Source organism: Pieris napi, chromosome 18, assembly GCF_905475465.1.
Source record: "Pieris napi chromosome 18, ilPieNapi1.2, whole genome shotgun sequence".
Classification (NCBI taxonomy): Eukaryota; Metazoa; Arthropoda; class Insecta; order Lepidoptera; family Pieridae; genus Pieris; species Pieris napi.
Window position 1 is genome coordinate 8,160,390 of NC_062251.1, and position 70,816 is coordinate 8,231,205.

At 35.7% G+C, this 70,816-nt stretch overlaps 5 protein-coding genes and 1 pseudogene across 5 annotated transcripts; 4 read left to right on the forward strand and 2 right to left on the reverse strand.

Annotated features, from left to right (window-relative positions):
* Positions 1-5,912: 5,912 nt before the first annotated feature.
* LOC125058597 lies at positions 5,913-9,368 on the reverse strand. Its single transcript, XM_047662702.1, has 2 exons — positions 7,669-9,368; positions 5,913-7,166 (listed from the first exon to the last, which is right to left on the reverse strand). The coding sequence occupies exon 2, from the start codon at positions 7,084-7,086 to the stop codon at positions 6,118-6,120; it is 969 nt and encodes a 322-aa protein (XP_047518658.1). The 5' UTR covers positions 7,087-7,166; positions 7,669-9,368; the 3' UTR covers positions 5,913-6,117.
* Positions 9,369-24,580: 15,212 nt separating this feature from the next.
* On the forward strand, positions 24,581-39,911 carry LOC125058184. The gene is made up of 4 exons (XM_047662211.1): positions 24,581-31,033; positions 31,132-31,147; positions 37,151-37,447; positions 38,708-39,911. Exons 1-4 carry the CDS (start codon positions 30,819-30,821, stop codon positions 39,497-39,499), a joined length of 1,320 nt encoding a protein of 439 aa, XP_047518167.1. The 5' UTR covers positions 24,581-30,818; the 3' UTR covers positions 39,500-39,911.
* LOC125058185 lies at positions 35,716-40,282 on the reverse strand. Its single transcript, XM_047662212.1, has 3 exons — positions 39,938-40,282; positions 36,680-38,480; positions 35,716-36,217 (listed from the first exon to the last, which is right to left on the reverse strand). Exons 1-2 carry the CDS (start codon positions 40,280-40,282, stop codon positions 37,788-37,790), a joined length of 1,038 nt encoding a protein of 345 aa, XP_047518168.1. The 3' UTR covers positions 35,716-36,217; positions 36,680-37,787.
* A 1,074-nt stretch (positions 40,283-41,356) lies between these two features.
* On the forward strand, positions 41,357-42,813 carry LOC125058186 (annotated as a pseudogene).
* Positions 42,814-43,865: 1,052 nt separating this feature from the next.
* On the forward strand, positions 43,866-45,403 carry LOC125058189. Its single transcript, XM_047662214.1, has one exon. The coding sequence runs from the start codon at positions 44,296-44,298 to the stop codon at positions 44,992-44,994; it is 699 nt and encodes a 232-aa protein (XP_047518170.1). The 5' UTR covers positions 43,866-44,295; the 3' UTR covers positions 44,995-45,403.
* A 797-nt stretch (positions 45,404-46,200) lies between these two features.
* On the forward strand, positions 46,201-49,000 carry LOC125058187. The gene is given in 2 exon segments (XM_047662213.1): positions 46,201-46,770; positions 48,110-49,000. Coding segments are annotated over 2 exon segments (864 nt in total). The 5' UTR covers positions 46,201-46,712; the 3' UTR covers positions 48,916-49,000.
* The last annotated feature ends 21,816 nt before the right edge of the window (positions 49,001-70,816 follow it).

Consider the following 70,816-nt stretch of genomic DNA (forward strand, 5'->3'; position numbering starts at 1 on the left):
TAACAGTAAACTTTTCATATTACGTTATTGATATTATATACTGCATCGTTTCCACTACTTAGTACTTGTAAATTTGTTAAAACACGTCTTTATAGTTCAGCCATTTTGTTCATTTTCTATTGACTTCAGTGTGACCAGATTTTAATTGACGAATCTACTGCTTGTGGAGGTTAAAAACTACTGAATTCTACCGAAAGGAACGAGAAAATCTATTATATTTTTTTGCTGTTGTGTTACAACGTAAAACATGAATGTTTTCTTGATAAAACGATAGAATAATAAAAATAATAATTTAATTTAAAAGAAACCAAGTTTTTTTTTTAATTAAATTCTAAATAATGTATAAAATGATACTTAAAGTAAAGATTTTTCGTCTTTATGTTCGGTAACATTGTCATAAAGCAATTTTGAGTCCATTAACTTGAACATACTTCTGTCAGATCTATTGACTGAAGCGGAGTAGTTTTTATATAATTTATCTTTATAAAGCAACTCTAAACGGAACTCATCATGTTTTGTATGTCTGTTTCAATTTTATGAATAAGGGTCTGATCACTTTGAAAAATAACGTAAAATTTTGTAGATTTACATAACCAACTTTAAATAAGGGATCTTGCTCCTATTCATTGCGATATCCTTGTGTATATTTATGTTTTATTTTAAACTCGATTATATAAATTCTCAATAAAGGAATTCCCACATCACACTCTATGCTCACGGCACGAATAGTAACGAAAAGAATGAACATTAAATAGTTATTATCCAATCGATGAAAGAGGAATACCTCGCTTTTATTCGATATGCCAAAAAAAGTACTAGAATAACTGAAAAGCGTGAATTCTACTGAAATATACCAAATAATTTTTACATACTAAATTCTGTTGACAGTACCTCAAAATCTACCAAAAAAGTAGAAATCTACTAAATCTGGTCACACTGATTGACTTCTTCTTGAGGCAAAACGCCCAAGTCACAACTCACAGCTGTCAACATACCCTTCTGAAGTCTACCGTCTATGACAACTTTTATGGTTATATTACATATATTATATACAAAATTTATAAAATACAGTATGAAGAAAGATTAAATTTTTTAAATCTCTTTTTACAATATATAAAACAGCTATTTTCAATTTAAATTAAGTATCAAAATATTATTAATATGTTTTAACTACGTCATAGCATTAACTACAATCACCATAGATAATTAACAAAGCAAAAGTGATCGTCTGATATGTGGTGAATTTTTATCACTGCAGAGTTAAAAAGTAAACCCTAAATTTAAATTATTCTCGCGCACTGCGCACGTTCTCCTCGTGTCCCTTCTGTTTTGCCGGTTTTTGGGGTGTCAAAACTAAAAATTATAATTAATGGCCACCTTTAGGGACACCTAAGAAAGTAAAACTTTTAATTTAATAAATATTTTTACTGGCATGATATGTTAGTTTAATATAAACGCAATACATTATTTGTGGTATAAACGCAAAACATCATAATATTGGTAGGCACAATATAAAGTAATTAACGCAGTCACTCCAATCACGTCCATCTTGTAGTAGATGAACTCCGAACTAAATAAACCGGTCTGGATGGCTACCACTCGTACAGCCTCAACTCGCCAATATTATTTTGTTGCTAAGTCAGGAGCCAGCTTAGCAAACGTACATACTTTCATTCTAAAAACTACTATACACATTTATATTCAGTCAGTAGCATTCGTCAAGGAATAATAACGATAAAACACAATGCCCACTTTTCTATCTTTATGTTATTAATTACAAATTAAAAACAAATAATTATTATAACATTTATAACAACAGTATGATTGCCATATGTTAAAAACGTAATGTTTTTTGACATTCGGGAGTGATATTTCGTATTTGTTTATTTTGTTTATCCCCTTCAATTTTCGTTTAGCTTCCTCTACTTACACAAATTATGGAGACCAAAAATATTGTTTTTTTGAAGTAAAAACTTCTTTAACGGCGTTGTACATTTTTTCGGAATGGGTAAAAAATTTTATACTTGCGTCAGGGCAAATTTGTAAGACGGATGTTTTTTTAAAGGATTTTCGTGCTATATAGTTACGGGTTTAGTTAATTTTTCTCTTTCCTCAGATACATTGATGCATATGGAATTGGACTTTTAAGTCAATATAATATCAAGGTTTAAGTTTGCGAAACGGCTAAAGCTTTATTATTAATGATTTGGTCATGACGGATGGAGAGTAGACAGCTGGCGCGGCATATTTAATATAATATAAATAATATTGTCATATTTGTGTACGATAGCGCAATAAATAAATATTGTATTCTACCTATAATGATAGTACTTTTATACTGATAATTAAAGCAATTCGTGCAAAATTATTCCCTAACCAATCCAAAATATCAAAAATGCACAACCTTAATATTCAAGTTTTTACTTCTGCCGACACTCCCGGAGTGCAACCCGTCGTTTTTTTTATAATCATACATAAGAGAAACATTTTACTTGAAGAAAGTTAAGCTTTTTATTTTAAGCATATTTTATAAAAGTTTGGCAACGTTGCATAAATGTTTAGCAACAACAGAGTACATATTAGTTTTATATAGTACAACATCTATGTTACTATCATTCTATTTATAGCGTACTCTATGGTAACTAACAAGTATATAATCTGTGTGAGTAAAAAGAAAATTAGAAAAGTAATCTGTGTGCGATTGCAGCGTGTGTGTTGTAAATTGTAATTTGTATTTTGTATAGTTAATAGAATAGTTTCTTGATTCTTCATAATTCATTTTTTGCCATTGGGCATTGGCTTAGCAGTGTTTGGACTGTCGGATTTTCTGTGATTTCTTTGAATCCTATTTCCCTCGAAATTTTTATCAAATTAGTCGTTATATTATATACGTATAATTACTCATTACAACAATATTTCGTCGACTTGTATCTTCAAATGTCTGTATTCAACACAGTTGTGGAGTGGAAACCTTTAGTATATGATAATTTGTTACTTTAGTCCTTTTACCGCCATCAAATAGTCTAATATTCATAGTGAAAGCATATTTGTATATTTTGGAACGTCAATAGTTGTGTGTATAGAATCACATCCCATATGAGAGTGGCCTTGTTGGAGTAGTTAAAGTTTGTTCAGCATAGAGCAGGAATACAGCTTGTTGATTTTGTCCCTCAAATGTATCAAAAGATGGATGGTGTTTCGTAGACATCAGGATGTAGATATTTAAGAAAATAGAACACAGCCATTTTCTATATTTCTATTCCCTGTGCTTGACCTTGTTCAACATAATTTGTAAGATTGTAGACTTACATTTTCCTTGAGTAATAAAATAGAGACTCACTTGAATTAGGTACCTGAGGCACACTCTGAAGATCAAAGGAACACATAGTAAATAAAGGTTCATTTGCCTGTTTCTTCACTTTTGTTGCCTTGCTGTTTTCTGATGAGGTGTATAGTATATCTTGACTCCAAGTTCTTTTCTTCATTATCAGAGGCTTGTTCTGTTCATATGGCGCATAAGTCATATATTATTATGTATATTTTTGCATAATGTTTGATGGTAAGATTATTTAGTAAGTGGTTCTGATTGTTATTTTCTATTCAATGAAGCAGTTTTTGTATTAACTGTAAATTTTGTTTTGAAGATTTGAAGACACAAATAGTGAGATTGGTAAAGTTTTCTATGTGTGCTTTACTAACACAATGTCAACCTCACTTGTTTTGTTGCCAGGCTATTTTTTTCATGTTTCCCATCACCTGAGAAGCACCCAACAGAGCCCATATTTTTATCTGCTGAGTTTATCAGTCCTTACCTATTCTATTAGAGGTACCATTCATTGCGATAGAACATCTTAAAATTATGGGTGATACCTTGGTCCAATGGTTGCAATTTGGAAGTTGTACTTGGCGGAAATTTAACTTTTGCTTTTTCCTTCAACAAGTTTCCGCTAATAGACACTTTTTGTCCTCTACACTGTCTTAGGCAAATGACCAGGCTTTCTTCCAGATGAGGAAATTCACCTTTTCCGTACTCCAGCAGTTTGAGCAGCATTAATTTACTGCTTGTGCTTTATTATGGTTGAGATTTAAATTCTTTTGCAACATCACTTTTCTTCCCACCTTCCTCTACTTTTTCGATCATTTCAGCAATTGTCAAACATTTATACTTTCTAGAGTTAAGAACTAAAACAAACATTTAATCTGTATAGCAACTAAAGAGTAACAGTAACTGAATGATAACTAAACAAGCCAATTCGTGAGAAGTCTAATAATACTAATAAAAACATTACTTGTCGCATAATGTACTTACAATCTTTCCGCCTCTTTCTCTCTGAAACTTTGAATAGGGAAAATTACTGTCAAACTTCATGGTAAATCATAAAACTTTGCGATTTTTTTACGTTTTATTATTAAATCGGTCAGTGTGTGGCTTTTGGATGTGAAGAAATAGGTAATAATAGGTCCCATAAATTCCCTTCGAATCCCACCCTAAGAATTTTGGTAATAATAGACACAAGTCTTTTTAATTCCAATTCTCAATGTGTGCTATTTATACATAAGGCACAGTCAATTCAATTATAAAATTATTCCTACAAGCATAAAGACACTTCACCTAAACTATGGTTTCATATCCGATCTGGTGATGCTCCCAAAAATAGATAATCTTCAGTTATGAATAACCCACAGTTGTTAACTTCTATTCCACCATAGTGATCCATATAAGCTTTAATAGCAACTGGCTCATTAATTATGCCATGGTTCGTTGGCCGGGATTATAAGGACTTGGGTAGTAGCAATTGCTCTGCAAATGATTTTGCCTTTTTGCAGAAAGATGGCATAAATAAAATAAAATAAATAAAAAATAAAAAAGCCTTTTATTTCCAGTATTTAAAGTTTACACTTCTTACAATTTATATTTAGTGTTAGTTCATGTAGTTTAATCTATATTAGTATAATTATAATTAGTATAATTTCTCTTTCCTTTACTTAATTGTATGTGTACCCAAATCCATATAATGATATAAATTTAGGTAACACATTCATTTAATATATTATAATTTATATATATATATATATATATATATATATATACAAAAATACACATATACATATACACACAGAAATTTAGGTACAAAAAAATATATACATATATATTCTTTTTAAATATTTAATCTACTGGAACCCCAAGTTGGGTGTAGGCCTGCTCCAGTGACGCCCATTTGTCTCTGTCTTCGGCTACTTTACTCCAATTTTGACCAGCTATCGCTTTAATGTCGTCTTCCCATCGCGTAATAGGTCTACCTTTTGTTCTTTTGCCTAGTGGGCCTTTCCAGAAAGTTACTTTTTTAGCCCATCTGTGATCAGTTAGCCGGGCAACATGTCCTGCCCACTTCCATTTCAGTTTTTTTGCGTAGCTTAAAGCGTTTGTTGCTTTGGTTATTTTTCTTATTTTAGTATGACGTATTTTATCTGATTTTCTGATCTTTAGCATACTTCTTTCGAGTCCTCTCTGACAGACGATTATCTTTTTTCTTGTTTCAGCAGTGAATTTCCACGTTTGGCAACCATATGTCAAACATGGCAAGAGGCTTGAATTCATGACTTTGGTTTTAATGTCTTGTGGTAGATTACCTTTAAAAATTTCCTTGATGGCAAGAAAGATGGCATATGGTATGGAAATTACTGGCTGTAATGCGGTTTTTCCTTATTTCAAGCCACCATTTATTATTTCTCTGTCCTCTCGTCATTTCTTCTATTTGAAAAATCTTTTCTTTTGCTTGAGTGGCATGATGCTGGTTGTCGCAGAAATTTATACATTTCTTACTTTTGCATTGTATGCCTCCTCACAAATGTTCTCCATATTGTAGGGGTGAAATATAATATTAGATAGCCTTTTTTTGACCTCTCAGCTTTAAGTGGAGAGGCAGTAAATGTCTTTTTTGGTACATTAAATGTTTGCAACCTTTGTACAAATAATATTTAAGAGAACAAACTTTCTCTGTACATTTGTTCAACAGCGAACATCACTTCTGCCACATTTTTGCAGTGAGCTTCCATTCCACTGCCTACAGCACATTGAGCATTGTTGTATGTCTGCTATTTATATTTATTTTCAATTTAATTTCGTACTGAATTTTCTTCATTGAGGTCTTGCATATAATTTTCACATAAGTAAATGTGAATCCCACAGTGAATGCTCTTAGCACAAGAAGGTGCTAAGAGTGTAGGTATATAAATACAATACATATCATTGTTTTTGATTATATGATTTTTCACAATGTTTATAAAAGTGGCATTGGGATAGCAGCTGTTTATAAATGTTTGGCCGTCATTTAATTGTACAATAGTACCCATGTCCTTACCCATTTCATCGGAATACATTAAATTCCTTTCTTTTGCCTTAATTTTTTCCTTTAACTGAGTGTTTGTTGTGGTGTAGGTGAGGCTGTGAGTGTGTTGTGATGTTTGTGGTAATTGGAGACTGGGTTGGCTTTTATAATTGCAACCATAAGTTTTATTCTGCAATTGCTCATAACATTCTGCGGTGTAATTAGAAATTTGAAGCAGATCTTCCATTGCAGAAGAATACTTTTCTACCATACATTGTGATTCTTCAAATTTAGAAGTGAGACTGTTTGTAAGTTCTTTTAATTTTAAAATTTCTATTTTTAAATCTAATGTGTCAGATTCATATTTTAATTTAGCATTTTCAGTTTCAATTAAATGCAAGTCAAGTTCATTTTGAAGTTGTGTGTTTTGAACTTTTAAATCCACACTGTTTACATTTCTATATTGTTTTACTAGCTTCTGTGTCTTTTTAATGTATTTATTAATTTTAATATATTTTCTTATTTTGTTTTTACCTAAACTTTTTACATTATGAGTTGGTGTAGAACCTGAATCATGAATTAATGTATTATATAAAATGTTTGTGTGTGTATCTTTTACACTTTGTGAGACTGCCTCCAGGTTATTAATATATTGTTGAGCCTCCAATAGCTGTTTTTCAAGACTTCTTATGCGCAGCAAAGCAACTTCATACTCATTACCATAACTATCAAGTTTATTTAATTCCTGCTGAAGCATATCACACTGATCTTTAAGTGAATTATTTTCTTGAAATAGCAAGGACGTTTCATTTTTGAGCTTCCTGTTGCCTTCCAGCATACTTAAGAGTTCTTTTTCATTTTCTTCTCTTTCACTTGATAACTGGGTACATAAATCCCTGCAAGACTGCAATTCAGTCAGTCCTAATTTAAGTTTAGACTCTTCTTGCAAAGCCAAGCCTCTGCGAGTCATCATATTGTATAATAGGGACTGTATGCAATGAACAAGCGAAAAAGGTATGTAGTATATATAACTGTTATGTGTGAGTGGTGGTGGTTGTACTATTTATATTTTTTATACCTATAAATATATAATGAAACCTAAATACACACAAAATGGGCTTCTTTTGTCAAGTAAATTATGTAGTATTAATTGTCTGGGCGAATGTTTTCGTCGTCGATTTTGCTTCCACTAGTTGTCAAGCAAAATGAGACATAAACCGTGCCAATGTGTGATGGACGTAGCTCCAAAAACTGAGCAGTATTTTATGATCTTATGTAGTCAGTAAATATAACTTAAATAGAACAAAATACTCCCCAGGTTTGACGATATTTTAAACTACGTTACCGTTAAGGCGTTGAGTTGACAGCCGGTTTTAGATCCCTATTTTGCCAAGTTCTCGCGACAAAAAACACTGTATAATCACTTTATATTATACACAAATCTTATTTTTAACTATATTACCCTAATTTAACTAAATTTAAGCCCTTAAAATTATTATTTTTTTAAATTAAATGTAGAGGATGTTTTCTTACAACCTACTACCAGAGTTCAAATTCAATAAGATCATCTTTTCTATCTAAGTATTCTTCGTCCTTGTATTGTTTCACCATGATAATAGCCGAGGCTAATGATGTTTAATTTGTAGTACGTTCCGAAGGTTTGCATCAAAATGTTCCCATAAATCATTCAAGGGCTTATTGTCTGGTTGCGGTTGGCTTGACGATGAAGATCCGATTCTGTTCGTATATTATCTTGACTTACTTGACTTAATGTCCAATAACCCCTAGATGGGGCAGAGGGTGTCCACAGTGACTCTCCGCGTCGCGATCGGTCTTGAGCCTCGTATTTCACCTCGCTCCAAGTCTTTCCAGTTCTCTTTGCCTCGTCTGCGGCTGTACGGCGCTAGGTTTGGTTGGGACGGCCATGCTTCCGCTTCCCTTGCGGGTTCCAATCAAGCGCCTGCTTGGGAATATGATCCCTTCGAAGTCCAATTCCACTTGCATCGCTTGATCTGCTGACTGATCGGGGTTTCTCGGCAGCGTTCCCAAAGTTGCTCGTTAGTCGTTAGAGATTTTTTCAAGCCAGTAGATGCTCAGAATACGGCGAAGACAGCGGTTGACGATGACTTGGAATCGGTGCGAGATATCTTTGGTGACCTTCGACGTTTCACACCCATAGAGCAGCACAGACTTGACGTTGGATCCCAATATTTTATCCATTGTACGTTGCAAAAGTTTGTAAGACGCTTTGTTTGAAATATGTGACTGGGTTGGCATTAATTTATAATTCATCAATCAATCGACCGATCAATGATCGCCAAGTTCAAAGCATATAAAATACATGAAGCAAAACCTTTTTGGACAAAGTGGGAACCGATTTTTCTAAACACCATATTTCCTTTTCATCATATTTCTCCTTCGTATTTGAGATTCATCATAAAGATGTTCTGTTGAAGTCATGGGGTTTTGGAGTGGAGTTAGTAGGTATGAAGTATTTTTATAGCCTTTATCACCAACAATCAAAAGGTTTCCAAATTCTCCATTTATCAATCTTTGTTTTATGAATGAATTGTTGAAAATTGTTAATTGGTCTTGGCTGCTCCTCGCCATCTAGCCACTCACTACAGTTTGAAAAATAAAGGAAAACTGTGACTTTCTGTCAAAAAGTTTATTATTAGCTACTAGAAATTCTTTTTCATCAATACTCAAAGATTTGTCAAACATATTGCCACTACTTCATAAATTGAAGAAAGTCTTGTGTAAAGTTCTTTGTTAGATATATTCGCTGGAACAAATCTAATGATGCCGGTTTTTTCGATTTGCGATACCGGTATGAACGCCTTCATGTCATTTTTTGTGAGAAAAGTGGTGTTATTAATAAAGTTATTTGCCGTATTATATTTCTTGAAAATAACTGCTATTTTATTGGCATTCACCCTCTGAATACCCGTCACACCTTTTATGTCCATTGCCAGATTCATTTAAGCAACATCATCCAGCTACCAGAGTGATAATAGATGGGACAGAAATACCTATAACAAACCCAAAAAGCCCTACATAGTCCGGTCTATTTACACATTCAAGTTTACATAAATTCCCATAAAGCTGAATATTGGCATAGTTGTTCAAAACATCATTATAAAGAAAATCTCAAAAGTCCTCATCGTTCCGAGGTGTGCTAAAAATTTGGCACGGGGTCAAAGGTCAAAAAAATGAGTTTTTTGCGATTTTTAGCGAAACGGTGAGTTTTTTCGCAAAATTACCCCAGTACAAAATTGTAGATCACAAAATTCTCTACAAAAAATATATCAATAATTTTTTTCCTAAAAGCCACCATTTTGGAGATATAACGTTCCGAAAAGTTGGATCAGTCGTAATCCCTCTATTTTGCACACGTTTCCACGCCACCTATGAGGTAGTGTACAAAGCGCGTTTTTTTTAACGTGGTTTCCCCAGTAGGCCTATTCCACGGGTCTGCTGAGATTTTATATGTTTTAAAACTATTGCAAAATAATATTATATATTATAGTGGGCAAAAACAACGGCGGTGTAATTAAATAAAATACTTAAAATAAAAAGTTAGTCGTCTGATTCATAACTGTCCAAGATTTCTGTTTCTTCTTCTTCTTGATCTTCTTCTCCTTCTTCTTCCTGTTCATCCTCTTGTTCTTCTTCTTCTTCTTGTTCTATTTCACACGTAAACTGCCCCAATAGCGATTCCTGATCGGTATCAAACGAATCTTCAAGAGTTGGTGACTCAACATTCGAGCATGATCGGCCTTGACAGTGTGTGCATGCCAGGGAACAAAACAGTCCAACTTTTCTGCAACCACATTTTGCACTACACCCTTTCTTGCAGTTGCAAAATATTGTGTTGAGAAGTTTCTCAGGTGCTGGTGGAAGTAAAGTTTGAACTGGCTCTAGTGTATTGTCGATCAACTTCCAACCCCAGTCTTTAGGGTCCAGCTGATTACCAAGCCACACTTGAACTTGGTAATATACCCGAAACAGATGTTGATGAGCAGCTACTGAGGTTGGAGGAAGAGAAGCTAAGTTGACTTGTTTTTTATTACGCGTATTTTTCACGAAAGATGTGTATCGCAACTTATCTAAGCAAGTGGTTTTTTTGGGGGCTCCGTACATAGCAAGAAGAAATTGAACTCCGTTGGTGATAACATGTTGTTGAGTTGAATTACTATTTTTAAAAACTTCAGCACATTGTAGTAAATCTTTTTTTTCAAACATTTTGAAAACTGTTGTTTTTCCTCTCCTGTAAAAAGCAGATGTCGTATCGCAGCCAGTTATTGCGTGTAGAAACAATACATGATTTTGACATTTAGGAAAATTGGATAAACTGTTTGATGAATATATTTCCGATTGATTTTGGGCTTTTCCGGGTTTAAAAAAATAAATAATTTTTTCAGTTGGAGTTCGAGCAGTAAGCAAGACGAGTAAATCAACATCCTCACCAACAACAACAGTTGTATTTGTCACACTGAATTTCTTTATCGCTGTTTCAATAATCAATACATCAGCATCATCATTAGCTTGTTCAACGGATATATTCTCAGCAGTAAATTTTGCTTTCAACATCGAAATAAACCTAGATTTATTGTGATTATTTGCAAAGAATTTCTGTTGACTGGTAGGAACTGTCATTGATTCATCGAATATAATATCAGAAGAAGTTGATGAAGCAGCATTTCGACGGCGTTGCTCTGCTGCTTTAATATTTCTCGTATAATCATCATATCCGTCAAATACGACAGTAACTCTGGAACCAAAATGTCGACGTACATATTGAACGTATTTATCTAAGATAACGTTAAATGTTTCCTCGCTATCCCACACCACTCGATGTAATAAGAATCCTCCGTCAATTATGTACGTTGAATTAGTGTTATTAATATCAACATTTATAGTCTGAAAACAATCGTAAATAGCCGACTTCTGGGTCTTGCGCATTCCAATGTCATCAAATAATGTTAACGGATAAGGAGCTAATTCATACTCGAAATATTTCTCAATTTCATCTTGAAAAGCCGCAGTAACACTCATACGTTGGAATAATAACACTGGGTCAACAGGTACTTTTTCTTCGTGAACTTTTACGGTGCTACTCATAGCTAAAAGAGGAACAACTTTGTCAGCGCGTTTAAGTTTAATATCTTTAAATGTCAGTCCAGTTATTTTAGCAATAGAGATAAGCCCAAGTTCACGTGCTTTATAGCAATTAATTGTATTATCACCAACGACACCACTTGCAATCGAGATGACTTTGTTAACCTCTGGGAAAGGATCATGAATCGAGAACCACTCAAGAAGCATTCGTATGTCTTTAGCGTCTTTTTTTACACGTGAATCACTGGCATCAACATGCTGTTCAGTCGTATCCATCCTAACATTAGCAAGATCTTCTAATTTCTCACAAACTGTGTTCATTGCATGCATGCTGTAAACCCATTTACTGATTACACTTTGTTTTGTACTTCTTCCTCGAGCAATACCTCCATCTGTCTTCATGGCTTTCATCATAGACTGTTCGATAACCATGTCTGTAGAAGTTCCACAACTCAATTTATCTGAGCGTCTCACGGTGAAAAATCCTTCGGTAAATTTTTCGTAAACTTCAGGATCCATCGAGTCCTGTAATTGCATTATGTCTTGTAAATACAAGTGTGCAGATTTAGCATATGGAAAATGTCCTGACGAGTGGAAATAAGGTAACATTTCTTTTACACAACTTAAATGAGCTTTCCAGTCCCCCATACGCTCAGCTCTCAAAAATTCTTTTGCAAGTGAAACCATATTAAAATATTGTATCCAAAGTTGCGCTGTTGGTCCTCGTTCCTCAAAATCTTTCAATTTCATATTAAATTTATGAAGTAAAGCACCTGATACTTCATTATCATTTTCAATATCTGAATATGAAAGAGTGCTATCTAATATATGGTCAATATTTATGATTAAATCTGCTCCCATGATATCATTAATATCTATTGTTTTTAATATTGTAATTGCTAAAGCCAGCTGGAGTAGTGTATGTGCTCGAACAGCTCTTGCGTAAGCATGACCATTGAGCATTTTTTCTAATGACTTTGGTGCATAGATTTCTGAGAGTACTTCTTTTATCCCGCTACCTTGCATAATATAACCAATTGCTCCGAGATAAGACATGAGTAGATGAAATCCTCCAAGTCTGACAATAATCTTCGATACTTCAGAGCCGTCAGGTGCGGCTGATACAATTTCTCGAGCTTTCGCATACAAGGGTTGGTCGAAAGTCACGATGCATACAGTGTGGCCGTAACGTTTCGCGTTCTCTAATGCACAAAGTAAAGTCGTATAGACAGTATTATAGTTACTAGCTGGTTGATGGATGAATGGTAAAAATGTAATCTGAGATTTTGAATAATTTGTATGGTAATTTGTTAAGCGCTCAATAAAACCGTTCCAACCAGGTAATGATGTATTTTTCCACTTTCCATAAAACCATACTACATCAGAATTTTTATGAAAAGATAGTGTTTCAGTTCCATATCCAAAATCTTGGACATATATTTTACTGTAACCAACTACATCACTATTCTGATAGATCTGTATTGGCACATGAGCTTTTGCTTTGAAGTGTTTTGCTGAAAGAACTTCTTTTATTCGTTGCATAGGTTCTTCTAGTAAAACAAAAGTTACAATTTGAATTATACCCATTATGTGGAGTGAATTGTTACCATCTAGCGTATTAACATTTATATCAGCATTATCTGCAACGTATTGAATAAGTGTGCCACTTTCAGGTGGTAGGACATGAGGAAGAGGATGAAAAACTGCTGCTGACTCGTACATCAATGTATCATTATAAGAAGCACACAAACCAAAAGACGACAAAATTTGTATAAGACGCTTAGACCCGAACCTCCGATGAAAAAAAACTGAAAGACCTAACTGTAATTTGGACTTGAACGATCTTGGTCGAATAGCAGTCATGATACTATGACAAATATTGGTGCATACTAGTTTTAAATGATCGAAATTTGATCGTTTATTTTTTAAGATCATTTGCTCCAAAAAAAATGTCAGTGACTGTGGGATGTCATTATTTAAATCTTCAAACATTCGACCTGGTGGAGGGTAGTAGGAATTATCAAATACCGAGGATTGAATATCTTCTCGAATAATAGATGCTGCTGCTTCTAGAGTTTTTAATCGTTCTTCTTGTTTATTAATTTTTTTATTTTCGGACCAAGATTGATTTAAAATTTCATGGTGACTGTTTATCAAACATACAAATGTTAACGCTCCCGGTTTTTCAGTGATAATAATTTTATCGCCATATTTCAGTTTAAGTCGCAGCTTAATAGTCCTGTTATCTAAAGTTAAAATTTTGCTAACATCTTTTAACTCAGCCAAAGTAAACTGACAGTCATTGCTACTCTCAATGTATGTAAATATTTCCTGCATTGCCAGATCTGTTGCTTCATCTTTAGGACGACCAACTGTACCGCCAGTAGTCGGTTTCAAAAAAGAAGTATAACATTCTTGGTGATACTTTGCTTCAGCAGCAACTAAATCATAGTCAAATTCGATTCGAGCAACAACAGCTTTCGATATAGCATCGGAACGAGTTCGTGCTACTTCCAAAATTGAATGTTTGAATTGGAGTGTACTTACTTGACAAATTTTACTGCGACGATCTAAGGATTTTTTTCTCTGCAACTCTTCATTCAATTTATTGCCACAAAATAAACATAGTTTTTTAAAACAAAAAGCTGAATCACTTGAACGGGATCTAGTACGAGGAGGACTACTTACTGTAGATCCTGTAGATGTGTTAGCTTCTTGTTCTTCGCGTTTTCTTTTGATGGCAGCAGCAATAGAACACTTCCGCGTATAAATTTTACGACAGTTGCTATGTATTGTCACAGATTTTTGTTTTTTAAGAAATTCCGAGTATCCATCATCTCTTTCAGCACTTGCATTAATCAGTGTCTTCATACCACGATCAACAGTTACAGTTTCACTTTCAGTTAAAAGATGAGTACAAATAAAACAATATTCTGACATTTTTCTTATAAAAATCTAAAACGCACAAAATAGGTTAAAAGATAGGTTAAGATAAGCACATGTTTTCCCTACGCAGTGGCGCTCAAGACTAACGGTATGTATTTCATATATTGGGCATGCCAACATAAAGCAGGTATACGACCCTAGCCACGCGGACAATAGAATAAAAGACAGATGTTATCCCAAGGTTATACTGACGTACAAATTTAGGAACGGGGTTTCATTATACCTGAGATTCTCGTAGTTTAACTTATATTTTACATAAGCAAGTTACAATAAATAATAGCGAACTTATTTTAGTTCTATTACACCTTTAGTGACTTTCATATGTGGCGTACGTGTGCAAAATAGAGGGATTACGACTGATCCAACTTTTCGGAACGTTATATCTCCAAAATGGTGGCTTTTAGGAAAAAAATTATTAATATATTTTTTGTAGAGAATTTCGTGATCTACAATTTTGTACTGGGGTAATTTTGCGAAAAAACTCACCGTTTCGCTAAAAATCGCAAAAAACTCATTTTTTTGACCTTTGACCCCGTGCCAAATTTTTAGCACACCTCGGAACGATGAGGACTTTTGAGATTTTCTTTATAATGATGTTTTGAACAACTATGCCAATATTCAGCTTTATGGGAATTTATGTAACCTTCCTCCTGATTTTAGGCTTAAATAGACCGGACTATACAGCGCAACAAGCAACTTTTAGTAGCTACAAACACCACAACACCATAAAATTCTTGGTGGGTGCTACACCTGGTGGCCTGATATCGTTTTGTTCAGATGGATATGCAGGATCTACCAGTGACCGCCAAATAACGAAAAGAAGTTCCCTTTTAGTTGTTATTGATGAAACGGATGCAATTATGGCTGACCGTGGATTCAATGTGCAGGATCTATTTGAACAAAAAGATGTTGCCATTTATACACCAACATTTTTGAAGGGTCTATCACAATTACCTGGTGTAAAATTAAAACATGATAGACAATTAGCAAAAAATCGTATACAATATATTGAACGTCTTACTGGGCTAACAAAAACTTGTGCCATTATTATCAAGAATATTCTTCATTTGTGTTATGCTATGTAATTTTAAAGAAGGAATTGTGAAATAAAAGTACAAAGTAACCCACTGAGGGTTTTATTGTTTCTAAGTAATTCTTATAAATATATTTATTAAGTAGGGCCTTTTTAAAATATTCCACATAAAATTTGTCCAATATTGTTATCATATGATTGATAAATTCTTCATCCCTTTCTTCGTAAATCACTTTCAGATCTTTATAAGTATTATATTTTCCACATTTCTTTTCATGGGTAGTTTTGAAGTTATAGGAGATGCAGTGAAAACTTTCTGTGGCACATGAAACTTTTGCTATTTTTCTGTTGGCACTTGATGTTTAATTATAATTTTTTTACGCACCATATTATGCTCTATGGCATAGAGCACAGTAGCCACATGCTTGCAATGGGCATTTGTACCACTACCTGCCACACATTTACATTGAGATTCCTCTATTGATCCTCTAGCATGTATCTTAATGTTCACTTTATATTGAAGCCGTTTCATTGAAGCACGAGTTATGCCTTTAACAAAGGTATATTCACCTACTGTAGCTGCTCTAACAACTACTACTACTAAACTACTAAACTACTAACTACTACTACAACTACTAAAAATCTTGCTTCATACAATTGCAGCCCGTCAACTTGCTTTTTATGGAATCTGCAAAAAAACAGGGTTTGTAATTTATATTTTCTTCTTAATACTTTCAGACTTAGTAAGACAGAAAGATAATGTTTATTCGGAAAACATGGCAATTTTTCATATTTATTTTAAAGTTGCCGATTAGGCGGCCAGCTCAGCTTTGTGTTGGGACTACTGGGCTGATTTTTAGTATCTACCAAACAATGTATGAATTTCTCTAAATTATTTACTTACTCACTGTGCAAAAAATACTTACTCATTGTAATATAATTGAATATGTTGTTTCGTCACGGAAGGAAGGCTTGTGCTTGCATTGATGTCCCGATATAAATCAATGGATGGTAAATCCATTTTAACAACATTCGTTTCATTATTTCAAAAAATTAGATTGCTACGGAATAAGAGGTAATGCTTATAACTGGGTGAAAAGTTACCTTGAAAATAGAATGCAATATGTGGAGATAACAAAGATTTGTAAATAAGAGCAAAAAACCTATAGATCCAATTTTAAGAAAAATGAGTACGGAACACCTCAAGGCAGTATTTTGGCCCCGCTACTTTTTCTAACATACATAAATGACCTAACAGATGCTATACACCAGAACTGTATACTATTTGCTGATGACACTACACTTATAATAAAAAGTAAAAACGAACAAGACTTAAAAAACAACTTAATTAAATCTCTAGACGACGCCATTAACTGGATGAATTCCAATAATCTACAAATAAACATGACCAAAACTAACATAATCCATTTTCAGACATATAACTCTAAAATACAATTAGACTTACAATATAAAAGCAATAAACTAGACATAATGAACGAGTGTGTATTTTTAGGTATAACGATAGATAAATTTTGTAGTTGGAAGGCACATATTGAAAAATTACAGAACAAAATAGACAGTTTTGTTTTTGTGTTAAAACGACTAAGGAAAACTGTTAACCATGCTACGGTATTAGCTGCTTATCAAGCATATGTTTCATCTATACTTAGATATGGAATTATAATTTGGGGAAATTCAGTCGAAGTAAATAGGGTATTTAAGGCTCAAAAGAAATGTATTAGAGCAATTTGTGGAGCAAACTGTCTTGATAGTTGCGTACCTTTATTTAAGAAGCTCAAAATTTTATCTCTTCCATGTATTTATATTTTAGAGATATCCTTATTCGTGCACAGAAACATACATATTTTTAAGTCGAATGTAGAAGTTGAAGTAAGAAGTAGACATGGAATGAAATTGGCTGTGCCAAAAATCAATCTGGAACTGTTTCGGAAAAACAGCTTTTGTATGGCAATTAAAGTCTACAATAAATTACCAAAAGAATTAAAAGATCTTCCGTCTAGATTCTTTAAAAAGCGACTTAGTGAATTACTTTTAGAAAAAATGTACTATTTAATAAATGATTATTTGCATGAAACACCGTAATTGATATAAAGCTGATGATGTAATGTATATAATATAATAGACAAGATAGTATAAGAATTGACATTGAATAATAATGTGAAATACTTTAAGACAAATTTGCGCGCCATCGTGTGTGGCAGAATATGCGAACGATTTATGATTGTATCACCTTAACATTTTGTACCATATTCTTGCAAAAAATAAATTATTATTATTTTTATTATAATTAAAATTAAATTCTTAAAAACTAAATTATCTCATGTTCACATACGTGTAGGTAGTCACACAAAATCTAATACTTCTTCCGCCTCATGTTCACAACAAGGATCGTTCTCACGGATTGAAAGATGATCCCTGGCCAGTACGTTTTTATAAAATGCCAACTCCTCTAGGTTAGCCCAGTTACAGCCGTAGTGTGTATTTAGCAAGGTTTCCACATCTATAATCTATAATTTCTTTTCCTTCACGCCGACTCTCAGCTGGATTTGTTCTGGAGTCATATCCATGAAAGTTTTGGTGGGACGCAGTAGGCATTTCGCTACTGCCGGTGTCGCTTTGGTATGAGATGAGATCTCACCCCTTGTCAAAATTTTGTAGGTTCTTTTGCCTCTTCTCTAAATAACTCTTTTTATTTTAGTTATCTGAAAGTGCCACTTATTAGTAGGCTTCACCACTTCTCCCACGGCAGTCCTGTAACCATAAACGGGAACCTCTGTCCCTAATTTATAAACCATTGCGTGCTCTGCCATTATTTCTTCATATTCTTTTGGATCAACTATTGTTTCAAGTTTACGTATCTTCGTTTCCGTCAGGCCAAATACGCGAGCAGCTGGCATATACGAGTGCCCTGTAACTGGAAGAATAATTTCAACAGTTTTTAACGTGGGCGGATTTTATAATCCATTTCAAAACTATTAAATAGTTTTGAAATTATTTAAAAATGTGTTTTTGAAAAATATCCACTGTGATTACCTGGTGACAAGATTTGCCTTTCTGCCTTTTAAAGTACCGCCCTTGGTGTTCAATTCTGCTTTTAATTGAGGAACAGTCCAAGTCGAATACATTTTTCAGCAGTTTTCACTTGTTTTCAACACCTTTTAAGATTTACTAAATCGTATCTAAAGTTTACGAAAGAAATTCTGAATACTGACAGCGTATTGTTATGAGTCAAGCGATGAAAGCGACATCTGCAAATAGCTTTGCGTTTTCTCCTCCATTTAAATACGAGTCTGAACATCTGAGTCTATATATACATTTTATGTGTTAATTAATGTATCTGTCACCGTAAAATTGTAAAAACCGTTAGATTGTAATCTATCTCGCGAGATTGTAAACTGTCGAAAGATTGTGAACCTCAACGAACTGCTTACAAATTAACGTATTGTTATTCGGTAGTTATATGAAATTGTTGGGAAGTAAAATTAATCTGTAATTGACCAAAGAAGTTTGAATGATAACTAAGTTAGTGTAGTACAATCTACCGAATACCGATAACCGATAGATTACAATCTAACGGTTTTTACAATTTTACGTTAACATATCCATTTTATTAAGTGCAGTGCTCCACATTAAAAGTGGTTTTACGGCGAGTGATAATTACGTCCCTTTTCATCACGGACAGTAAAAAACGCACAAGTAAAGATCACTTTTTTTAATGGTTTACAAAACATGGAATTTGTAGGCAGTGATGCCAGCTGAAGAATAATAAAATAGGTAAAAAAACTTTTTAAGTTAAACGGTTTTATGTTAAACATACATTGCAATGTTTAAGATAAATGTACTAAAAACCAAAAAATAATAAAATAGATACAGTCGTGGGAATTATAAACATATGCATAGACTAGACTAAAATAAAACCGTGGGGCACGTCAATTGTCTTCAAATTATCGACTTAATGGGCGATAGAAGAATCGTTTAATTCGTCGTTAAAATAGGCAGTTGGCCCGCAGACGATGAGGAAATTACTTACTATTTTCTCGCTCATGGAAATTCCAATAGTTATACACTCCATGTAAATAAAAGAGATGTTTCAACTAGTTTATCGTTGGACATTCACACTGCCCACGGTACTGCCTGCTACTTTATACTGCCACTTTATTTTAGTCTAGTCCATGCATATGTTTATATTTCCCACGACTGTATCTATTTTATTATTTTTTGGTTTTTAGTACATTTATCTTAAACATTGCAATGTATGTTTAACATAAAACCGTTTAACTTAAAAAGTTTTTTTACCTATTTTTATTTTCTAGTTTTTAGTTTTTATTTCGCATTCTGTTTAATTCATTTAGTGCTTCATTATTGCAAGGTTTCTTGCCCGTTAGTTTATTGCAGTCCAGCTCCTCTATACGTAGTCCCTGCAAAGATCTTACTCTACTAAGAGCCACGTAGACCTTCTTCAAACAGTTTCGCACCTAAGTATACGACTGCGTGATCCACAGTGCTGCCCTGCATTTTTTGTATTGTAGAAGCCCATGATAGTAGTAAAGGCAACATTCTTCTTTCAGCCGTCCTGTAATTGTACTTAGCTGGAAACTGTATGGCTTTCGGGTGTATAAGATGTACTCCTACAATACGGACGGAAGGTACATCTGTTGCATACATCTGAGTTCGACGAAATTGAGGCCAAACGATTTCGTTGATGTAGCCTATAGCGCCATTTACTAATCCCTTTGAAACGTCAATATTGGACCGTAGTAAATGTAAATTTACGATTAATTTAACTTGACGATTCAAAAGTGTACTTGGTTACCCACTTGAATAAAGATATTTTGAGTTTGAGTTTGAGTAGCATGACTTTTGCCCCCAAAAATATTTGCAGCTCCGCTGGTAAACCCCCAGTTTTGTTGATATCAGCTGGTATTATAGTAGCTATATCCACATTGTCTGCATTTCGTGTGGCGTGTACTAGCTGATCTTGAGCCCTTTCATTTGATACCCATATTGATGGGATTGATAAAACCTACGTTATCCGCCATTTTGTAGCGGCCGCCATCTTGGATTTCAATTTTTTTTAGTATATTGTATTCTGCTTGTTGAGCCCTTTCATTTGATACCCATATTGATGGGATTAATAAAACATAAATTATCCGCCATTTTGTAGCGGCGGCCATCTTGAATTTATAATGATAATGAATAAACATAATTGTATTGTCACCAAAATCCAAAGTGTATACAAAATTTCAGATTAATCGGTTGACAGGAAGAGGGTGAAATTTGAATTACTAAATTTGACCCAAGAATAAATAAAACAAACGGGGTGAGCTAAATAAAACCGTTTAAAAAAAGTAATTAGAGTTAATTCAATATATTGTTCGTGATATTTAAATATTTGTTATTTTTGTATTAGGTCACTTGAGTAAATTATGATTCACCCGCCGGTGCACTCCAAAAAAAAACAATTTACTAAGAACTACAGGTAAATTAGCTTGGAGAAATTTTTGCGTTTGTAGTAGTGTATGGTCAGCAAATAAAAAAAAAAACAACATTTTATTTTTAGTTTTTATTTTTTTAAAGGTAATATACGTTTGTGGCTGGAGCACACCAAATGCGTACACGTCTACGCATACGCACTACGTACTAATACGGACGTGAAAATGTGTATCCACTGCATTGTAATCTATGGAACTGTATGAGGCAGATAAGCCAGTTCCAAATATTACAAGCAGTGAATGCCGGTTTTCACTTCAGTGAAGACGTGTATGAATTAGGTGTTCTCCGGCCATAAATGTTTTATTCTAATAATTCATCAACCCCAGGCATATCACAATCATCCCCATCCTCGCTTTCATCAGATGAATTATTTAACCCTAGAAAGATAACGTTATTTTTTTGTACTGAAAAGATAAGCATGCGCCTGAGAGGCGCACTATTTTAATAGCAGATTTTTTTAATGAATGTCAATTATTTTTATTTCATTCACTACTGTAAATTGTTGAATTATTAATAAGTAAATAAAATACATAAGTATTATCATAAATTTTTATTGAAAATATGAAAATTTGTAGGTATTTATAAACCCTTAACAAAAATTAGAAGTCTTCTGTACTTAGGTAGAAATTTTTAAAAATAGGTAATTTTTATAGTGTTTTTTCTTATTAATTAATGAATTATTATATAATCAGTCTCAATTTTAAAAAAATACTGGAAAAATCAACGGCTAAAGACAATTGTTGCAACCATCTTTTTTATGTTCTCCGCACACTGTCTTTTTACATATTGTGCAACTCATCTTGGACATTCTCTTCTTTTTTTTGTATATAAGCTACAGTACCGTCGAATTCTAGCTGGAGGTTCCTCATCAGCTTCTTCAGACATCTCTCGGTTAGTTTGTGGGAGGATATTCTCAATACTTTCTCTTGCATAATCTCGTCAGTTGTAAATATCACAAAGCATGTAAGTGGTTCAAAAATATTTCGAGACATGCGACTAGGCCCTCTATTGGAATGAACTATATTGATCGCAGACGTTCTTCTGTTATTTTGTCCTTTAGCAGTAGCCCAAACATGCCTATTCTTGCCCCTGATCACATCATTAGGCGGCGTTGGTCATGTCCAGTATTTTCAGAGACATTCTGCGATGAAGGATCATTCGAATGTTCATAAATCATAGCTTCATCTACGTACTCATCATCAGTATCGCTTTGCACATTGTCTTCACATACATGGTCCTCGATCTCACTGTCACTGCCGACATCTGCGCCTTCATCTTCTTCATTCAATAAAGAAACAATTTCTCTTTCATCCAGCACTCTTCTGCTCGCCATGATGCTGAAACGCTCCTTAAAACAATTAATTACAATAAGTATTCACCAATAAAAAAAACCTACATTTAAACTTATCGTACATTGGTAAAAAATTATAAAAACAAAATCACTATGAAAGTGGCGAAAGTTACACAAAAGATAAACATGCGCCTCCCGAGCGCAACGCATCGCTCTAACAGCAAAACTGTGGTACTTACCGAACAGAAGCAGTAGTCTCTCGGAAGTGATGACCAAGGATTGAATTGGCCCGGAAACACAAACTTGTATGCGCGTCGGTAACAAAATGGCAGCGAAATATATATTTCGCGGGCGCCTCTGAGGCGCACGTTATCTTTCTAGGGTTAAATTAATTATGATTCGTTCTGATATTGTGTCTAAAGCTGCGTCTCTACCCTGATATTTGTTTTCCTCCTCAATAGCATGCAGACAAACTTTTCTCCATTCCTCTACAGTTATGGCGTTCATTTTTTCTTCAGCTAATGACATTATAACCTTCATATTCATTGCGACATTCTTTTTTGCGACATATGTTTTCACTATCCCCCATATATTTTCTATAGGATTAAACTCCGGATGGTATGGTGGTAAACGCAGCACAGTATGACCGTGCTGTCGTAATATTTCGTCTATCTTGTACTCTACAAATCTCGCCTTGTTTTGCAGAATCAGTTCATATAATTGAGGCTTAAGCAACGTGGATGAATGCTCAATGTTTCGCAATGTCAGCCAGTCAATCATTTGCTGTTTTCTAGAATTACTATTCGGTGCAGGATTTTGTATTGAGTTATGATATGGTGCGTTGTCAACAACAACAACACTATTTGGTTGTAAGTTGGGTATTAATTGAGTTTGAATCCACCTTGAATAGTTGTCATAGTTCATATTGTCGTGGTAATCTCCACTTTTTTGGTTGGCTTTAAACATAAGCAATGCATTTGGTATAAAGCCATCCATACCACCGGCATGAACAATGATTAAGCGGTTGCCTTTCGATATATGTTGCTTCAAACCTGAAGTGCTTCCATCTGACCAAGATTTCGAGAGGGTATGTGATGTATGTATATATGTTTCGTCGGTGTAAACAATTGGTCGGCGTTGTTCACGATATTCAGCAATTTTCATCAAATAATTAATTCGCAAGTATCTAATTTCGTGTTTTTCCATAAGAAGTTTCCGGTTATCTTCTGTTTGCTTCCAATTAAAACCTAATGACATGACGTGTTTTCGTAACGTGCTGACACAACCTTTATAATCGATATCTTCTTTTAATTTTGCGTGCAAAGTTTTCAAAGTGGGAATTTCTTTATTTGTGATGTGGAAGTCATGAATTGTTCTTCTGATAACTTGCTGATCAAAGTTATCGATTACTATTGTAGGTTTACGATTCGGTTTCTTTTTAGGAGATTTAAATGTTACTTCCTGATCTGAAGGTCGACATTTGCTTTCTGATACTACCTTTCTGACGGATGCTATTGAAATTCCCGTTGATTTAGCAACTAATTGAGTGGGAGTCATAATACTGCTCGGGTTGTTATTACACTCATTTTCGAAATATTTGTACAAACAGTACAAAACTTCTTTAGTTTGAGAAGTCAAAGGCTTGCCTCGACCATGTTTTAACACTGGAGCCATTTTTAATTAACAATATAAAGTTGCAACACTTACACACAAATTAAACACTTCAACAAATATTATAACAATAATAACAAACAATAACAACAATCAACAAATACAAAATTTAACAATTAACGTAATAATTATAATTTTTGAATGAAATGTGTGCTTTATGTTCTAACAGTACCAAGCGACTGACGCCGGACTGCACGTGGCACCTGCGGACAGCGTAAACTGGTTTATTCTGGTTTTGTGCGTGTTTCCACTTTCCACTATCAAGTGACGATTTTTTGCTTTAGATTGAAATATCTCGGAAACGGTGCGTCCTAGGCCAAAAATAAATTTTGACCCCCCCGTAGACCCCCCGGAGTTTTAAAAACCTAGATGAAAGGAAAAAAAAATATATATCGGTCTCTCCTCTTTGAAGTTTCACTTCTATCGTGTGTGAATCGCGCACACACCTTTTTTTTATAAAGTCAAAACCTTTTTTTTTAAATAAAAACTTGTTTTTATTGATAACAAAAATCAGAGTGTTGCTAGGGATAAGTATAATATTAAATAGTAATGTTAGGATATCGAAACATTTTTGTATAGGCCAGAACGATATAGTGGAAACGCGCTCTAAGATCTGAGTAATATACACACCACTACATATGCAAAAATTTCTCGAGACTAATTTCACTGTAATTTATTATAAAATTACAAATTAACATACTACTCTTAAGCGCGATGCTTATAAGAATGAATTCTTAAGTACGATAGTGAAGCGACGCCGGTGGCCTCCTTCGTCAGCAGAAATTGTATATTGTTAGGTGCAGGGCTGGCACATAACTCCTACCCCTGCAGATCCGCAACTATTTGAGGACGTTGAGGGAAAATGTTGCGGCTGGATCACCTTCTGAGGTTCCTTGTTGCCCTTGAGTTTCAGCATTCTGGGTCCTTTTACTGAGTCAACGATACCCGATGTACATTACAAAAATAATTGAACATAGGAGCATAATGTAGAAAGGTAAAGTAGTGTGGTAAATGATGGTTGGTTTTTGCGGAATAAGCGGCATTTGTACTTAGATTTAAAGAACTTTATTTCTCATAAGAACTTAATACTAGTTCGCTTACAATGAGATATAGTACTTTATTCTACATTATATAATATTAGTAGCCTCTAGAGCGTTGGAAACATTACACTGATTACAAATAATCTTTTAGATTTCTTTTGAAGACATTCATATTATCGCACTGTTTTAATTCCTCTGGTAAATTGTTCAATTTGCTTCTCTAAATTATGTAATCCAATTAAATCAATCGTATGTATCTTTGAAGATCGCTGTGGTGTCGTAGGGGTAGAGTTCATTGGTAGTAAAATCTTCAAATGCTCCCCCTTTAATTGGTTGTTTATGTTAGAAATGGTGAGGTCCTTAGTATATAGAGAGCAGTTTGACGGTATTGTTACAAGGTAACTGCCCGTGGAAATCGTAACACTATAACTATTCTATTATTACTAAAGTATGACCCAGTGCGAATTACGCTATAGTATTCGCGGAGTTCTAAATCTAATAATTGCTCCGGTTTATAAACGGAACTTAAAGTACCTAACATACTACGTAACATACCTATATCTAACATAATATGATGCGCTGTAGCAGTGCGCGTAAAAGCTAAACTATCCTCAATATTTCTTATAACCGATAGTAGCTCATTTATATTACCATCAAATGAATTGAATCATTGGGAAATCTCTGCGAAAATTACTGTATCTACATGTTCAGTATTTCGAAATCATAAATTGCATGGTTTTATTTATATCAATTTGATTTTCTACTAATTTATTAATTAATTTCGTATGGTCGGACATCCACGCCTTACTAAGACTTAAATGATTATTGAATTCGGAAATTATATTCTCTTGATTACTTTGAAATATTTAAATGGCCTCGTTATATTTAATGGCATCGCTGTAGTCTAAATTACCGGTTATACTTTGTTTTCTTGATAATTCCAATAAAATTGTTAAGAGTCTTAGAGTCTTTCTCAATTCGATTCTTCTGTAACGTATAAGAAGTATCATCTGCTTGAGATAATCCGATTTCTGCTTTTACAAACGACATAATTTTAGTTCTGACACTATGACTAAGAGCCCATCTTTCTCGTGCAGCGATCGAATTTGTAAAATGGCTAACACCAGTCAAAGTATTACCGGCATCAGCATTAATCGTCTGCTCCAAAGTCAAGTCGACGGGTGATCTGCCTAAGCATGATTTTGTGCGTCTAATACCAAATGCATCTTCACGAAATTCCTTAAGTAGAGTTGAATTTTCAACCTTCGAGAATACTACATCATGTTTAGTCGGGTTGGTAATTTCAATAAAACCTCGGTTGTTCTTCACATTAGTAAGACATTCATGGATAGTGCAATTAGATATTGTCTGTTCAGTCACAAGTGCGTCACCGTCATGAAAATTAATCGGAACACGAATTATTCTAGATGTATTAGCCGGTATTATTTCCTCATAAAGATTACAGTTCCGTGAATCATACATTCGCAGGGGGTTGGTAAAGCTCCGTGTAACTAGGACTTTATTTTTTAAATCAATGCTAGATTCCAGTTTCTCCAGCAAGTCTAGTCCAATTAAGCCATCGAAATAATTGTGAAATTTATATATGAACAAGGTTGTATCACAATCTTCACCAAATTCGCGAAAACATGGTATAGTTATGGAATAATTATTTCGAGTGGTCGCATGAATGTTATTAACTTAAAAAGGGTCGTAATTACACTGTGTATTGGGATAGAATTTTTCTACAGCCTCGGGGCTTATAAATGATTGATTCGCCCCTGTATCAACCAATAATTTTTAGGGTGGATTAGTAATCTGTATGTACGGAAGTTGTCTTTGTGTTTGTAAGTTTATTGTCTGTCTGATTTGTGACTTGTCCGAAAATCCTGATTTGAGGTTGAACTCTCCTGTGTCTCTTCAACACTAGAAGGTAAGTATTCGTTAACGTCTTGATACTCTGTCATGTTATAAACTGGCTCAGAATAGTAATTTTCCTGGTAATATGGGTCATAGTAATAGTCGTTATAGGAATAATAGTCATAGTCATATTGGTCTTGGACCTCATTAAAATTTACATCCTTAAATTTGAAATAGTTTGAAGGTGGTGGGTTCCCATGCCTTGACCAATCATGCCCGGTAAAGACGGGTTTAGGTGGAAAGGTCTTACTGACATAGTGACTAACGCCACTCATCGGTTGAGGACTATTATTAACCGGCTTCTGTTGAGGACGTGGGGGTGTACGGAAGATATTACTTCGGGGATTGTAATTAGGTGGAAGGGCACGGAACATTTGTTGGGTACGTGTGGCCATTCTAGGTGGGTATTGTGGGATAGGCATTCGAAATTGGTGCGGAGGGTTAGGTTTGAATTGTGGAGGAAAAGTATAAGGTACTTGTGGTTAATCTGTTTGACGCGTTGTTAGTGTTATATACAGGCTTAGGTAGATTACTGTTATAATTAGATGAATGATTCGGCTTAGATGAAGCATCGTTACGTTGCTGGAGATATATGGTATTCAATTCTTCTTGAACGTATTCAAGAGCCTTTTCAATAGAATCGGGCCTCATGCACCTTATACGAGACCCAAGTGGCTAACGAAGGCTTAAGGCCACGAATAAATGTCTGTTTCGTTAATATTGTGTATAGGTGCCGTTTGGCATCTATGGTTGTAGATAGGGTTTCGTGTAAAGTGACATAAGTCATCATCGTACTGAATAAAAAAATTCTAAACCCATAAAAGTGAATTTTTTTAATCAGGGTAATCTTGCAAATTTTATTTTTATTATAGGACAAAATACAAAACAATTAAAAAATTACTTCTATTTATTGTAAAAAATTAAAAATACAATTTTTTTTTCAAATTATTCAGAATCCGAGTCATCGGACATAAAACTACGATCTTCAACTTCTGAATCTTCTTCGTCATCACTCTCTGTTTCACTTTTTTCGACAATGTCTTCTATCTTTAAAGGTGTATGATCCCCAATGAATCCTACTGGTTTTAAATATTCATCTAAGAACCATCCGCAGTTCTCAGGCTCAAGTTTTACGCATATTGGATCCGTTGCATTAAGCCACATAGAATTTATGAAAATAGTTCGTAAAATTTTCTGAGTTAATGATATCCAGCATGGTGGTATGGAGTTGGAGTCGAAGCCTTTTTTTTTTAAGTGCTCGCCGTCTTCTTTTGCAGAGTAATTTTTCATAAAAATACGACGTCTAGCATCATTCACACTGGTGCAGTTCCTGATACCGTACATACTAGCCGTAAATTCTTGAACGGTCTTCATTTTTTCATCAATGAAAATATCAGCAGCACCTGTTAATACTGCAAAAACTGTTTGATATTTTTCATTTTTCGAAAATTGCTGAAAAGGTTTTACTTTCCCTTTGTTGTAAAAGGCTGCCGCGTCATCGCAACCTGTAAATGCAGGAAGGCGGGAAGACGTTGGTATAATTTAATTCCCAACTTCAACGCTAAATCGGTGCAATTAATGCAATCAACAGTTTGATTATTAGTCTTTCTAGTTGCTGAACAGGCATGCCAAATTTCTGATTCGATAAGTTTGTGCATATTTCCTAACAAAATTATCAAAACGTCAGTATCAGAGGCTTTAATTAAAATCCTTGAGCCTGGTTCTGCTTTAGAAGCATGAAAAATAATCCTTGTATCTGCCTCTTCGTGATGACATTGCTTGATGTCGATGTATGCTAGATAGTTTTTCTTCTATTATCTCTTCCGGTCTAAATCCATCTCTGACTCGAACATAATTATGGAGTACCGTAATTACTTTTACAATCCGTTCGGCAGAATCCACAGCGACATCTATTGGGCGATGTAGTATTCTCCATTTATTATTGGCTATACCAAAAGTACATTCGACATATCGACGCGCTAAAGTAAGCCGATAGTTGATTTCTTTTTTCGAACGTAAGTTGCTTTACACCATAGGGCCTAATTAAATTTTCCATCAGTCCAAATGCTTCATCACTTACAATTACGTAAGGTAGTGCCGTATCGTGGTTTTCTGTTAAAGGGCATAGTTTTGGTATATCCAAACTTTTCAGTGAGTTTTTTGTATAGGACAGATTCTCTAAAAATTCCGGAATCACTATCCTTTCCGTAAGCACCAATGTCTACCCAGATGAAGCGATAGTCAGAATCACATAACGATAGTGGGACCAGAGATGAATAATTTTTATAATTACAGTACAAGAAACCTGAGTGCTCTGGTTTCTTCTGATATGTTTACCATCGATTGCGCCGATACAATGAGGAAGTTTGGCGGTCTGCTTAAATCCTTTGGATATTTCAATCCATTTTTTTTATCAGGTATTGGCATAACTATGTCTTTCAATTTCATCCAGATAACTTCACATACTTCACGAATTATACCAGATATAGTAGACTTCCCAATTTTATATGAAAAGTGTAGCTCTGCCATTGAACACCCGCTTGCAAGATCTGGAATAATTTACTTCATTTTAATTTCATTTTCACAGGTAATTTGTTGCAGAAGTGGAAAAGCTTAAAAGATAATTTTATAAGAGCGGCGAAAAAAGTAAAATCTGGGTCTGGAGCGTGTAAAAACTACATACATTATTAACAGGCCCCTCTTTTTGAAATCTTCCACACCAGGAAAAGAAAAGCACAGTAATTTCAGTGAAGATAATGAAACTGAGGCTGATAATATTGATAATGATAATAACGCTGAAATGCCACCACCTTCCAAGCCAACTGCTAAAAGAGTCAAATTCAATGACAGTGATAACAAATTTATTAAAATTCTAGGAAAGAGTATTGAACAGAGACATACTGAGTTTACCGAATTAGCAAGGAAAACACAGGAGGTGGGAGATGAGGACAAATTATTTTGCTTGTCTTTAGTAAACGAAATAAAGAAAATACCCGAACATAGACGCCTTAGAGCCAAGATTGACATGTATAATTTAATAGCGCAATACCAAAACCCAACTACGGATGATCATTCTCCTTCAGCATCTAAATTCTCGTCTGAAAATTATTGGCCCTCACAACAATATTCGTCTGGTTATGGCTACACAACGAGCGGACGAGACATAGCACCTGGGACGCCGTCATCAGTTGCCACCAGCAGTGATGATTCTCAACTAGAATTGTTTACAGATTGTTAATTATCAATATTAATAAATCTTACCTTAAAACAATGATTAGTTTTTCTTTGGGTGAAATACAATATCTGATGGCGTTCGGAGCTGCTGTAACAACAACTATCAACGACTAAACATTCAAATCCTAAATGAAACGGAGGAACTACGTGAGATATTGTTGGAAACATATTGGAGGCAGTGCATAAACATCTTAACAGGTTCGGTCCAGCAACGTTTCATGACGTTAATTTTAGAAATTCATAATAGACACAACGTTTAATCACGTCGGCTTTTAATTTCCATTTATTCACACTACGTTCCCTAACGTCGGAAGTCAATACGATATTCAACTAAATAGATATTTGCGCCGCATCACTTGGAAGTTTCAAAGGTCTACTGCCGCAGCAAATCAGTTTTTAGGAACGTTTTGCGAAAATCCGTTACACCCGCACATACGCACACACAGAACGTTGGTAGACGTCACGGGAAGTAGGGACGCGGCTAGCTTCAGTCATTTTGCGCCGCATCAAGAGAAGCTCTTGGTTCGCGTACATCGCTCGACCGATTTGAAGTTTCGAAACAGTTGTTGGAAGGTCATGGTGCTGTCCACATATAATTGTCTTTGATGCACTGCATTTAAATTTGGAATATCTTTATTTTATTTTTATACGGGATTTACACTCGCGCTTCGTCCCTCGCCTCGTGGCTCGCCTCGTCCCTCGTGCGAGGCTCGTGTTGATCGATGGTAAATGAGTTGCCTGTTTACACTCGCGTGCCGAGTTCAGTCGTCTTTGAGCTAGCAACAATGGAGGACGTCGAAGTTTTAGCAGCAACAAGTTTGTGCGTACTGGGCTTATACTGCTACGTCACTAATTTAAATAAAAGGAAAGTAGTAAAGAAACGGCGGTGGCGCCCAAGAAGATGGTGGATGATATCGATTCATCGCAATAGAACCCTGTAAGTGTGTTAATGCCTACGGAGCTTCTGCTTCTCCCTGAATCGCATTATGCAATATGTAGTATAGTTATTTTTAATGCTTCTCTTTTAAATTTCAGGCAAAGTATGGAACAAATCGACGCCTCCTACGCATAAAGTCGTAAAGCAAAAAAAGCATTTTTTCAGGAGAGCAATTTTTGTGTACGTTAATGATAAACTTAATTTGTTAAACATTTTTAAACGATATTTTTGCACTATGCGATTAATTATTAGTTACAAAACATTGCTCTCAAAGCTGGATGCTATAAAAAATTATATTTATGCAAAATTACTAATTTTAGATACATACGACCTTATACTCACTAGAGAAACGTCGTATCTTATTGTTACGACTTTATGCTTTTAATCAGGTTGTTATAAACAACGCGAATAAAGTCGTATGTTTGAATTACGACATTATGCTACGTGTAAACTGCCATATAGGTATCTCGAAAAGGTGGTCGTATGTGGTGGTGGTACTTCATGAATAAAAACAACAAAAAGTGTAGGCTAAAACTAGCTTTATTTTAGATATTGAATCATCTTATACATAATAGACCTTTAGATTTATGATAGAATAGCAGTGATGTAATTGACGGTTATTCAGAGGAATCACTACTGTTCTCTTCTGCAACATTGCCGCTGTGTGACAACTGTTGATAAAAACTATGGTACTCTTGAGGTATTATACGTCCTTGACAAAGACTTAATAAATCATTAAACTTTGCTAATGTAATAGGTAAATGATCAGAGTAACATGGACCTAAAATTTCTGTATGTAATAAATTATTATTTTTCCTTCTTGATGAATAATTTTTTTTGGTTATTAAACTCATAATGTTATTTTCTTCTTCAAAATTATAACGCTAGTTCAAAATTTCGTTGGACACTACCTGAACTTCTCTAATCTTGTTCCATGATATTTTTTGGTTTTTAGTATTTTTAGCCCAATTTCTACCGTCTAGCAAAATTTTATAATTGTAAAAATCTGTAACACTCATTTCAATTACATTATAATTTGGGGGGTTGACTTTTGAACATCTAACTAAGGCAAACCACTGTGCAGGAGTATATATAAGTTTATTTTTTGCATTTCTCTCAATCAAAGCATGAACTGAGTCGGCTTTTGTCGGCCATTTTGTGTGTGCCCGCGCTTTAAAAACCTATGAACTATCGTTATACCATACTTTTTTGCTACATAGGTATAACATGCAAACACAATACGGTTTCTATTTTGGCCGGCACAGTTATCGGACCAAAACCGGAATTCTTTGGCACCTTGACTAACTTTAGTTTCAATAAATTTAGACAAGCAACTTGCTTGTCACACGCCCCATGTTTGCCATTAATCTCGGACCTATTTGACTAGCTAGATCAAATACAGTAAAATTATAAATTGACAATTTTCTTTTATAATAAAATAAACCGACATTGCCATGGGGACAGTTTAAATTTTTTTGGAAATCAAAACACGCCGTAACTATTTTTCCTTTGCTTTCCAAAGCTTCCTTTTTATCATTTGCCTTCACTTCTCTAGCTTTAGTCTTGTTTCGCATGTGAAGTTCTTGTTTTTGTTTTTCTTCTTCTGTCATTGTATTTAAGTTTGTATTGTATATGTTACGGGTAATGCTAGAAGGTGGAGTAAACCTAGGTTTACTCGGGTTGACTTAGTATTACCTTAGCTTCTTGGGTAAAGTCCGAATAATAAGTAAAATAAATTTTAATTCGGGGTTTACCCATGCTCACCTAGGTCTACCCAACTCTGTCTGGGTAATGTGTTGGCTAAATTTTAACAACAGTTTAGCAAATTTTGCATTAGTCTTGTTGGCAACACTGGCCACGCCGCCGCTTGCTTAGTGACAAAATGGCGACCGAACAGAGTGCACGTTCTTTTCGAGAGCGTTTTGATACAAAATTTCAAGAGTTATTCTCAGCGAAAGGATTAAATTCTTTTTACTTTAGTAACGAACAGTATTTGGAAATAATTAATTCGGTAAAAAGTGCAAAAGAAGCTAAATCGAAAACTACTTTACAATACCGGCGATTGAAGCGTTTTGATTTGTGCTCGGTAAGTGGCGTCGAGAAACTGATTGCTCCTCTATCTTCAAGTGAGACAACAATTAAATATTACGTGACTAATGATGAAATGTTCGATATTTTGCATGAAACTCATTTGGCTGTTGGACATGGAGGAAAACATCGAATGGAAAAAGAATGTAAAAAAAAATATAAAAATATTACTCAAGAAGTAATCAAATTATATTTACGACTATGCGAACCATGCCAAAAAAAGTTAAAGTCTGCTAAAAAAGGAATTGTTGTCAAACCATTGGTGTCAACAGAAATGAATAGTCGCTGTCAAGTAGATTTAATTGACATGCAGTCTAACCCTGACGGCGAATTCAAATTCATAATGGTCTATCAAGATCATTTGACAAAGTTTGTACAGCTGCGCGCGTTAACATCTAAACGAGCCGTAGAAGTTGCTTATAAGCTTTTGGACATATTTTGTATTTTTGGCGCACCTTCAATTCTTCAATCAGACAATGGCCGCGAGTTTGCAAATCACGTAATAGAAGAGTTGTGCTCGATGTGGAGCGGTCTGAAGATAGTACATGGCAAACCTCGCCATAGTCAGTCTCAAGGTAGTGTGGAAAGAGCAAATCAAGACGTACAAAATATGCTTATGACGTGGATGAACGACGAAAATTGTAAGCGTTGGTCAGAAGGTTTGAAGTTCGTACAATTAATGAAAAATAGGGCATTCCACGATGGAATAAAACGAGCTCCTTATACCGCCATGTTCGGTAGTGATGTCAAGGTGGGTTTAGCGTCGTCTTCTCTTCCAAAAGAAGTTATTGTCAATATTCACACTGAGGAAGAGCTCGAGAAAATGTTGACGGAATTTACTACCGAAGCAGAATCTAGTCCAGAATCCCAAGAAGAAGGACCGGAATCTAGACAAGAATCTCAAGAAGATTTACTAAATGTAGAGCTGGAATCAGAGAATTACCACTTACAGAACACGGAGATGAGAAGCGATATCGAAACAGAAGTTTTAAATACAAAAGAAGGTGAAAGGAACGTTTTATTAGAAATAAATTCAGAAGAAACGGCCAAAAAGAAAGACGAATTAGAGTGTAGTAGATGTATGAACCCAGGCACAAGTACACAAGAAATAAACTTATGTGAAATTTGTACTACTCAACAAAATATAAATAAACATAGATTATCTGCCCGATTGAGCTTAGAAAATCAAGCTAAGAAAATGAAAGCCTTATCTAATTTAAAATTTCCTCCATGTTCTGTTGGAGATACGGTGAGAGTCCAAATACCAGATGTCGATAGAGGAAGAGGCGAGTTTCGGAACGTGCTTATGGTAGTTATAGAAAAAGCTGGTGATCTGTATAGGCTAGGAAACGAACGTGGTACTATTGAGGAAATGTTCTCAAGGAATCAGTTTTCTGTGTGTCATGATAAACTGATTGATATCGAAAATATATCACCAGAAAAAAAAAGTTTACGAGAGCTTGCAAATGAACAGTCGCTTTCAGGAGGCCAGGGTTATAAAAGGTGTAATTGCAAAACAAAATGTGCCACAAAGAAGTGTTCATGCAAAGCTGCAGGAAAATTATGCAACTCAAAATGTCACAGCAGTTTATCTTGCTCAAATAAATAATTTTTATGTTTGTATGTTTTTCAGATAATAAATGTTTAAAATGGCCTTGGATTTTCATTTCACTAATTAATTAGACAAATTTTTAACATTACCCAGCCAGAGTTGGGTAGACCTAGGTTGGGTTGAGTAGAGCATGGGTAAACCCCGAATTAAAATTTATTTTACTTATTATTCGGACTTTACCCAAGAAGCTAAGGTAATACTAAGTCAACCCGAGTAAACCTAGGTTTACTCCACCTTCTAGCATTACCCGTAACATATATATGACACTCATTTTCATTTCAGATCACTCAGATGTCTTTTTTCGGTTTGTGAAATGATATATTCCAATGTTGATTTATGATATCTCGATACTGTCTTACTGTCATTGCTTTTTTAGTTATATTTTCAATCGTACACCACTCATTGTATAATGAAAACTTTTTTGTAAATGTTAGGTCACTCTCTAAGTAAATTTTAGTAGTGTATTTACGCACATAATGAGATTCAATAGGCTGGAACGTTTTGACATGCCTTAAAACACTCTGTTTCATTTCGTCGTCAATGACAACAGTTCTGGTACCACCACGCCGATCAGGAGAAACAGACCCACCACCTGAACTCCATTTTGCCAATGCTGTTTGAACAGTTCTCTCCCCTACAGAAAGTGTGTTTAGGAACATCGTTTTGCAGACAAACACTCTAATAAGGATGTCAGAGTTTGGTTCAATAAGAGGCAAGCAATACTTAATGGATTTCTTACATCTAGAAGTAGAAGGATACTTAGTGTCGCCTACTTCGGTATGATAGACGATGTAATCCCATTGTCGACAGTGATCTCCAATTTGCCAAAAAGAACAAAATATACGCTCCCGTTCTTGTGCATTAAATTTTGTAAAGCATTTAAGTCGGCAAGTAGTCGGACATGGTTGTTTCAAAATCTTTCCATCTCTTTGAACTCTATTTCTTCTTAAATAGGCTTTCCCTAAAAATTTTAAACATTTTGACGTCTTTCCACTCATCACGGCGACGGTGACGCTTTCTTCCAACTCTGCCTGACGGTGTACTTTCATTTGACGAACATACAGAAGAATCCTGACTCGAAGCGTTACTAAGCTGTGGTGTATTGCCTCTACTAACACTACTAGTTGAACCATAATTATTATCATCACAAATAGATGAGTTTCTAAATAACGGAGTTGAAGTGGCCACACTGTACTCGAAAAAATCGTTATTCGGGGAGGGCATTGGTGTTAAAGAAGGTTCTATTATATCAGCTGATTCGTGAGAAAACTCTTCAGCACATAGCTCTGAATCCATACATCTTATAGTTTTTTCATTTGGCATAGCAGACGACAGTGAGGATTTTGCTTCCGTATTAGACGTTACTTCGTGAATACTTGTTACAAAACTGTTGTCAATATCACTGCTACTTTTATTAAAAGAGTGCCCAAACATCGTCTTGTACAGATTCCACTGGTCTTCAGCTTCAAGTGGCACCGGTGATTCTGAAAATATTGAAGTCCAATTAGTTAAAAACCTAGAGAAAAATACATAAGCAGTTATAAATAGAATTAAAAGTTCAATTTTAGTGATATTTTAGCTACAATTGAATAGCAGATAATCGTATCTTCATTATATAACAAAGCATAAAGTCTTATGTCTATGATCCGTCTTTATACGTTTATTTATCTTTATACTACAACCACGCGTATGGTCGTAAGTGTAAGTTACGACTCCTAGAATAAATTTTTTGCGTAGTATAAAGTCTTAACTGACCACTGCTAGCGATTAAATCCGACGCATATAGTCGTAACATAGACCTTCCGACGTTATGCACCGGGACTACATTTTTTTTGTCGAGGTCTATTAAACACTGACACTTATTAATATAATTTATTCGTATGATGGTATCTCACATATAAACAAGTGAATTATATAATAATGTAAGAAAATAGAGTAAAACTTACCAATTCCAAAATTTTCGTCGGCCGTCATTACTTCGCTGTTTGGATTGGGTTTATCTAACACTAATTTCAAAATCTTAGACGAACGTAGGTTGCTCATTTCACTAATTTATAATTGCACACGTTCTAACGAACAAAAGTAAACAAAAACAACGCAACATCAATATTATTTTCAACATTTAAATTAGAGACTTTGTGCATGCTAGTTCGTGTCATACGACGTCGGTACTGCGCTCTGAAAAGCCGGCTGAGGTCCAATAGATCGGAGCGCATCGTCAGAACTATAAGCGCGACGATTTGCGCGGGAGCGTTCAAATGTTACGACTATTATCAATTCAAAAACTCATTATTTATAGAAAATATTAAAATTTGGGTTTCAGGATTGTGTATTGCTGTTTAATAGTGTTCTAATGGCACAAAAAAACAATTTTACTCAAAAAACGTGTTCCGACTTTATGCGTAGGAGGCGTCGAAATGTTTCAAGAAATGCTGAATGAAGATTCTGGCGAGTTTCAGAATTTTTGCCGAATGTCACCAAATGATTTTGATTTTCTGCTAAGCAAAGTAGAACCTTTGATTAAAAAGCAAAAGACTAGACTCAGAATACCCATCCCAGCAAAAGTGCGCTTAGCTATAACGTTACGATTCTTAGCTACTGGCGACAGCTACAGGAGCCTTCACTACTTATTCAAGGTTTCCAGTGCAGCCATCTCAATCATTGTACAAGATGTCTGTAATGCTATCAACACAGTGCTAAAGGATCAGATAAAGGTAAGAAATTAAAGTAGGTACTTGATTAGTCAATCATGTATTTATTAAAATTATGTATGTAGCCTAAATTATGCATGTTTTTTTAGTAACATCACTGAATAATCATCAACTTACGTATTTTTAAGCTTATACGTATGTATTCATTTATTTTCATCAACTTACACTGTAGTATCACCAACGTATACAGTAATCATCAACTTACGTATTTTTAAGCTTAAACGTAGTCCTTATTTACTATCATCAACTTACATTGTAGGTATCACCAACGTATATAGTATAGTTGTAAGTTTAGTATTCTTATTTTTATACTTTAGTACTTACATAGATAAAGTTAGTAAAATTAATTGTATTTGTCATTTAAAGCATTTATGAGCGCTGTATCTATGATGCTTTGAGAAGCATAGGGCTGCGTAATTTCGTCAGAAAGGATAGTGAAATTTTGTGATGGTAAAACGGTATCAATAGTGGCAGTTGCTGAATGTGTATTCGGGATAGATATTTGTACGGGGGAATGTTGTGGTCGCAAGACATAGTTGTTACGAGAAGTAGGACGGTCTGGTATATAACTCGGAGAGTTAGAGGAAGATGGTATAGAATGTATCGGCGATGGTGTAGATCTGGAGTATCGGTTAAATTGCTGCAATTGTTGTGGTGGATTTGCCAAAAGTAGCCCATCAATGCGATGCATAATCTGACGCCGTTCTTGTTTTGAATATTCTCGTAATCTTGTAGCCAATAACTGCGCGTACATGTCGCACTCGTCAGTTTCCTTCCTGTTCAATAATATGCTGTTTAAATTAGATACCGTGTCTTTTATATTCTTCTGAATCTCTGTGTCGCAATCTTCACGAGGACGCTTTTTTTTGACAGGTGATTTAAATATTTTTTTATTGTTCGCTGGTTTGTCTTTCTCGCTATTCTGTACATTGCTCTGGGCATTATTATTGTCACTAATAAGCTCGTTATTTTGTTCGTTACCATGGCGATCAATATTGTCACTATCCTCGTTGACATTATCTGGATCTGATGTTATCTGAAATAGATTACATACATACTTAATCATAATTGTTCTAAAATACAGAGTCCTCATCCTCAACAGTATCAACAGCCGTGGATATCATTATGAACAACTGTTTCATATGGAATTCGCGAAAAATAATTCGATCTCTCCATACGAACAGACCGAATCACGAACCACCTGAACATAGGTGATTGACAAATTAGGACCCGAAATAATTCATACTTTTTCTTGTTTTTCAGATGCCGCGGACAGAGGCAGAATGGTTAAATATAGAAAGGCGCTTTCAGAGAAAATACCCACATTGTGTAGGTTGTATTGATGGCAAGCATGTACAGATACAATGTCCAATTGACAGTGGCTCAGAATACTACAATTATAAAGGGACTTTTAGTTTTGTGCTCTTAGCTTTAGTTGATAATGATTACCGCTTCATATTTGCCGATATCGGAGCTCAGGGTAGAATTAGCGATGGAGGCGTATTTCAAAACAGTGTTCTTTGGGAAAGAATTTCTACAGACACTATTAATTTACCACCTGATTGTCCACTTCCTGGTGGACAATGTAATGTACCATATGTTTTTCTCGGAGATGGGGCATTTGCGTTAAGCCAACACGTTATGAAACCTTTCCCAGGAAACCATCCCCTTGGTTCATTACAACGCAATTTTAACAAGAGATTATCTAGTACACGTGTTATCGTTGAAAATGTTTTTGGAGTTCTAACAACAGTTTTTAGAATCTTTAAACACCCAATGGAAATTAATAAGGATAAAGCTATATTGATAACAAAGACTTGTATTCTATTACATAATTTTCTCAGAAATAGTAGGACTTCAAGAAACATTTACACACCTCCTGGTACCTTTGATACTGTTGTCAATGATGAAATAATTCAAGAAGGTTCTTGGAGGCGACAGGTTTCCACTAACCCGGCTATAATACCTATTCCAACTGTAGCTAGACGTGCAGCACAGAGTGCCATAGACGTAAGAAATGAGTTCGCTAATTTTTTTCAAAGGCAAAATGTTTAAGACAATAAATTGTTACCCATTTTATCGAATAGTAATGAGGTTATAAATCAGTTGCTAAGAGCAAACTCGCCAGCCAAAGGTTCGGTTAAAACATTGCTAAGATATCAAAATTATTTAATTATTGTGTATTATTTATATTGGATACAACTTTTGATAGTAGGTAATTATTATTTATAGAAGTACTTGCTTGTGCCCGGCCCGGGACTCGAACCTGGGATAAAAAGTATCTATTATGTTATTCTGGGTCATTCTATATCTGTGCCAAGTTTCATCCATATCTGTTCAGCAGTAACGATATACTAGCGCCATCTACCGACTAGCGTCATCTGTCTATACCTACTTGATGATGATTTATTGAAGATGACTAATTACTTGAACTGACTAATTACTTGAATAAACCTAACTAAACAAATATGTACTTAGTTTTATTTTACTTACTTGTCTTTCTTCAGTGCTCACTGTGGTGTTACACTCGTAAATGGATGCCAAAAATGTTTCCATAGCATCGTAATACAACCACACTGGCTTGTAAATATCATCTTCTCCTGCGACGGACCTTACTGATTGTTTTTTGCGCCGGAGTAGCTGGCGAAATGTAGCCATGAGAGAATTTTTCTTGTTTTTTAATTCTGTTTGAGATCTTCCCATTATTTCGGACAATCTCGCCCATGCATCGCTAACTTTTTGGCTGTTCTTGTGGCATTTATGTTTAGGGTCCCAAATTATTCGTTCTTTTTGAAATAGTTCTATGAACTTAAATGTTTCGTCTTGCGACCAATCCATTATACGATTACTGCGTTTTTGTTTTTGCGTATTTAAAACTAAACACAACCTGCGCGGCACGATGTAGAAGCCAGAATAAAGCGGGAGGGCGAATGTAAACACCCACTCGCGTGCGACGCGAGGTCCTTTGACTCGTGCCCCAAAAACCGCTCCGGACGCGAGCGCCGCGAGGGACGAGGCGAGCCACGAGCGTCTGTTCACACTCGCACCTCGCCCCTCGCCTCGCGACTCGTACGCGAATGTAAATGGCCTATTACATGTGCGGTGTCATTTAATTCAGTTCATATATTTTCTCATACAAGTAAACACAATGTTTTAAAATTTATTTTGCTTTTTAATTAATTGTTTTAGCCACTAGTCCAGGGTGGATCAGTGGTAGCAGAGCGTGGTTGGATAAATGTATCGGAATATATATCTAGTGGAAAATGAAAGAAGCATATTTTAAAATAATAAGTTAATGAGAAAATACAAATTTTAAAATGAGCTCAAGTATCAGAAGCGTAGAACCGTTAAAAAATCAAATTATGATACCTGGTGCTTGCAAGCACAGGCGATTCTCATAAGAGACGATTTGGGGGAATACGCTAATGGTAAAAAAACGTTAACGGCAACTGCGACTGCCGAGAAAAGAGTGCATTCCTAAAGGAAGACTTAAAGGCAAGGTCAGAGCTAATTTTACTAATATCTCCACCAGAACTAAAACAAATTAAAAGGTGTAATACATCTAAGGAGGTATGGGACAAACTAAAGTCTATATATCAAAGTTCAGGGCCGGCAAGAAAGGCTACGCTATTAAAACAATTAGTATTAAAGAAAATTACTCCAGAAGAAGACGTGAGAGACCATCTCAGTAATTTTATGGATGTATTAGGTAAATTACAAGACATGGATGTCAAAATCATCACTCGCTCGCTGACGTGCTCGGAGGCCGCGCGCGTTTTCCTATTTGTTGCGTAAACAAACTACTACGTAATCAGTGATTAAGTGAAGTGAACAGTGGCTAAACGCTTTGTGATCAAGCATCGTTGCATCTTCGCTTATTGTACTGGTCCGTCACAAGTGCAAACCCACATAATGAGTTCGTGCTTTGGCTGTCAACAGCTCGTCAGTGTCACTGATAAAATTTGTTGTTTTGATTGTAAAAATAACTTCCACTACGGCTGTGTTGGATACACAAAGACCTCTTTTAGTAGACTTACGGCTAAAGCTAAGTCAAACTGGAAGTGTCCAGCATGTAAATTACCTACAAAAAACGATGATAATACTCCTGTTAAGTCAATATCCTACAGTCCTCCGCCCCACGCACCCTTACCGTCGGCGGCGGGTAACTTAGATGAATATTTTAGGAGCATGGAAGTTTCGCTATTGTCGAAACTTAAGACTGAGTTGGTCTCTCTAATTGAAGATAAAATACTAAAGGACATACACAAAAAAAATAGGTGCAATACCGCAGGTAAAAACTCATCTGGACGAAATAACGCGAAGTCTGAGCCTGTTGTCTGATAAGTATTATACAATTATTGCAGACCAACAGCAATCACTCGAAGCAAGAGAAAGAGCAAAGACTCGAGAAGACAGTTTTAAATATAAACAATAAGTGTGTGTACTTAGAGAAGTGCAATGTTGCGCTGGAACAGAAGATACATGAGTTTAAGCAGGCTTCTCTAAATGATCGCATAGAAATAGTGGGCATTGATAAACTGCCAGGCGAAAATGTCATGGAGCTAATTTCTAAGGTTGGGCAAAGAATCAATGTAAATACACTGCCCTCTGAAAACTAGCGTAAAACCGGCACCTATAGTGGTAAAATTCAAGGTATCAGGAGCTGACTCCCGTGACACTTGGTTGGCGCAGCGGCGTAAAATAATGGAGGTGACGAGTGACGATATCACAGGTGGATCGGCCACTAGCAAATTATATATCAACGAAGTACTTACTAAGGTAACTAGAACTCTGCTGTGGAACACGAGGAAGCAGCTTCATGGCATATACAAGTACATATGGGTATCTAGGGGTAAAATACTAGTTAGAAAAAGTGAAGGTGAAAAGTCAATATGCATTCGTAATGAAAGTGAAATCGTGGACTTACTTAACAAAAACTAAGTATTTTTTTTTATTAACTACCTTATAACTGGTGTTTAACTATTTTTATTAAATTCAACGATTCATTTCATTTAGACTTAATAACTGATGATGAATCTATTAATTATGTATGTACTGATAGCATAGATAATTGGATAAGTCAATGTATCTACAAAAAAGAACTCTGTATTATTCACGTAAATATTCGTTCTATAAAAAAACATTTTTCAGAACTTTTAGTGCTTAACGACCATCTAAGTTATATACATATATTAGTAATAACCGAACCTAATATCAATTATTCATTGTTAACATTTTATAGTATTCCTGGATTTGATGTAAATACACACACTCGTTGTGGGCGAAGAGGTGGAGGAGTGCTGGTTTACTCTCGCGCGGGGTTGTGCGCGCGGATTAGCCAGAAACCTAGCCTTGTGAACGGCGAGCGTACGGCCGAGTTTGTTTCCATTGTTTGCAACTGGCAAAGTGAGCAATTACAAGTTATTTCAATATATCGTCCACCAAGATACAATAATCAGAATAAAATCCAAGAATTTTTAACATTCTTAGAAAAACTTTTACAATCATTATCTACTAGTGACAAAGTAATTATATGCGGGGATATAAACATAAATTTGTTAAAAGATACCGATAAATATGTAAAATGTTATGAAGATTTATAAGCCGAACACGGTTTTACAAAATGTATCAAAGACGTGACGAGAAGGGAAATTTTTATGGGTAATGTAGTCGAATCATGTTTAGATCATATATTTATTAAATCATCCTCAGCATTAATCGATTCTGCAGTCATAAAACATAAAATATCTGACCATTATTTGGTCGCGGCATCTGTACAATGGAAACAGAGCCCCAATGTAGCTCACTCGGGCGAGGTGTGTGAATCACGCGCTGCCCCTGCCATTTCCTCGGCCCAGCGCTACCGCTATCTACTTTATTTAGATACATATACAACCAATGTTATAAAGTAAAAAATATGACTGGTAACAGGGATTCTAGAAATGAAAAGTATTGGTTAAACAATAGCTTAAAAAATATGGTTATTGAAAAAGATAGATTATTCAAAATATGGTGTAGTGATCCAAAGAATATGGTAAAAAGACTAACTTATACTAGGTACAGGAACAAATGTCAAAAGGCAATTTTTAAATGTAACGTAGAACATGATAAAAAAACAATTTCAAATTGTAATAATAATATAAAAAAAGTTTGGGATAAAATTAATGAATTATTGGGTAAAAATAAGCAGTCTTTGGATAATCCAATCTTAAATACCATAACATAACTAAACAAGGTGGCACGCAGGCAGTCTGTAATGATTTTGCTGATACATTCTCAAAGGAAATTGATCAAATAAAGCACTCCTGTGATGAAAAATGGCTGGAAAGGAAGACTTATGTTAAATTATCGAATGTGTGTATGAGATGGCAAACGGTCGATGGCAAGGATATAAAACTAATAATTGATAAAATGAACAAAAATAAATCACCGGGCAGTGGTCTTATACGCATGTCTGACTTAAAAATAATTGTTGACAAGATTAGCCCTGTATTATCTAATCTGATAAATCTATCTGTAAAATATCACAAATTTCCACAAAAATTAAAGGAAGCAATCGTTCGTCCGGTCTATAAGAGAAGCGATCGTAAAGTTTTTTCGAATTATAGACCAATAGCTATACTATCAAGTATTGACAAAATTATGGAAAAATTGGAACTTTTTTACAAAAAAATAATATCTTAACGGAATGTCAACATGGCTTCCAGAAAAATAAAAGCACCAACACCTTGTTATCAAATTTTACAGACGAAATTAATGCACATTTGGAAAATAAAAAAATTATTGTAGCTATTTTTTATGATTTTAAGAAGGCTTTTGATACCTTAAATACTGAGACCCTCTTAAATGGAATGGAGGAGTGCGGACTGGGGCAGCCGTTGAACCCTTGGTTCAGCGACTGTCTCACGGCGCGCTCTTACCGTGTGAAAGTCGGCGACGCATTCAGTGAGGAGAAACAAGTAAACTGCGGCGTCCCCCAGGGTTCTGGGTGTGGGCCAGTGTGCTACCTGATGTATGTAAATAGCCTCTGTGAAGTATTACGTCACTGCTCGGCCCACATGTTTGCTGATGACCTTTGTACTCTCAGCGCTAGTACCGACCTCTCGGAGATGTGTCGCCGGGTTCAAGAGGATGTGGATGCGGTAGTTAAATGGTCACATGATAACGGCATCATATTAAACGCTGACAAAACAAAGATGATAATTATTCACTCCCCGTATTTAAGTTCTATTGATAATCCACCTCCTCTTTTTGCGCACGGCTTTGATTGCTTTCATAACAACAAAATTAACTGTACGTGTAAACCTATCGAAAAAGTTAATTGTGTAAATTATCTAGGAGTAAAAATAGATATGTCTTTTTCTTGGGATTCCCATATAGAATTTTTGTGTAGAAAACTAAGAATTTTATTAGAAAAGTTTTACCATTTACGTACTAAAGTCTCATTGCCCATACTAAAATGTTTATATTTTGCACTTGTGGATTCCATAATAGGTTACGCTCTTGACTGCTATGGGTTAACATTTAACATAGATTCCTTGTACTTGTAAATAACCATGGTAAGCAGGATCGTTTTACTAGTTTGGTGCATCATATAACTGACACAAGGTCAATGTCCAAAGGTAAATTTGAAATACCCATGGTGCAAAATTATTATGGAGATAGAACGTTGAAGAAGCGGATTCCATACTTGCTCAATAGTTTACCCGAGGACATAAGACGTGAGACTTCATTGGATAAATTTAGAGGTTTATTAAAAACCATTTGTTAAATATGCTGTAACCTATAAGTAAATTAAGTGTATTAGTATTAGTTGTAGTAGCAGTGTTAGTAATTTAGTGATTTAGAAGTTATATTTATTTAAGGCGAGTCACCTGCAGTCAAACTGCGTAAGCAGTTTTGCGGGGCATGGTTTGATTTAAGGTGTAACTTTTTTGTGAATAAATATATTTAAAATAATAAAAAATTCATCCAGAGTTATTAAGTATAATGATGTTATACAGTTTACCTACAAATTTCGATAGCTTCCGAACGGCAATTGAGTCGAGAGATATTCTGCCAAGTCCTGACAATTTAAAAATAAAAATCGTAGAAGAATACGAAGCAAGAAGGCAAACCGAACCGAGTGAACTTCAGAAGCATTCTACACAAAGACTAAAAAGGTACAATTTTGCAAGAATTGCAATAAAAAAGGGCATTCCACAGAAGCTTGTTGGTCATAGCAGAGACCCAATAACCGCAATAAAACTAAAGATCAAGAAAAGACATATAACATCTGTTTAACAGCAGGAACGTCGAAATGTAAAGGCAGTTTATGGAGTTTTGACAGTGGGTGTACGTCACATATGACGGGCGATAAAAGTATACTCCATAACTTTATCCCCGCGACTGACACTCTAAAGATAGCCTCAGAAAAACATACGACCGAAGTTAAAGGGAATGGAAAAGCCGAACTTTATACAAAGGATAGACGCTATAAAATTAGTCTTTCAGACACATTATATGTACCTGATTTGTCGATAATCTAATTTCTGTGAGCAAAATTACGGATCATGGCTATAAGGTTCTATTTGAAAAGGAACAAGCCAGTGTCACAAAAGGCGGGAAAACTGTATTAAAAGCTCACAGAAGAAATGGATTATACTATCTTGAATTTGATAAACTGGAAGAGACAGCAACTTTCACGCCTAGTGATGAAAGCGAAATTATGAAATGGCACAAGAATAATATTAGGTCACGTCAATGAAAGAGACCTAAAAGAAATGGTTAAAAATAAAATGATGCGAGGACTCGACTTTAAAGAAAAAACTTTGGGTTGAGACTTGTATCAAAGGAAAATTTTCCACTCTACCTAAAAGCCATGGACAAATAATCTCAACCCAAGTGCTCCAGATAATTCACAGTGACGTGTGTGGCCCATTTGAGAATGAATCAATGGCCGGATCAAAGTATTTCGTAACATTTATTGACGATTATACAAGATACTGCTGTGTATATTTCTTAAAAGAAAAGAGCCAAGTAATCGATAAATTCAAGGAATATAAAAACTATGTTGAACTGTTTCATAAGAAGAAAATTCAAAATCTACAATCTGATAATGGAGGCGAATTTAGGTCTAAAGCGTTTGACAAATTCCTTAAAGATGCAAGAAAGAAGAAAGAAATGGTATAAGCTGAAGACTATCTGCACCTTTATACCTCACAGCAAAATGGCATGAGTGAAAGGAAAAATCGGTCGCTGATGAATAAAGCCAGATGTCTGATGCTAGATGCCAATATCCCTGCAAAGTTTTGGGCAGAAGCAGTGTACGATTTACAACCATACAGGTATTTGCAATGTAAATGACACCATGCAATATGATTTGCTTGTGTGTTCATTTCCATTATATCTTATTATATTCACTTAAGTTAGTCGGCATTCAGACCTCGTACCGGGCTTAATCTCATCTCACCCCACTAGTTTAGTCCATTGCTCATAAAATAAATAACTATCCCTTTAAATATCTTAATAATTTATCCCAAACCCGAACATTGGTCCTTCGAGCCGGATATGAACCAGCGACCTATGGATTACAGTCCACAAAAATCTAAACGTCAAAAATAAACATCAAAATCTTGTAATACGGGTAATTCTCTCGGCGATTTCAAAGACTGTATATGTATATTCATTGTACGTGTCTGCGTCTAACTTCTGAGGCAATATACATTACACATACATATACACAAGGAAGGGATAGGAAATACAGAAAACAATTGCAAGGGCAAAATCTCGATCAAGTGTTTATCATTAGTCAATAATTATACCTTTAACACGGATGTATTTATTATGAAAAAACTTGTAAGGAATTTACCGAGCTATACCCTGCCAAAACCAAATTGGCCTGAGCTTAATCATATAAAATTAGCTGATTCAGAATTTATTTATTATTCGGCGCTGATGTTTATTCTGATATTATCTTGGACGGTATTTGTAGATTTCAAGAAAGGTTTCCGATTGCGCAACAAACGCAGTTGGGATGGATAATAACGGGTAATTATAAAACCTATCACTGTAATATAATCCTTAATAACCAAGGTTTTATTGAAGGAATAATTCCAAAGGTTTTGGGAAGTGGAAGATATTCATGAACACTTAAATATGTCACAGGAAGATCAAAATTGTATAGAGTTTTTTCAGAATACAACCTCAAGACGTGACGACGGCAGTTACGTTGTGAAAATACCTTTTAAAGAAAATCTCGAGGAACCAACCATGCCACCATCACTGTTTTTGCCATAAGACCCAACATCAACGGCAATAAAATTATAGTTCGCGTCCACAAGGGCCATCAAAACAATTGAAAATGTTTTCTTGTAATTAAAATATAGAGATCCACTGTTCGAGGGAGCCTGAATTGTTATGTGCCCACCATCCAGTGCTCCGACACAGTTAGGGAAATTCCACAACAATTTAAAGTCATTGGCAATAATTTTCCATTTATCTTCTGTAGGCAAAGGTAGCATTTCACTCATCAGAGTTTCCTTTATTATCTTGCATGTTTCCATAACTATGGAATATGCCGTGCTGTGGCCCAAGCGGTAACTAAATGAAATTGTCTTCAGAGAATCCCCTGTTGTTAGATACCTGGAACAAATAAATCTATGTATAATATTATTTTCATTGCAGGTTCAACATGCAAAACACGGTGGAATAACATAAGAGACAACTATCGAAAATCGTTGAAGAAGACGGAAACTAAAAGTGGACAAAAGAAGACCAATGTTAAATTATACAAGTACTATGAACAATTACATTTTTTGACAAAATATTTCAATGAACGACCGACAGTACAAAGTGTAGAACCAGAAAAAGAAAATTCTGACTCCGAAACCATCGAGCCTCGAAATACCGTATCCATTTCACCTGATATACCCAATGTCGCTAGTAACGAAGCATCCATTCCATCACAAAGCTACGTATCCACTCCATCACCACAGTGCGTCCGCACTCCCACACCATCACCAAGCCATGTATCCACTCCATCACCACCATCACTGTCGTCTCCATCTACTACATCTACTTTAAGAAAGAGAAAAGGTTCGACAAAATGCACACCAAAACCATCCTCAGCATCTTGATTAATGGAATAAGTTCTTCAAAAAAATCAAGAAAAAGCTGAACGCGTCGAGCACCCAGTTGATGCTTTTTTAAATGGTATTGCACCCACACTGAAGAATTTGAATCAATATTACTTAAATTTGGCTAAGACTGAAATATTTACTACTGTGCAAAAATATGAAATGAAGAGGATGACAGAGCAAAATGTACCATTATATCCAAGAGATATTGCAACTGAACCAACAAATACAAATCTCACATCGCAATCTATTCTTGACTCTACTGGATTGGCTAATATAGTAGATCCCACAAAATCATACCTTCAACATAGTGATGTGCAGCAATTTGTTATGAACTACACAGTTAACGAATGATAATGCTCTAGAACTTAACAAAGTGTTAAAAGTATAATGTGTTTATGTGCCACATACGAAGTAATAAAACTGATTTAAATACATATTTTCAGAATTTTAATTAAAAAGTTATGCTTAACTTACCTGTCAGTGGATGGATACATCTGCACTGCAAAAAATGTGTTCACTGATATGTATCTTTCTTTACTAATTTATTTCTTAGCTTTTGAAGGAGAATATTAAAATAGCAACAAAATAAACAAATCTGCAACAAACGCAATGTGGGATGAGACTAAAAACGGAAGGAGCGGCGATGACCTTGCAAGTGCGTTCATTAAAATTCCATCGTGGAGAGTTTACCTGTCACAGTAACCAAGCTCGTCTTGTGGTCAGACTCATGGTTGCCCCAGAACAGGGAGTCTAGCCAAGATGGCTTAACAGTAGTGTATGTAGAAAGTCGAAAACTAAATTTGTATGAAAATGACAGCTCGTGTCGACAGTCGGTAGCCTAGGCCCTAAAGGCGTGAGTCGGGGTAATAAGCGACGCCATGACAGTGCTACGAAAAAACACACATTAACGCTTACGCTATTCGGTAGCCAACGGCCAATTAATGTTTCGGCAGGGTAGAAAAAACGGCGTTTCTCCGGCATGTTTTAGCGTGATCTCAAAAGCTGCTGTTTAGTACAATTCGGTTACGCTTTTGAGTATCGCCATCTATAATTTTTAAATGTTTAAACATTAAATAGGTGAAAACCCGAAAGTGCTTATTAAAATCTAGTTTTCGGTTTGTTAAATTATTATTTAAATATAGTCATAGTTTTAGATTTTGTTATTGTTGTTGTTAATTTGTTTAGGTTTATCATGCATACACTGAGACTCTTGTCAGCTGCAAATAATAATGATATATTAACAAGACGTAGGGCTAGAGTTGAATTTAGACAACGCCAAGCAGTTAGTAGGATTGGATAGGAGGATTTTATTTCCTCATACAGGTTGAACAAAGCTTCCTTTAGGAGCCAGTGTGAAGATATTCGCACCTTAACAAATCTCAAAGGAACGAAGGAAATTAGTTTAGAGGTGAAGTTTTTTAGCCTCGGGATCGTACAAACGCATTGTAGGTACTGTACAGATAGTTCAAAGAAGTGTCAGTAGGTGCATACAACAAGTCGTTGGCGCCTTAAATAATCCATCAATATTAAATAAATGGATCAGATTTCCATGTACATTACAACAAAGATCAGAAAACAAAGTTAAGTGAGTATTTAATTTAATGTAGGTAGAGCTTAGGTGTGAGCTACTACCGGGGTTCACAGGTAGCGGATGGTGGAACGACCGTAAGATGTTGCGGTTAGCTGCTTCATGCAGACCCCGACCACACACCGGCAGCGTTAGAGGGTGTAGTGGGGAGCCCTTAGGAAAGGCTCTTCCAGGAAATACTACAAAGATCCTGTGAAAACGTTGCGACATGGCGAGTCAATGCCGCCAGTAAATAAACATTATCCTTCAACTACGGGCTGCTGCGAAGGGGGTAGACTGAACGAGTGGGAGCTTAGTAAGCCTGTTCAGTCGTCAGTCATATTGTTGGCAACACCAGCAAACAGCGATGTGGAAGGCAACGGAAAACCGCCACATTATTTTTCCCAGGATATCATTATGGCTGAGAAATAGCCATGATCGCCGATGATAATCGCCAACCTTCGCAAGGAGATGGCACTATAAGAAGAATTTAATTTAATAGTAAGGTTGTAACATAACTCGCTCTTAGAAATTGGAAGCAAATATTTAATACTAGATTTTTGTTTAACTTATTAAATGTTTTCTTAAACCTAATATACTTAAACAAATTTAAGACAGGTTATATACTATCTAAAACTATAAACACCTGAGTGGACATATACAGACTGGAAAATTAGAGCGCCTAATTGTATTGAGCGTTGCTTTTGATTATTAAAATCGCGTTGGCGTTGCCCACTCAGACATCGTACACTGCATTATAAACCAACTGCAGGAGCAAGAATAATTATAGCTTGTAGTGTATTACATAATATAGCCATAGGCTATGAAGTTCCATCATATGCATCACTTCGGTCTGATGAAATGATTAGGGAAGATAATATAGCTGTGGGCCACATAGAATCACATAATAATAGATGGAGGGCAGTGTTACATAATTTAATACAACAATCAAATTAAATAAATTGTAAATAAAACTGCTAAACCAATAACTATGTATAAGTAATAAATAAGGTGATTATACAAAAGTTGGGTAACTCAATGTCATCAGCCAATATCTACAGAGTTATATTATATTTTATTGAGATTACAATTTATTTTAAAACAATGAAATGTCCTTTATTAGGTCACCCAATTTCAGCTCTTTATTTTAAATACAAGTTAATAAAAACACACAATTAATGCTTAAAACGTCAGTCCTTTGGCATGTCACAATCCCGAAAACCAACAATCAAGTGACTATCTATTAAACATTATCATTGTTTTAAGAAAACTTACAGTCTTACTATAATCTGTGATGTACATAGTAATATATACTAAAACTTTCATAATGCAATGTTCTCCATGTTATTTAAAAAAAAGAAAAGAAACTTTGTGTTTGTTTTATTCGTCAGTCCGTTGTGTGTTGTTTAAATTTGGAAATTCGCGGCAAATATCACCGACTCAACGACTAATCCCTGTATGAATTTTAATGTTGGTAATGAAGTTAGTTGTGGACCGCACAATTTGACGGCCGCCATAACTGTACCAGTGTTTGGGTAGTGTTTGTCGTCTATACACGTGCTAAGTCAGTCAAAATGTCAGTCCTGTGGTGAGTCTTTATTTTCTTTTTAATCTGAGGTTTATTTTAATTTATACATTGTTAACTATGATTTGTTAAAATGTAGTCTGTTGATATTCGTAATTACCAAAAAAAACATTAGTTCTGATTATAACCTAAAATTATGTATTTTTCGTCAGTCAGGTATAGCGCCAGAGGACTGACGTGATTTCAAAGGACTGATGTGTTTTTTTGTTTTAGAGCATTTTTGTCTTAATTGCTACCGTGTCTAACAAATTTATATTTCTTACTTTAGATTAAAACATCATGCAGCACGCTAAAAGCAAATTGACTAGAGAAGAAATACAAAAAAAAAGACGGAGAAGCCGAAAAGATTCGCTTGGCCAGAATTAAAAACGACCCCATTAAATTAGCGGAATACAAAGAAAAAAAAAACTTCAGTACTTAAGGAAACAAGAGAAAGGACAAAGAAAAAACGTTGAAGACATGACACCACGAGAGCAACGAATAACTAGAAAAAAATGGAAAAACTATTCATCAAACTACAGGCAAAGGAAACAGCTCTTGAAACAAACCGCTAATAATTTTATACGCCAGAATACTCCTCCACCAACAGACGACGAAATGCAATCCTTAGTTAATGAAGAAATCGGACCTGTTATTAACGAAGACCAAAGTGCTAAAAAGAGAAGTGAAAGACAGAGAAAATCTAGAAACAGGGAAATAAAAAAGATGAAGGATATAGTTTCAAAGCTTAAAACTAAACTAAATACTCAGCGTCAACAATATAAACGAGTCAAAACACAGCTAAAAAAAGTAATAAAATTTGTTGAAAAAACGCCAAGGACCAGAATTGAAGACATGTGTAAAGAAATAACTAAAAAGAAAGAATTAGTAAAGAAAGCCCTTTTTAGGGAAGTTATTAAAACACAATTGGAAGAAAACTACACTAAGCTAAAGACGTATGAAGAAAGACAAAAATTTAAACAAGTTATATCTGGAAATGTAGTAGACAAATACAAACTATGAAGAATAAAAAACAAAGAAGTCACTTATAAAAAAACTGGACTCGCTCGGCACCAGGAACTAGCGGTTATTCGGACCATCTTCAAAATTATTATAGTAGTGGTGATTATGTTTTGGTCAAATATCTCACAAAGAAAACAGAATATCATTATGCAGCGGTTTGCTCTTCAGTTGACGATGAAGACGGTGAAGTAAGAGTAACTTTTCTCAAAATTTGTAACCAGAATGGCACTCTGTTTAAATTGTATTAAAAAGATGTGTCAGATATTTCTGTGGATCAAATAATAAAAAAACTACTCGTACCAAACCTCATTACAAAAAGGAAGAGAGTTTTTTTACCAATTTAAAGAAAATATTGATGTTTTCGAGAAGTAATTTTTTTATTTTTGCACTATTTTAAACCTTTATTTTTCTTACTTTTGTGGTTGTGGTTAGAGAGCACACGTGTTCACGAGTTTGGTTTGGACTATTGTATTTCGCTTTCGTTTTCGGTCGGTTTTAAATATGACTTCACCAGCTTCAAATGTTTTACCGGTCGGTGTGTTTGGTGTTAAACCATTTGATGGACAAAATTTTGCAAATTGGTTTTTTCGGATAAAATTGGTGTTGGAACAGAACGAAGTACTTTATGTAATTACAGAGGACCCTCCTGCAGATGCCAAAGAGTTAAAAACTTTCAAAACCGCTGATGTTAAGGCAAGGTCTATTTTGATTGGTTGCATGTCTGATAACATCCTGATTTTAATAAAAGATAAAACTTCAGCAAAAGAAATCGTGGACACTCTGTCAAAAACTTACGAGAAAACCGGAATGAAAAGTGTTGTAATGGCACAGAAATCATGGAGAAAAATGGAAGTATTATGCTTAGTCAAACCGCTCTTATTCAGAAAATTATTTCGAGATTTAATATGACCGACTGTAAGCCTAGTAAGATACCAATTCAACCTAAACTCAATCTGACCAAATCTAATAACATTGATGTAAATTTTAAAGTCCCTTATAAAGAATTAGTTGGTAGTTTGATGTATCTTATGTTATGCACCCGCCCTGATTTATGTTTTTGCGTTTCTTATTTTGGAAGATTCCAAAACTGTTATGATATAAGCCATTGGAAGCATTTGAAACATATAATTAGATACTTGAAATATACTTTATGTATAGGTTTAAATTTTAAAAAATCTGAGAATAACACTTTTCATATTTATGTTTTTGTAGATGCTGATTATGCATTTGATGTTAACGATAGGAAAAGCACTTCAGGTTACGTAATTAAAATTAATGATAATGCAATTTGTTGGTGTTCTAAGAAGCAATCCTTGGTTGCTCTTAGTTCTTGTGAAGCAGAATATTATGCTCATGCTTTCAGTTTATTGGAATCTATTTTTCTGGAAGAGTTGGTATTTGAATTGCTTAATATTAGAAATTCTATTACAGTTTTTGAAGACAATCAAGGAACCATAAAGATTGCCCAAACTATGGAAACTAAAAGATCTAAACATTTTAATGTTAGATTTCATTTTGTTAAAGATTTAATTTCTATGGGTAGAATAAAATTAATCTATATAGAGTCTTGTGAACAGTTGGGAGACTTAATGACTAAGGCATTGCCTTTAAATAAGCTTGTTTATTTTTGTAATAAATTGAACCTAATAAATGTTTAACTTTGTATTTTTTTTTTTTTTTTAATATGGTTTGTAGAATTGGGAGTGGGTGTTAGTGTTCAATTCTATAATAATTGATTGTATTTTTGTAAGGCAACACTGTCTTGATAAGAGGAAGGTTCGAGGCTGTACTGTTCCGTTATTTTGCGCTCTCGCTAATGTGTCTCTAACTTTGTGTATTACATTTGATAATAAACATTTTCTTTATTTTGTACCACTGCTTAATTATTTAACCCTAATTTAAAAATAACTATTATAAACAAAATATCCTCAAGAGTTACCCAACTTTTGTATAATCACCCATAAATGCATATTATGTTAACTTGTTAATTTTTGTTTGTTCGTACCAAAATGTTTTAGAAGATATTTTAAGTTATATTCCAACAAATTGATCTCGGAAGAAATTTTGTTTTGTTTGATGGTATTTTTACATAGAAATAAATCTTTAGTTTCAGTAATTAGTAAGAAGAAATGTGTAAAATTACTTATTTCTCCTATGTACAGCTGTTAAATATGCTGTGTTATAACATTAATATACTCTATGAAAATAAAAGAAAAATATGGTTATAATTGTATTTTACTGTCTTATAATCACATTAATTTTGTAGTTGATGTCTCTTATACTTATAAAATAATTATGGTTGTCAAATTAGCCTCCTAAAATGATCGTAATGATTAATGAGAAATCAATGATTGATTTAAATAATGATAACTTGAAGTCATTTAATAAATATGTTTAACATTTTTAAAATACTAGAAAGCTCTTTCAAATTCTTAATGTTAATTAATACTTCTATTATATATTTTTAATAGAACAAAAACTTTTACAAGGTAATTTTTTTTTTCAATTTCCTTTCATTTCTTTATTGTGTAAATTTGGTATTGAACATTTAAAAGTTATCCTTACTCTTTTCCACTTATTAAGTGGTTAATTTGCACTCTTTAAGAGGTTGGTTAGTTCTTGCCACAAATTGTCAGATTTTATGCGGCCCTGCAGACCAGGAAGTGGCCGGGAGAGGTCTCCATAGCTAAAAATTGATCTGTTGATATAGGTATCTAGTGAACTATTTTAAACTCTAAGACTAATTTTTCCTTTTGATATACATGTTCAAACAACCACACGTTAAAAATATAAAATGTTGAGGCTGCGCAATACATCATTTAATAATACTACACAATTATAAAAAATCAAACCATAAATTCAATTAATTTAAAATTCATAACATAATAGGTTTAACGAAGTTAAGGGATATAAACTCAAATTATATTATTAAATGTAAATGCTTTTATAGATGTAAATAAATCAAGAATATATCTTGATTTATTAACATCTACCTCTCCATAAACTCCACCAAAATCGAAAATTGTTCCGAACTTGCTAGAATTCTTGTGTCCATTTTACCGCTTAAAATAATGTTATAAAGATTTAATTTTGTTTATAAAAGTTACATTATGAATACATTTAATCCAGAGACAATATGACGGAATAAGGTGCTACGAACAGCAGCTCGCATCTACGCTGTCGACTTTGCGGTAATGTATCGACATGTATGGCTACCGTTATGTTATACCCGACACTCTACAACATGAAATAAATACCGACACAAACAATCCTATAAGTGTAAAAACGTATCGTTTCCCAGAGGCACACAAAAAGGAAGTACAAACACAAGTCGAAAAAATGCTACATCAAGGCATAATTAAACCATCTTCATCTCCGTGGTCTGCACCTATATGGGTGGTACCTAAGAAAATAGATGCTTCTGGAACCCAAAAATGGAGGATTGTTATTGATTATCGTAAATTAAATGACATCACTATAGGCGATACTTATCCGATACCAAACATCACTGAAATCCTTGATCAATTAGGTAAATCCAAATATTTTACAACTTTAGACTTAAGCTCCGGTTTCCATCAGATAAAGGTAAAATCACAGGACACTAATAAGACGGCATTTAGTGTACCTCAAGGTCATTATGAATTTACTCGTATGCCATTTGGCCTTAAAAATGCACCAGCGACTTTTCAGAGACTAATGAACAACGTGCTAGCTGGTCTTCAAGGTGAACGTTGTTTTGTATATTTAGACGACATAGTAGTGTATTCATATGATTTAAAGTCTCATATTAAAAATCTTAAGTCCGTATTTCAAAAACTTCGAAGCCATAACCTAAAACTACAAGCCGATAAATTCGAATTCCTACGAAAGGAAGTGGGGTATCTAGGCCATATTATTACCGAACATGTTAACAAAGAAGCGTTTTCGACAGTACAATTACGCAAAAGCGGTAGTATATGTAGAATACATTTCGACACCAATATGGCTAGACCCCCAGAAATTTACATATGAGTGTTGCTATAATGACATTTTTAGCTCAGAAGCAAAACAGGTAACCGAAATAACACTAAAATTTTCTGAGCCGGGTCACGGTAATGTTCAGGTCGATGCAGTACACAGCCTAATTGAACAAAACCTTCGGCATCAAGAAATATATAGCCCAATATCATTATTGAGGGCATTTTTGAAAATAAAATCCAAGGCTCTAACATTTAAGTTCCTCCAGATGCTGGATGACCACTTCCACTCTTACCATGAAAATCTATTAAGTATGGATTTAACCAAAAACCTTTCTAAAAAGTAAAGGCCATAACTTACAATAAATCAAATTGGAATATCTTGCTATACAAAACCAGTTTCCGAGGGCCCACAACATCAGTAGACATAAATAAACAAGGATTCAAATCCTAAGTGATGTAAGCGTGAAGACTCCTACAAGCACTGTTACACAAAAAAAATCAAGACATACGTAGCTCATACAAATATATGCCGGATGACGATAAGAAATTTATGGAGAACATATTTTCTTCTACAAAAAACTTTGAGGAAGAAAATCGCTGAGGAAAAACAGGGAACAGAAGAAAAAACAGGTTAAAAAGGTAATAAAAGAAAAGCAGGAAAACAGGAAAAATTGGTAAGATAGGAAAAGCAGGAAATAAAGGCCAGGGACGTTGTCTCTGAAGAAAATAGTGGAGGGGACCTACTACTATCTCAACTACCGCAAAAGTATTATAAAAGTTAATTAGGTAACAATAAGCATTCAACGTAAACCTAACATGGTGAGCAAAGTACCTACCTCATTTTCTTTTTAAATAAAAAATTTAAGATTCAAATATTTCGTTTTTTAATAGTAACATAAGGTACCTATCATATTGCGGCAGCAAATTTCATTTTGGAAATAAATTATATTAATTGATAAATATAAAAAAAATTATGCCGAGTAGCTAATTTTAATTAATTTAAATTTGTAAATTTTATTTCATGCCACAAATATTTTTATACAGGCCTGTCAAAATAGTTTTCTAAAGATTCTTAAAAACTTATAATATGAATATAATAGTAGTAGTTTTAATTTCACAGCCTGTATTGTGAAAATAAGCTATAGGGCAAACAAGCACAAATTACCTTTGGTTGCTGTTAAGCTAACATCCCAAGGCATATGGTCTATATCCAATAGCATAATTATAGTTTCACTTCTTTGTCCAATATCCATTTTGAAACCAGTTTTTCGCATGTAAAATCCCAAGTTTTTTTTTTATGTTTATATGTATATTACAAGTCCAGATGTACAATATTTTTGGAAAATACCGTAACATTACTGCTTTTTTTGAGCATAACATGGAAAAACAAAAAACATTTGCTCCTGTAAAATTACCCAAACGGTCTTTTGGCCAAACAAGCATTAGGGCGACGTTATGACGTATACGCCTATATCCGTTCTGTTATTTTACATATATTGTACTACGCACCTGGGCAATGTATGAAAATGAGTACTGTCTTAGCAGCTAAAAAAAGTCAATTGAAGAAGTTGTATCAACCAAGTTTCTAGGTTTAACACTAGACCAAAATCTTAATTGGAAACAACACATTTTAATGATGTGCACGCGCCTAAATAAATTTGTTTTTGCTTTGAGTCGAACTCGCAAAGGGGCTTCAAAACACGCAGCAATTATTGCTTATCACGGCTATGTTGCCTCAGTTTTGCGCTATGGTATCCTTTTATGGGGAAATTCGGTAGATGTGAGTAAAGTTTTTATTACTCAGAAATAATGTATTAGGGCTATCATGGGCGTTGGACCTCTTATAAGCTGTAGACCAATTTTTCACGAACTCGGTATTCTGACAGTACCAAGTTTGTATATCTTTGAAGCAGTTATGACTGTAAAAAGCATCCAAAATTATTTAAAACATATAAAGAAACTTGCTTGTATATACCGAGGGATCCAACACGGCTGCGGGTGCCTGCATGTTGCACCGCGCTTTATTCCAAAAATTGTTACGCCATAGCTGTAAGAATATTTAATCACCTTCCTAGAAGTTATAGATCGCTGCCATGTAATGTTTTCAAGGGGAAGGTGATTAGGTTTTTAAAGTCAAGGTGCTTTTATAGCGTGACCGAATATTTAGAACTTAAGTTTGACAATTACTTATAAATGACTTAGCTTCTTATTATGACATTTGCATGCCTATATATATGGCTGATTGTGTGGATTTTTCTTGTTGTTCGATTTTTTTATTTTGTACCACTATCTTGGTAAATAAAGGATTTATTATTATTATTATTATAAAACTAGTGCAACGGTAGTGTCCGTCAACGTGTTAATATCAATTAAAATCCTTACAGTTTTTGTTGTACACTCAGTTTGAGAGGTAATTTCAAATATGAATTAAAAATACATTTAAGTAGTATAAAATAACACTGTCCGATGTCTCTGTTCATACTTGGCCAAAAGTAATATTCTGTAATTAATTGTTTTGTTTAACAATATAGGACAAAAAGAAATATTACAACCAAACATACTACAATATATAGGAAGAGATAGATCGTTTTCGACCTCCGACATTTCAAAAAACTAACAAACACACGCGAGCAACCTATCAAAACAAAAACAACAACAACTAAAACCGGAAAAGCAAAACAAATATGGAAGAAACACATTCTAAAACAACCTAATCAAGACGCCTTCCCACCACGGTTGGTGGCCGCGGGAAGATCAGACCACCACCCTCTAACAAAAAAGCATAATATATACATATATAGCATCGCTCAATACTAGGACTTTAAAAGTTAGAGGAGGCCTTTGCCAAGAGGCACACCAAACTCCGAGATATACTGGAGTGAAAATATATTAAAGTTCAGATATATAAAACGACAGAGTTTCGGAATTTAAAGGCTATATTATTATTATTATTATTAATTGTTTTGTTGATCTTATGCCTGGATGTGTAACGCCGTGCATAGTGTCAAAAACTTTTTTTTCGAAGTGTATTTGGCACATATTTTCTAGTTGTAAATTCGCCACGGCATTAACATCAGCTGCTATTGGTTTTTGAAATACACGAAATCGGCTGGCCAATATCCCAAAGGCATTTTTCCACTACACGTCTGGCTCTACGTCTCCTCCGCAATGACTGCACACCTCGGTCTCCCTTTTGCAGTGTCTTCTGATATGTCCTATGTTATAACACCAGTTCAAAAGACAATGTCAAATAAATCGCCTTCATTAGTCGAAATCACATTCCAGGCCGCTGAGTCATCGTCAACGCATCGCGCCACCGATGACGTCGTTCACCCGCTTACCCCGCTCCCCGCACCGAAGACATCGCGTCTGGCACCGAGCCGCGCGCCGTGTGCGTGACGTCAGCAAGCCACGCCTCCGATCACGCCGCTCGCCCGTCCGTCCCGCTTCCCTCCCTTCATCGCGCGTCTACTGACCCAGTGAACGCGGCCTCGCCATTCGGTACAAGTTCGACGCGTGTTATTGAAAATGTGAGAGCCGCTTACACAGGCCCGACGCCTAATCGCGAGTGTAATAGTGTTGACGAGTTGCTGAACATGCTAGATCGGGACCTGGGTCCTAGTGCCGCGTCTTCGCCGCGGACGGCATTCGAGTCCGATTTGATCTTTTTGGCTGATCGTTCGCATGTTCGTTCGCGTCGCGTGGGATGTTGCGCGCTATGGCTCGGTACGCCAAATCGCGTGAAGAGGCGCTGCGCAACAGCGGCGCTTTGGTGTCACCACTGACAGACGCCGAACAGCGGGAGTTGGCGCTGGTTCGCGATGACTGTCGTCTGCCAGCGCGCACCCCGGTCACCCCCGTGCGCCGCCCTTTTTCAGCCGTGGACCCCCGCTCGGAAGGTGAGTCCGCGGCAAAGCGCCCATGCGCATCTTTTAATATTCAAAGTGCGACAGGCTTCCCTGGCGACCCTCGGCTGGCGCCAGGTCGCCGCCTCGATATGGGAGGGCCATCGGTACAACCGCCTGGCGCCGTTCCACCGCCCGCCGCCCCTTCGGCTGGCGGGGCGGCGAACGCACCATCACCTCACTACCGGGACCCGACGCTCCCGTCGCTCCCGTCGACGACGGCGCCGCCTCTGCACCGGTGGCGCCCTCATATGCAAGGTTGGTGACCGCACCGACGGTCCAGGCGCAGCCCCCTAGAGCCCCTGCGGCCCCAAAGAGGTCAGAATATCCACCTATTGTTATCGAGTGCCTCCCCAACTACGTACATCATCTGGGGAGGATCAGCCAGCTGTTGACACGGACGGCTAACGCCAGGGCGTACGGCAAGGGATACCGAATCACCCCCGAATCTGGCGAGGAATACCGGGTGGTCCAGCGGTACCTCTCGGACCTGGAGAAGGAGGACCGCCGGGTCTCCTGGTTCTCATTCTCCCTGCCTGCGGAACAGGACCTCAAGGTGGCGATTCGGGGTATACCCGTCACCACCGACCCTGAGGAGCTGGCCCAGGCGCTGCGGGACCTACGAGCCCGATTATATCCGCCCAATTCGGGCCAGGAAGGGCCGACCCGAGTATTAATGTGGCAAGCTTTTATAAATAAATAAATAAATCGCATCCACGCTTCCAGAGATTCCATACACGCCATATAAGAGAATGAGACGGCCTTATCTCCACATGCAACGTCTCTTTTCAACGATGTAGGAATATGCTCCATTGATGTAGGATCCGTCCTTGATGTAACTCAAAGACACAACTTAGGGAATTATTAAGATAGAGTTCGAGGATGTGTTTATGTCAAAAGGCATACCAGTAACGGGGGTCGAACATGTGTTTAACTGCACTGCACTGAACTGCACTGCACTGCACACTGCAGACCAGACCCATTGCTGTTACCCTATACAGATGGTCTCCGCAGCGAAAAGAAGTTCTAAAGAAAGAACTGGACAGTATGCTTAAAAAGGGCATAATAGTACCCTGTAGGTCACCATGGGCAGCACCAGTAGTTATGGTTGCGAAACCGAATGGAACTATTAGGGTCTGTGTAGACTATAGGAGATTAAACTCCATCACAATACCATATTTTGCTCTCATTACAATATTCGTGGTATAAGTGAAGCACCGAGTGAAAGTTTGATTAGGACGTGGGTCCAGAAGTTCCGTGCAACAGGTTTAACAGTTAACGAGTCAAGCCCAGGTCCTAGGCTAACGTCGAGCGTGCGAGAAAATCCCCGCCAGTCCGTCAAGAAGAGAGCGTCAAGTTTGCGAATGTTGGCAACATAATGTAATATCTATAATTCAATTGATACAGTTTTGTTTTTTGTTATCTATAATTTTTCTTCCTATATATATATGTAAAGAGAATGATCTCTTTAATTTGAATATTCGCGCGCACTGGCAGTTTGTGAGTGAGCCGCGTCGTGTCACGTCAAGCTAGCTGACATTGTCAAAGATGTAAAGGGCAAATATGCTGAGATTGTTGAATTGCATTTTAATCTTATTTGTAAATTATTTTAATACTTAGTTATAGCTTAACATCGAGAGGTGATAACAATGAACTTTTATTGTCGTTATTTATTTACAGGTAAGATTGTGTTAGTCTTGTAATTATTGTTAGATTGTATCAGTGTGTAACCTACTCGATAAATAAAATTGCATTCTTTATTTACAGAGAAACAAATAGAAGTTTTATTTAGCCTCTTGCTTGCTATTGAAATACAGACTATTGTCTTATATATATGTCTATGGTTTTAACTTGCTTCCGCTTCTATCGCGTATTATTGTAACTAGTGCTCAAATAAAGTGGTTTATAATTGAAAAATAAGTGTTTTATACTACGCCTGTCACCTCAACTGGAAACAATTTATCTACAGTCCACGCTCTGCAGCTAGAATAACCGTGTAGGGTAACGATTCATACTAGTGCCCTACAGCGGATCCAAAAACAAGTTCAAGATCCAATTAGTACAGGCACATAAACCAAATGACTTCAGAGAACGCAAAGAGTTCTGTGATAACATGTTAAGCTGATTCCGAGCTGTTAACACCATTTGGTTTAGAATGAAGCTCATTTCCATTTGAATGTCTTTGAGGACAAAACCCGCGATTGAAACACCAACAAGCATTGCATACCCCAAAAGTAACTGTTTGGGCAGCTCTTTCTGTCAATGGAAAAATTTGCACCGTTTTTCTTTGAAAACTCTCGTGGAGCAACCGTAACTGTTGATGGTGATATCTATCGCCGAAAGCTTAATGAGTATTTTATACCGATACTAAGAGAACATCCATCGAACAGCTCTCACACGTGGTTTCAACAAGATGGCGCCACGCCTCACACAATTGACCCTACTAATAGTCAACATTACATAAATCTGAAAGATATATATATACCTGGGATTGGGTGTTGATAATCAAGTTGCTGTCCCAGAGCTACATACGAATACCGAAGAAGTTACAGTGATGAAACAGAAATGCCTCAACTTTAACGTTAAAGCATGCGTGGGCATTCGGAAAAGATACAGTTTAAATGACCCAGTTTTGAGTTCAATCGCAAAGTTGAATCCTGATTCTTGCCAATAGAATAATAGAGAACAGTCTTTGTCGTCACTGTACTCAGTGTTACCAAGGCTGAAACCCCCAACTTTAAATGATCAACTGACTTTAGATGACGAATGGAGAAACTTGATTTTTATTGCGAATGATTTAGATTGGAATACAAGTAAACCAGCAGACTTATTTTGGCATCAGGTAAAATTTAATTATATAAGAACCCTATTTACATAATTTTGCACATATTTATGTTCACAATTCAAAAATTTGTTTTTGACGTGATAACGTCTTATAATTCGATGGAGCCGGCTGCATGCACGAAAAAACATGACTCATGCGGCGTTACCTCGCGGCGCGGCGTTACCTCTGAGGCGTTCCATTTAAGGCTTGAAGTGCAAGCGAGAGCGCGGAACGAGCGACAAAGAGGCACAAAAAATTGACATAATTGTATTTATGCGTACAAATACATGTAACTTGATCAATTCAATTGTGATTTCCATTTACCTCCTCTATATCCATTCAAAATATCTATCAAACAAATTAAATTTAAATTTTCTTTTGAAAAATGAAACCGAACGAAACCAACTGATGGAATATCAGTATTTTCTTATGACGTTATCACGTTCAACTATCGTCAGTAAACCGACTTTACAGACAACCGCTTTTTTATTTCCGTTATCTCAAATGAAAGATAGCAACGGAGACATTAAATTCCATTTGCTGCCTCGATGTATGCTGCAAGTATTATCTTTGCCTCACTCGAACGCTGAGTGCGAACGCAAGTTCAGTGAAATTAATAATATAAAAACCAAGCAGAGGAACTGTCTGATCACAAATACTATTATAGAAAATATGTTAGCTCAGCAAGCCATTCGTCGAAATTCTGAAAACTGCGTCAAATTTAATCCCACTAATGAAATGATTTTGAAGATGACGGCAAAAATTTATCAAAATCATGAGGATATTATTTTAGAATAACTTACAATGATATGTATTTACAAATAAATTAATACATCATCTTATTTTTCTTTTAATATTTAAACAAACTTTTACTGTAATCGATTTTGGAATCTGCTGTGTTTTAAGAAACTACTATATTTTTTGGCTGACAACACTGTTATTTTACTTTTGGGATCTGAAAGCACTGCCGTAATATTACCGTTTGCTTTATTATTAAATGCACTCATGCGGTCATAACAAAACCACCTAATGGTGTCACATACACGACTCACAGATGCAGAGATCTATAAATTATTACACGAACAAAGTGATGAAGAATTAATAACATACATTGCATTAAAAGCTTATATTTTGCTTATGTTAGAAGCGTGCAGGAGTATGTGGTCTCCATATTATACAAAGTATAAAAAAGCAGTAGAAAATATACAAAAAAAAGTTTGTAAAATTCCTTAGTTTTAAAAAATACCAATGCTTCGATAGTTATGCACATTCTTGAAATTATTTTAATTTAGACTCATTAGAAAGTCGGCGAAGTCAGCAAGACCTGCTTTTTTTACACTATTTGCTGTCGTTAATTTCTTTTAAAATTCCTTCTCCTTATGCGACAAGACACACAAAATTGTTCCATGTGCCTCGTACGAACTCGAATTACCTGCATAATTCACCAAAGTTTCGGGTTTTATCTAACTGTGACACTAATTATTAGGATATTGATATTTTCCACCTCACCAAAGAACATGTGAGAAAATATTTGAAGAGGCGGGAAGAATCTAGTTTTGTTTAGCTAGTGATTCGAAATATTTAGTATTATTTGTTGTTTTAAATATTAAATTTCAGTTTTCTGTATATAGTTTTGTCTATTGATGCGCTTATTTGTTTTATTTTTCGTATATAATAATGTTTATCTATGTAATCTGTTTTGGCTTTCTGTACTGTCTAAGTGTTTGTTTTGTAATATTATGTATGTTAGCTGTAACATTACTTATAATTAAATAAATAAATAAATAAGAATGTCAGGGGTCGAATAATGAATCCGAATATAATCTTTTAGAAGATAATGTTCAAAGTGATGTCGAGGACTGTGAATCGATCGAGGATAGATAGAGATTCTCAATGTGAATGTGTGGTAGGTGGGGGACGAATGCTCTATGCCATAGAGCATATGGTGCGTGAAAAAATTATAATTAAACACCAAGTGTCAACAGAAAAAGTTTTCACTGCATCTACTTTGAAATCTTCAAAGCTACCAATGAAACGAAATGTGGAAAATACATTATTTTCCCCATGCTCTATGCCAGTGGACAAAGAGAGTTTAGAAGATAACAAAAGATTTGATTCTTAATCACCCGCCAAAAATGCCGTTTAAACAGATGTACGAGACAGCAAATCTCTATGCAGAGGAATGTGATCATGCTTATTGTAAAGAAAATGCTGAAAGGAACCTTTTAAATTAATACGCATCACTCCTGAAAAGGTTACCCAAATAGAGCATGAGACATGCGAACAATTTTTAAAATAAAAATTCTTATGACTACCGGATGGTTCCAAATTCCACACGATTTTTAGTCTAAGAACTACAACTCAAGAAAATTATGCGAAACAGCTGCTCAGTGCAGCTGCATTTGCACATCCAGTTTTAAGGTACCTGCACCATAAAAAATATATTGAATAGTACATATGTGTACGTGTGTACGTGTGTGCGTGACTATGCGGAAATGGATATGAGTATGTGTGTATGTGTACGTACGTACTTCCTTTCACACACACACAGACACAAGCTTACATAACTTCACGCCCAACATGCGCTTAACATAGTTCACCATGATTTATTTTATTTCATAATCTGAATGCAAGGAAACTTGGTTGAATCTTAGAGAGTCCCACCGACGAGCTATCAAGAAGCGTAAAACTAATAGTGTTCAGGCAGCCACGACGACGAAAAAGTGGACATTTGAAGATAAAATGAGTTTTTTTGTACCTTCTCTGTAATGAGAAAGACATACGAACTCTTCGGTTAAAAATGATGACGGTTCAGACGTTAGCAGCTTCTATGATAATGCTGATTCACAGAACTCCATAAACATCATTCAGTCTCCAGTAAATGTAGAACCGGAAACTTCTGCACTTTCGTCGCGTACAAATTCATCTGCGTCTACAGTTACTTCCAATATTCCAAAAAAAACAAAAATTTCATCACATACTTTAATGAAATATTTATTAGATGACAAGGTAAACAAAAAAGAAGATGATAGATGCATTCAGAAGTTATATGAATATGACTATGCTATAAAGAGTAAAATATATAACGCAGTTTCAGAAATGGAGTTAAAAGAAATCGCAGATAAACAAAGCTTTTATAGTTATGGCAACCCTTACATTCCTCAAAGACAAGATCACATGCCACGAGAATCAATTAATGCCAACAACTGACGCTTCAAACACTGATGATTTTATTATTTCAAACGTGTTTACGACATGTTTTAGAAACTGCCCAAAAATGCATACACTCTTTTCCCAGTAGCCAGTCAATATTCTTAGTTGCATAAGTAGTTCAAAGCGGGGTGTCCATCACAATCACTTGAGAAGATTATACTTATCACTGGTACGATCCCGACTCGATTATGGATGTATTATTAGAGATTAACCTATGCGTACCCAACTATTACGTGTGGCGTAGGCGGCGTCCACGTCTACTAGCAGTGCCCAGTGCTAGAACAAATTTGCTAGGCAAAGCTGCGATAACGCGCACCTTACATATACTCAATGAAGTAGCCGACAGTAGACGGCACAGATCTTTTTACATGTTCCCTGTGTGAGTTCACAAAAATCGCACTTTATGTTATATGTTATAATTAATAGATAAGATAGTGATATGGAGAGAAAAAATAAATAAAATAAAAATTATTTACGGTAACGCCAACTCTAGGCTTCTCCAGAGGTTGGACGTGATTCAAAATCTATGTCTTCGCCTTTGTGGAAGCATTATTCGGTACACCCCAATTTTTGCCATGGAAAGCAAACTTAGTATTCCACCCTTAAATCTTAGACGAACATATTTAAGTGACAAATACTTTCTGAAACTTTCTTCCAGAACATCCGACCATTTGCAAAATTCTGGTGCAAGATATTAGCGCAAAGACCAAATTCCACTTCTGCTTGAGAGTTTCAGAAACTTTTCCAACTTACCTATGTCACAATTTAAGATTTTGCCCAGATCCAGATCGAGGACCCCAACTTTTCTTTACACCACCAGAAGCGCCGGTAGCGGAGATCTATTTAAAGGTACCAATCCCAGATTTTTCCCTTATAAACTGAAGCTCCTGGAAACTTTTTTCTCTTGACCACGTGGCACGTGGTCGGAGAACCCGCCAGTATTTTGCAAATTCTTGACCAATATTGGCGGTTCCAGGAGCCTGGGAAGAAAAAAGGGGAAAAGTGCGGGATAACTCGGGAACGGTGCATTTTAGCGCGATTTTAAGGCCGAATCCAGTGTACTAAAAGTATACATATAATAAAAGTATACTGGAGTTTTGACCGCCCGGTCGAACCTTACCGGGAACCAAATTCGAAAATTTTTAACTTTATTTTTCAAAATCTAATTAAGGAAATATTTAATAAATTAGAGCAAGATCAATTTTGGACAGAACGGTGCACGCTAGGTTAAAAATAACATCATTATTGGCTTATTTAGGGTGGAAAAGGGTAATAGGGTCGTGTCGCGTGCACCGGACCTCGGACCCCCTACCCCCGGCTTACTACCACACCCCCTGGGGGAGCAAAACTGCAACCTCACGGAACATACACGTGTGACAGCTCTATCGACTCCCCATAAAAAGGCGAGTCGATTGATCCCACTCGCAACGCACCCACACATACACACACACAGATATCACACACACAGATATCACACACAAATACACGAAGACATAAATTCACACACAAACACATAAGTGCGACGGCTCGTTCAACTCCTCGAGACTCGAGGAAAAGATTGCGGCTGTCCACACTGACATTCGAATTAACACACGTACGCACAGTAATACACATACACAAATACACGACCAGACAATCCAAATTGGTTCTGCCAGTGACTAACACAAGAATGACTAAACAACTTTTAAATCTAACCAGAAATAACCTTAAAATAATGATAGGGACAATCACGGGCCATTGCCTCCTTAATAAACACCTTTATGTCCTAGGCGCGACAGACAGCCCCATGTGCAGAGGCTATTTCAACGCAGAGGAAACAGTCACCCACGTAGTCCTGGAGTGCGAGGCTGTGGCTAAACAACGTACAGAAATCCTCGGAACAGTGAGGTCGCTCCGTGAAGCCTGCGAAGTGCCCAGGAAGCTTCTGTGCTTCTGGAAGGAGTTAGGCTGGCTTAGTTAGCCAGGGCTCACGTACAACGGACCTAGTGAGAGTCTAAGTGCGGAAAACGAGTCCACAAACCATACCATACCATACACGTCCAGAAACTCAAGTGTAGCACCTCATTCGACTCCGCTGATTGCAGCGGATCCCTCGAGTAGTTGCACACGTGCCAAGGCACACACGCACACACACACATACATATAAGGTGAAGGTCAGGTGGCCGCTCCCGAAGGGTATCAGGACTGCGACACTAGGCTAAGTGACAGGGGCTATCCTTTTGGAAGCCCTCTTAGACATAAGTATTTGACACGGCTACCACCCTTTTAGGGGTAGACCCTAGTATAAGTTATAAACAAATTTTGACAATTTGACGGCTGCCACCCCTTTTGGGGACAGACCCTAGTATAAGCTTAGTATTATATTTATTGACTGAAAAAGTAAAAAGGGTTTACCGGTTAGCCTCATTATTTATTTTATTTAGTTATTTTGAATTCATTTTTTTTCTTCTTAAATTATTATTGGATATATTTTATTTTCTTTTTATTGACGACCAAAGGCCTATCATGTTAGGGATCAGAACTCCTAACAAACAGATAATGACAACTCCTCAAGAAGCGCAGCCCGAGCAGAGCTTACAGCCCACCCAGCCGCTACCCGTCTCCAACGGTAAGGAAGAGTATAGACAAGTGGGAAACAGTGTCCCAAACGAAAAAAGTAAAGCCATACAAAAAAAAAACTACATAGAGTCGACACCATATCATAAAATCTTAATGTTTACAGACTCGAAGAGCAGTTTACTACATTTGTTGGGATGTTCTTATTAGGGCGGTAGTGTCGGTAGAAACGAAGATTACCTTATTATTAAATGTATCCATAAATTGATACGTAACGTGGTTGAAGTTCGTCTACAATGGATTCCTTCACCACATGGGTACGAGGTAGTAGACTCTCTTGCATCCCAAGGTCTATAGAACGGTATACCCCTCGACATCGTACCGCACTACATTGAACATCTTCCAAAAATTAAAAATGACAATTTTATTATTATTAACCACCACGCGCATATTGGTTTTACTCCAGATTTCTCAACAGAATTGCTTAAGTTATTTTTTTATTTGGAGTTCATTGCGGGTAGTCATGGCGTGCACGTTGTGTTCTCACAAAAAAATACTAAATAAATAGTTTTCCTTAAAAATATTTAGTCTAAAGTGCTTATCCGGCTGTAATAGCGGAGGTCCTATACCAACAAATGTTATCCACCACATCGAGTGCAGAATATAGTGAATATAAAGTCAAGTTTTAAAATCGTGTTTCGTATTAATGTTGTAATTGATAATTACTGGAAGAGATAATTGAGGACAATGAAAAAGTACTCGACGATGGATCTGAAGTATCAGTGGAGGAAGGAATCGGGAACCAAGCACATATGAACGAGGTACCTAAGACTCCCGAGAGTCAACTAGATGAGAGCCAAGTGACTATGACGCAAGAGTCCAGGAACCCAGCGTCTGCAGCGACAAAATTCAAGCATCCTGTACCAATAAAAAAGGCAAAAAAAAGTGTGTTGCAAAATGACCCAATCCTAAGTGAAGCATTGCAATTGATGAGGTCTTCAGCACAAGCTGCCACTGCTACTCTTGCCAGTACTGCTTCATCTGCAGCTGTTGCACCAGATCAATATCAAATTTACGCAAATTATTTAGCGTCCAAATTTCGTACTTATACAGCCACTACTTACATGGCTGTTGAACACCAGATAAACAACATATTGTTTTCTGCTGATAGAGGAGAGTTTGACTGGGAAAGAGGTTATCTAACCGACTCCAACTCCAGTCAAGCGTCTACACCGGCGTCAACGCCAAATCAGAACGTTGCGAATTCTGAAAAGTCGCAACATTCTGATGATTTTAGTGACCTTGTAAGATTTAATAATCTGTAATGTTCTTTTACTTTAAAAATAAAATATGGCTTACCTTTATTTGTTGTTTTAATACATTGAGAATAGCTTGACAAGTCTCTGGTACTATTAAACTAATTGCTTGCTTCGATACTCTGAAAGTATATTGCAAACTTGTAAAAGAATCCCCACTTGCGAGGAATCTTAGAATAATACTAAGTCTTTCTTTCACTGAAATCGCGTTTCTAAATTTGGTATCAGTTTTTTTAATCAATGAGCCAATCATGTTTATTAAATACTCAACATCAATGGGTGACATGCGAGTGAAGTTTTTGTATTTTCCACTGGTATGCTGAAA

Excerpts from the sequence above, each read along its gene's own strand:
- LOC125058597 (XM_047662702.1), bottom strand. The coding sequence starts at position 7,086 with ATGCTTCAGCAGGAATTAAATAAACTTGATAGTTATGGTAATGAGTAT.
- LOC125058184 (XM_047662211.1), top strand. The coding sequence starts at position 30,819 with ATGGTAAATGAGTTGCCTGTTTACACTCGCGTGCCGAGTTCAGTCGTC. Across the intron at positions 37,448-38,707 it reads TGCTAAAGGATCAGATAAAG|ATGCCGCGGACAGAGGCAGA; the intron begins GTAAGAAATTAA and ends CTTGTTTTTCAG.
- LOC125058185 (XM_047662212.1), bottom strand. The coding sequence starts at position 40,282 with ATGGATTGGTCGCAAGACGAAACATTTAAGTTCATAGAACTATTTCAA. Across the intron at positions 38,481-39,937 it reads TGAGCACTGAAGAAAGACAA|ATAACATCAGATCCAGATAA; the intron begins GTAAGTAAAATA and ends AATCTATTTCAG.
- LOC125058189 (XM_047662214.1), top strand. The coding sequence starts at position 44,296 with ATGGAGGAGTGCGGACTGGGGCAGCCGTTGAACCCTTGGTTCAGCGAC.